The 72,089-nt window shown below is 44.3% G+C and overlaps 2 protein-coding genes across 3 annotated transcripts; one reads left to right on the forward strand and one right to left on the reverse strand.

The window, feature by feature from the left end:
• Positions 1-35,207: 35,207 nt before the first annotated feature.
• Positions 35,208-38,598, forward strand: LOC123426599 (protein indeterminate-domain 12-like). Its single transcript, XM_045110460.1, has 3 exons — positions 35,208-35,352; positions 35,953-36,349; positions 37,364-38,598. The coding sequence occupies exons 1-3, from the start codon at positions 35,214-35,216 to the stop codon at positions 38,208-38,210; spliced, it is 1,383 nt and encodes a 460-aa protein (XP_044966395.1). The 5' UTR covers positions 35,208-35,213; the 3' UTR covers positions 38,211-38,598.
• On the reverse strand, positions 38,501-42,452 carry LOC123426598 (DNA cross-link repair protein SNM1). 2 transcript variants are annotated; one of them, XM_045110459.1, is made up of 11 exons: positions 41,852-42,452; positions 41,453-41,633; positions 41,107-41,346; positions 40,889-41,033; positions 40,492-40,626; positions 40,345-40,411; positions 40,183-40,260; positions 39,583-39,635; positions 39,486-39,503; positions 38,966-39,057; positions 38,501-38,884 (listed from the first exon to the last, which is right to left on the reverse strand). In XM_045110459.1, the coding sequence occupies exons 1-10, from the start codon at positions 42,366-42,368 to the stop codon at positions 39,037-39,039; spliced, it is 1,455 nt and encodes a 484-aa protein (XP_044966394.1). In that variant the 5' UTR covers positions 42,369-42,452; the 3' UTR covers positions 38,501-38,884; positions 38,966-39,036. The 2 variants fall into 2 exon arrangements, with proteins under 2 accessions (XP_044966394.1, XP_044966393.1); XM_045110458.1 differs by lacking the exon at positions 38,501-38,884 and having other exon boundaries at positions 39,369-39,503; positions 41,852-42,450.
• Between the last annotated feature and the right edge of the window lie 29,637 nt (positions 42,453-72,089).

Genomic DNA, 72,089 nt, shown 5'->3' on the forward strand with positions numbered 1-72,089 from the left:
ATATGCCCTAGAGGCAATAATAAATTAGTTATTATTATATTTTCTTGTTCATGATAATCATTTATTATCCATGCTAGAATTGTATTAATTGGAAACTCAAATACATGTGTGGATACATAGACAACACACTGTCCCTAGTGAGCCTCTAGTTGACTAGCTCGTTGATCAAAGATGGTCAAGGTTTCCTGGCCATAGACAAGTGTTGTCACTTTATGACGGGATCACATCATTAGGAGAATGATGTGATAGACAAGACCCAAACTATAAACGTAGCATATGATCGTGTCAGTTTATTGCTACTGTTTTTCTGCATGTCAATGTATCTGTTCCTATGACCATGAGATCATGCAGCTCCCGGACACCGGAGGAATGCCCTATGTGTATCAAACGTCGCAACATAACTGGGTGACTATAAAGGTGATCTACATGTATCTCTAAAGGTGTCTGTTGGGTTGGCATGGATCAAGACTGGGATTTGTCACTCCGTGTGACGGAGAGGTATCTCGGGGCCCACTCGGTAATACAAGATCACAACAAGCCTTGCAAGAAATGTGACTAAGGAGTTAGTCACGGGGTCTTGTATTACAGAACGAGTAAAGAGACTTGCCGGTAACGAGATTGAACTAGATATGGAGATACCGACAATCGAATCTCGGGCAAGTAACATACCGAAGGACAAAGGGAATAGTATACGGGGTTATATGAATCCTTGACATAGAGGTTCAACCGATAGAGATCTTCGTAGAATATGTAGGAGCCAATCACTACTGGAATCCAGTTCTTTGCCATCAGCGAGTTCTTTGCCGTCTGTTGGCTGATGGCAAAGAACCTCTTTGCCGTCAGTTGACACAAGGCACACGGCAAAGGGCTGACTGGTGGCAAAAATACTATTTGCCATGTGTCGGCCCTTTGCCGTCTGCCAGCGAACGGCAAAGAGACCCAGGGCAGACGACAAAGAGGACGGGTGGGTCCCATGCCTGCCGTGTCCGACGGAAGGCAAACTTTGCCATCCGGGGGCCTTTGCCGCCCGCCATGGGGCCCTTTGCCGTCGGGGGGCGGACGACAAAGGAGCCGACACTATAACGGCCCTCAACCCCCTCCTCGCTCACTTTGTCTCTCTCCCCCCGGCCACTGTCTCTCTCCCCTCACCCCACTCACCCCCGCCGCCCTTCCTCCTTGCAGCCCTCTCCTCCACCTTGCAGCCCTCCTCCACCACCCCCGCAGCGACCCTGTCCCCGTGGCGACCCCCTCCCCGCGGGAGCCCCTCCCCGCAGCGAGCCCCTCCCTCCTTGCAGCCCTCCCCTCCACCTTGCAGCCCTCCTCCACCACCCCCTGCGACGACACCCTCCCGGCGGCGACCCACCCCCCGCGGTGACCCCCTCCCCGCGGGAGCCCCTACCCGCGGCGAGCCCCTCCCCGCGGCCCTCCCGTCACTGCGGCCCTCCTCCCCCACCACCACAGTGAGTTCATTTTCTTTCATTTTTTTTCTTTTTTCATTTCATTGCATCTGTTAGTTTAGGTTACTGTCAGTGTTAATTAGGTTAATGTTAGTTTAGGTTAATTAGGTTACTATTAGTTTAGTGTTAATTAGGTTATTGTTAGTTTAGGTTAATTAGGTTACTATTAGTTTAGTGTTAATTAGGTTACTGTTAGAAGAGAAGGAGGAGGAGGAGGAGAAAAAAGAATAATAATAATAATAGTAATAAGATGATAAAGAAGAAGAAGAAGAAGAAGAAGAAGAAGAAGAAAAAGAGCAGAGAGGAGAATAAGAAAGAAGAGGACCCCGACCCCCGACCCCCCGCCCACGACCCCCGACGCCCGACGCCACCAACCCCCGATGCCCGACGCCACCAACCCCCTACCCTCGACCCCCGACCCCCGACGCCACTGACACCCGACTCCCGACCCCCGACGCCCGACACCACTGACCCCCGACCCCCGGCCCCCGACTCCACTAACCCCCGACCCCGGACGCCCGAAGCCACTGACCCTCGACTCCCAACACCACTGACCCTCGACCCCCGACCCCAGATGTCCGACGCCACTGACCCTCGACTCCCGACGCCACTGACCCTCGACCCCCGACCCCCGACGCCACTAACCCCCAACCTCGGACCCCCAACACCTCTTTGGCCTCTTGTTGATCGAAAAGACCCCAACCCCCGATGCTAGTGACCCTCGACCCCCGACGACACTGACACCCGACCATCGACGCATTTAACCCGACTCCCGACCACCGACACACGACACCACCGACCCTCGACGCCACTAAGCCCCGACCCCCGACACCTCTTCTACTTACTGTTGAACGAGAAGGTGCTTTTCGGCCTTCTAGAGGCCCACGGGGTCATAGTTTTGTAAATTATGAGTTAGGTCACATATTTTCCGATTATGTTAATTATAAAAACATCATATTTGTGTTGATCGTGTGAATTTCAATGTGCAGTTGTTCAACGACCTCCACGTGCGTTGGATGAGCTCCGCCCCTGCGTTTGTTGGTGAGCACAAATGACTTCTCCTCCTACCCCCTTAATTTGCTCTTTCCCGCTCTTTGCGTCGATGAAACTTGCTAGCTATAGCTTTCTTCAATCATGAGTATGCGTGACCAGTATGCGTTTCCCATTCGAAAGGGCGACATCTATAAATATGCATTTCTTCGCATATTTATAACTGCCATCCTTTCGAATTGTCCAACATTATCCATGGACAGCCCGAGTATGTGTAGATTGGGTTCGTTTTCCCATATGTTGTGCTTTGGAACCGATGCAGAATCTCATCAATGCCTCCCTGTTGTTCTTCGGGTACACATCCTCTCTGCTTATTGCCGAGACGTGTATCAAGAGAAGAGAGGGGAGGTGATGCCAAAATTCTGCATCACATCTGGAGCAGAGCATGGGAAAACTAACCCAATCTACACATACTCGGGTGGGATTAGGACCTATCTTTACCTATTAGCGTGTAGGTTGCATGGACGTAATAAAACTGACAAACTTGATTAGCATATGAATATAGATGATGAATTATATATTTATTTCTTGTGCGCCCATAGGTAGCTAGGCAACATGAGTGATCGTGCTTGGATGTACACTAGTCACCCTAGTCAGAAAGACATGACCCATGAATGGTTAACAAAAACCATGGGGTTTGTGAGAGCCGCATTTGCAAATGGCCAGCAAAAAAACATGGTGCCCGTGTCCCAACTGTGACAGCTGGAAAAAGCAGACAGAGTTTGAAATGGGTAAACACCTGCAGAAGTGGGGTTTTACGCCTAATTATACGATGTGGACTTTTCATGGTGAGTCTGACCAATGTGCCAGGGCTAAGGTGATTTGTCGTCGCACCGACGAGCATGGTACCAGGATTGAAGACATGGTTCAACACTTTGATGATGCTCGGGATTCGGACGATGAGATGGAGGAATCTGCAAAGGCCTTCTACGAAATGTTGGAGTCTTCAAAACGTCCTCTCCACGAGCAGACTGAGCTTTGTCAGCTGGATGCCATCGCGCAAGTAATGGCTCTGAAGGCTCAATTCAACATAGGCAGAGAATGCTACGACGCGATGATGACGACATTTGGACGCTTTCTACCCAAAGGCCATGTACTGCCTGCAAACTTGTACCAGTCAGAGAAAATCCTCCGTGTACTTAAGATGCCCTATGAGAAGATACATGCCTGTGAGAATGGATGTGCCTTATTTAGGCTTGAGTATGCGGCCTTGAACTATTGCCCCATTTGCAATTCTTCCAGGTATATTGTGGTAGACAACGGTATGGGCGAGAAGAATCAGACCAAAATCCCCATTTGTGTTCTTCGGTATCTGCCAATCGTACCAAGACTTCAACGTCTTTTCATGGTCGAAGAGACGGCTAGACAGATGACATGGCACAAATTGGGCAAAAGAACCGAACTAGATGCAGATGGGAACAAGATGCTGGTACACACTTCAGATGGTTTTGCGTGGAGGCACTTCGATGCATTACATAAGGATAAATCGGAAGATCCAAGGCAATCTAGATTTGCCATCAGCATGGATGGGTTCAATGTGTATGGTATGACGGCAGCACAATACCGTTGTTGGCCTATATTTGTCATTCCACTCAATTTGCCACCCGGAGAGATTATGAAAAGAAAGAACATTTTCCCGACGTTGATAATTCCAGGGCCCCACTATCCAGGGAAGAATATGAATGTGTACATGCAGCCGCTTAAGGATGAGTTGCAAGAAGCCTCGGATAATGGGATCAAGACCTACGACGCGGCTACCAAAACAAATTTCAAAATGCATGTGTGGTACATGTACTCGATGCATGATTATCCGGCGTTTGCGCTATTCGCTGGGTGGTGTGTGCATGGAAGGTTCCCGTGCACCACATGCAAGGCAGATCTTCAGTTCCATTGGCTGCAGGCAGGTCACAAGTTTTCTTGCTTCAACATGCATAGACAATTCCTAGATCCTGACCATAAGTTCAGAAAAGACAAGAAGAATTTCATCAAAGGCAGAGTTGTCAAAAACACTGCACCAGCTGCGTTGACAGGCCAACAGACCCTTGATCAGTTAAACGCTCTCGAGCCTGATCCTTTGCGTCCAGGATACTTCAAAGGGTATAATACGAAACACGCCTGGACTCACAAGTCATGCTTATGGGATCTGCCTTACTTCAAAGACCTCCTTTGCCCACACAACATCAACGTGATGCACACTGAAAAGAATATTGTGGAGGCCATTTTTGGTACATTGTTCGGCATAGAGGGGAAGTCAAAAAATAATCCTAAGGCTAGAATCGACCTGGAGGCTCTATGTGATAGACCGTTGCAAAACTTGCGACAACGGAAAGGAAAGCAAAGCATAGCGAAGCCAAAGGCATGGTTCAATCTTGAAAGGCCAGCTATGAGGGAAATGCTATTGTGGGTGAAAATGCGGTTGATGTTTCCCGATGGGTATGCTGCGAATCTAAAGAGGGGAGCGAGTTTTGAGAAATTGAAAATATTTGGTCTCAAGAGTCATGATTGGCACCTATGGATTGAGTGGGTAATGTCGGTGATGTTGCGTGGCTTTATCCCTCAGGATGAATGGCTAGTACTGGCAGAGCTGAGCTATTTCTTTTGTTCTCTTTGTGCGAAAGAACTATCGCCTGGTGTGCTAGATGAAACGGAAGAGTTGGCGGTGGAGTTGATCTGCAAATTAGAAAAGACATTTCCACCTGGCTTCTTTAATCCAATGCAACATTTGATTTTGCATCTCCCGACCGAGGCAAGAATGGGGGGGCGTTCAAAATCAATGGTGCTACTCAACTGAGAGGATGCAGAAGACGCTTCGAGCTAAGTGTAAAAATAAATGTAGAATTGAAGCATCGATGGCCGAGGCATTCATTACTAAGGAGGCGGCAAACTTCGTGACAGCACACTACGAAGCCAAAAATCATCATTTGCATAACCCGAAGCCTCGATACAATGATGGCGATCCAAAAAATGTTCGATCCAACCTGAGCCTATTCAAAGGTAAGCTCGCACCATCCGATGCTTCGAAAGGGAAATCGTTGGATGTCGAAGAATGGCGGACCATTTCATTGTATATCTTCACCAACCTAACAGAAGTGCGGCCGTACATCGAGTAAGTTCTTGATAAATTATTGTTCCGCAACTTCTAATTGCTTTGAACTACTCTTATTCCCGAATATTTGATATAGTCGATATGTCGCCGAATTCTCGGATGGAGCGGTCATCGAAAAGGATTCCGTCAAAGAGTATGAGCTTCTCGCAAAACATGGAGGCGACTATCCTGGTTTCATCTCTTGGTTCAAACAAAGGGTAATTAATTACCATTAAGGGCCCATTTTATTTCTTGGTCTAATTTGCGGCTAATGCATCCATTCTTTCGTATTAAAATTGTAGGCTGATGCAGAGTCTATGGACGCCGAGTTGAGACAAGTCGTCGATGGTTTTGACTATAAGGTCCGTCATTTGACAAATACAACATCAACGGGTATCACTTTCGTACCTTTGGCAAAGAGCTATCTATACCCGACCTAAATACTACAAATTGTTCTGTGTGTGCTATCGGCGAAGGAGGCACCGAGTATTATGGAAGAGTTGAAGCAATTTATGAACTTCTATTCTATGGTGAAAACCCACCGACCGTCGTAGTCTTCAAATGTTATTGCTTTGAGCCGAGGGAGACTAGAAGGACTCATGAACATATAGGACTAGTCGAAATGAACCAAAACACCCACTTAGATGTTCCCGATGTCTATATTACGGCTCAACAGGCGACACAAGTTTTCTATCTACCATGGGCCTGCCAAACTGATCCAAATCTCAAAGGTTGGGATGTCGTTTATGAAGTGCCATCACATTTTAGACCACCTACCCTCAATGAAGAGGATTACGAACCTCACATTAACCCAGACACATATGAAGGAGAATTCTTCCAAGAAACACGTATGTCCAAGAAACGTTTCAAGAACCGCTCTACTTCACCCCAGAACATTGAAGTAGACAGCGACAGTGAATCCGTCTTAACCCCTGAGCCCGAACAGGAAGAGCTGGAAGAAGAAGAGGTTACTTCTGCGGATGACCTGTCACTTCTTGACCGATTACATAATGGTGGCCTTCCACATGTTCTTCCTGATAGTGATGATGATGATGCATTTATTGATGATAGTGATGATCATGATGCATTTATTGACCCCGAAGCATATATAGACGAGCACGATTGTTATTAGTTCATGTCAGGTATTCAACTATTACTATATATAAATTTTGAGTTCATGTTAGGTATTCAATTTTTATTAGTCATGTTGGTATTTATGACGATGATACACTTAAATTATATACATTTTATTACTCATGTTGGTATTTATGTTGTACTAATTTCATTTACTCTTTGTCATGGCAGGTGTTGAAAGATGGTGGGAAAGGGTCGAAAGCACTCCGTGGCTCCTTCTTCGTCGGCGGGTGGTGGGATGGGTACTTCCATTCCTACCTCGCCTCTTTGGAGAGCGTTGTTCTCTACTCTGCAAGGAGCGCCCCCCGTGAGAGGAGGTCGACCCCCCGCGAAGCCGAGATGTACTAAAGGTACACGTTGTATTCATGTTGGTATTTATGTTATACTCATGGTGTATGCATATTGGTATTTATATACATTTTATTACTCATGTTGGTATTTATGTTGTACTAAAGGTACACGTGGCCGCGGGAGACGTAGGTTGGTGGCTGCCACACCTTCTGAGGTGGAGGCTACAGGGTCTCAAGTTGATTCACCTAAGCACAGGACTTCTAGGGTGGATTTGTCTGAGGTGGAGGCTACACGGTCTCCGGCTCACGAGCCTCGGGTCAATGAGCCTCAGGTCGACGAGCCTTCGACCCACGAGACTCGTGTCCCAGAGGCTTCGTTCTAGGCGACTCCGGAGCAAAGAAGGGATGAGGGTACGTCCCCAGAGACCCAGTGGGATACCTGGGCTGAGCCAAGTGGCCATGCTGGTAGCGACGAGGAGCTGGGTGAGGGGGCTACCGTCTACCAGCGTGGTAGTTCGGGGCTCCCGCTCGTGCCGGCGACCCGCGAGCAGAGGTGGTCAATTAGGCCAAATGGGGACAAGTAAGTTAATTTACTCTTATTTAACCTTTTGCCTTCGCGTTTTCTCAAATATCTAATGTTTTGGCTTTAATTTTTCGTACCGTAGGGGTTGGATTGTTGCCAAGGGTGTCTGCAAGCCCAACAGTGTCCTTGGTGTGCTTTGCCGTCAAAACTTCCCACGGTTTGTTACGTTGCCCGGTCGGGAGCGAGAGGTAGGAATGACCTGGGATCACTACTTGGGTGCCCCGGCCCCACCGGAGGTGGAGATCGACGGTGTTTTGTGCCACACGAGGGCTGACATGGTGATCCGACAGTTATGGGTAATTTCTCCTTCACACAATTATAAATCAACCATAGCTAGTTATTGTACTAATCGGTGTTGTCTCGTTTGCAGACCTACTACAGGTGTGAGGAGGGATACGAGGAGGACGCGGCAAAGGTTATTGAAACCGAATGTTGCCGCCTACTTCAAAACTTTCGGCACGAGGCTCGGGTGCAGGCTGTTCGAGACTACTATGCCACGCAGCGTATTAGGAAGGACAAGGCGAAGTGCCGTGATTCTAACATGGAGAAGGAGCATTACATGAAGGTAATTACATATTATTAAGGCTTTGTAGTTAGTTTCCTTGATTTGGTTCTTACGCGCTCAAATTTCTCTTTATTAACGTAGGTGCCCCCGAGATGGTGTGTGGATAAGATGGATTGTTGGGAGGCTTTGGTGGATCAGTGGTGCTCCGACACGTGGGAGGCCAGCCACAACAACGCCAAGGAGAGGCGTGGCAAAATGGTTGGTGTGCCACACCATCAAGGGAGCGTCAACTTAATCCAATTTGGCGAGAACTGGGTATGTGGTTTGCTTCATGCCTCATGCAATTCATTCTTAATGCTATCTTGAGCCCTTTACTAATACAATTTTCCTCTCTCTCTCTCCCTTTTAGGCGCGTCACAATAAGATGGAGGTGCCACAGATGTACGACATGTATGCGATGGCCCATACTGCCTCGTACAAGAAGGTCAAGGCATTCTCTGAGTCTGATCTCGAGCATCCAGAAAACTTCACCAACATCTCCTCCCACCACAAGCTCGTGAAGTACAGAGATCACGGGAAGGCGAGGAAAGGGTAGGACTTTAACCCGAGCGAGGGGCCTATTGATCCAGAGCTGGTGATGATAGCTGGCAACGGGAGGCCCCATGGCTCGATCGCCATTGGCGACGGCCTTATACGTTGTCCTAGCACTCTCCGGCAGATAAAGGCACGCCAAATGAGCTCCTGTCCGGAGATAACACCTCGTCCACGGCCAATCGAGCTCGCCATCGAGGTTAGTTTAATGGACTCAACTATCTTTCCGCATTATGTTGTGCGTTGGAACCAATATGATTACAATGCTAACAATTAGTTGTGTTGCAGCTTCTCGTCTTCTTGTCCTTCTTCTTTTCTTCTTCTTCTCCTCTTCCTTCTCCTTGTCCTCCTACTCCTCCTCCTCCTCCTTCTTCTTTTACTTCTTCTTCTCTTCTTGCTTCTTCTCTTTCTCTTCTTCTACGTAGCTTAGACTCATCCAACAAAGACTAAATTGGCTAATTATCCTACAAAATGACATAATTAGCTTAGTTAGGTGAAAACATCATAAGAACCTTGGTTAGCTCATTAAAATGACCAATTTAGCTAAAAATGAAATAATAAGCTCAAAATGGCATAAGAACCTTGGTTAGCTCATGAATATTATATACTTAGCTTGGTTTCCACCTAAATGATATAATTAGCCAATTTAGCTCCAGTATGGCTTAATAAGCATAGTTAGCTTCAAAATGACATATTTAACCCAAGTTAGATCCGAAACGACCTATAGTTAGCTAGGCTTCCACCTAAATGACATAATTAGCTTAGTTAGCTCCAAAATTATCTATTTAATAAAAAATGACCTATAGTTAGCTAAGTTCTCTCCTAAATGACATAATAAGGCTAAGTTAGCTCCAAGATGACCTATTCCCCCTAACGTAGGTATTAAATGGCCTATAATTAGCTTAGCTAGATCCAAAATGGCTTAATAAGCATAGTTTGCTCCGGAATGACACATTTTACCCAAGTTAGCTCCAAAATGACCTATAGTTAGCTAGGCTCCCACCTAAATGACATAATTAGCTTAGTTAGCTCCAAAATGGTCTATTTGATAAAACATGACCTATACTTAGCTAATTATCCTCGAAATGACATAATTAGCTCCAAAAAGGCATTCTTAGCTAATTTAGCCCGAAGAAGAGGACTAGAGGAGAAGAAAGAGGAAAAATGAAAAGAAGGAACAAGAAGAAGAAGAGAATAAGAAGAAGAGAAGAAGAAGGACAAGAAGAAGGAGAAGAAGGAGGAGAAGAAGGAGAAGGAGCTCCTTCTTCTTCCTCCTTCTCCCTCTCCTTCTTCTTTTCTTCTTCTTCTCCTCTTCCTTCTCCTTCTCCTCCTCCTCCTCCTCCTCCTTCTTCTTCTTTTACTTCTTCTTCTCTTCTTGCTTCTTCTCTTTCTCTTCTTCTACGTAGCTTAGACTCATCCAACAAAGTCTAAATTGGCTAATTATCCTACAAAATGACATAATTAGCTTAGTTCGGTGAAAACATCATAAGAACCTTGGTTAGCTCATCAAAATGACCAGTTTAGCTAAAATGAAATAATAAGCTCAAAATGGCATAAGAACCTTGGTTAGCTCATGAATATTATATACTTAGCTTGGCTTCCACCTAAATTATATAATTAGCCAATTTAGCTCCAATATGGCTTAATAAGCGTAGTTAGCTCCTAAATGACATATTTAACCCAAGTGAGCTCTCAAATGGCCTATAGTTAGCTAGGCTTCCTCCTAAATGACATAATTAGCTTAGTTAGCTCCAAAATGACCTATTTAATAAAAAAAATGACCTATACTTAGCTAAGTTCTCTCCTAAATGACATAATAAGGCTTACGTAGCTCCAACATGACCTATTCCCCCTAACTTAGGTATTAAATGGCCTATAATTAGCTTAGCTAGATCCAAAATGGCTTAATAAGCATAGTTTGCTCTGGAATGACCTATTTTACCCAAGTTAGCTCCGAAATGACTTATAGTTAGCTAGGCTTCCACCTAAATGACATAATCAGCTTAGTTAGCTCCAAAATGGTCTATTTAATAAAACATGACCTATACTTAGCTAATTATCCTCGAAATGACATAATTAGCTCCAAAAAGGCATTCTTAGCTAATTTAGCCCGAAGAAGAGGACAAGAGGAGAAGAAAGAGGAAAAATGAAAAGAAGGAAGAAGAAGAAGAAGAGAAGAAGAAGCAGAGAAGAAGAAGGAGAGAAGAAGAAGGAGAAGGAGAAGGATAAGGAGGAAGAAGAAGGAGAAGGAGGAGAGAAGCTCCTTCTCCTTCTTCTCCTCCTTCTTCTCCTTCTTCTTGTCCTTCTTCTTTTCTTCTTCTTCTCCTCTTCCTTCTCCTTCTCCTCCTCCTCCTCCTCCTTCTTTTACTTCTTCTTCTCTTCTTGCTTCTTCTCTTTCTCTTCTTCTACGTAGCTTAGACTCATCCAACAAAGACTAAATTGGCTAATTTTCCTACAAAATGACAAAATTAGCTTAGTTAGGTGAAAACATCATAAGAACCTTGGTTAGCTCATTAAAATGACCAATTTAGCTAAAAATGAAATAGTAAGATCAAAATGACATAAGAACCTTGGTTAGCTGAGGAATATTATATACTTAGCTTGGCTTCCACCTAAATGATATAATTAGCCAATTTAGCTCCAATATGGCTTAATAAGCATAGTTAGCTCCAAAATGACATCTTTAACCCAAGTTAGCTCCGAAACGACCTATAGTTAGCTAGGCTTCCACCTAAATGACATAATTAGCTTAGTTAGCTCCAAAATGACCTATTTAATAAAAAATGACCTATAGTTAGCTAAGTTCTCTCCTAAATGACATAATAAGGCTTACGTGGCTCCAATATGACCTATTCCCCCTAACTTAGGTATTAAATGGCCTATAGTTAGCTTAGCTAGATCCAAAATGGCTTGATAAGCATAGTTTGCTCCGGAATGACATATTTTACCCAAGTAGATCCGGAATGACCTATAGTTAGCTAGGCTTCCACCTAAATGACTTAATTAGCTTACTTAGCTCCAAAATGATCTATTTAATAAAACATGACCTATACTTACCTAATTATCCTCAAAATGACATAATTAGCTCCAAAAAGGCATAATTAGCTAATTTAGCCCGAAGAAGGGGACAAGAGGAGAAGAAAGAGGAAAAATGAAAAGAAGGAAGAAGAAGAAGAAGAGAAGAAGAAGAGAAGAAGAAGGAGAAGGAGGAAGAAGAAGGAGAAGGAGAAGGAGGAGAGAAGCTCCTTCTCCTTCTTCTCCTCCTTCTTCTCCTTCTTCTTGTCCTTCTTCTTTTATTCTTCTTCTCCTCTTCCTTCTCCTTCTACTCCTCCTTCTCCTCCTCCTCCTTCTTCTTCTTCTTTTTCTTCTCCTTCTTCTTCTCTTCTTGCTTCTTCTCTTCTTGATTCTTCTCTTTCTTCTACGTAGGTTATTTTCCCCAATAAAGACATACTTAACTAATTATCCTCCAAAATGACATAATTAGCATAGTTAGGTAAAAACATCATAAGAACCTTGGTTAGCTCATTAAAATGACTAATTTAGCTCCAAAATAACATAATAAGGTCAAAATGGATTAATAATTATAGTTGGCTACAAAATGACATATTTTATCCAAGTTAGCTCTAGAATGACCTATACTTAGCTAAGTTCTCTCCTAAATGACATAATAAGGCTATGTAGCTCCAAGATGACCTATTCCACCTAACTTAGCTATTAAATGGTCTATACTTAGCTAAGTTCTCTCCGAAATAACCTATATATACTTCTTCATCAAGTATTATTCTTCTAACTTTCTTATTTGTCATTTTGCATATTACATTCACTTCACGGGAAGCTTGGATTATATTGATGGAATGCTTGAAGATGATTTCTTGTACAATGGCTTCACGGAAGCTTGTATTGAAACTATTGTAGTATATGGATATATATGAAACTTTGTATGCATGTGGATGAAACTGGTGTAATATATGGTTTGGTACGGATGCAACTTGCATAATATGTATGTACTATGGATGAAAGTTATTTTAATATGCTTATGAGTACGGAAACAAATTTATTTTTGTCAAATATATATATATATCCTGATTATTGTGAAAATTGTTGGATATAATAAGAAATAAAATAAAAAGGGGCTGGTTCCCCCCTTTGTCGTCTGCCCCCACATGGAAAAGGGGGGAGGGCAGACGGTATAGAGGGGAGAGAGAGGGGCTGGTTCCCCCCTTTGTCGTCTGCCCCCACATGGCAAAGGGGGGAGGGGAGATGGCAAAGAGGGGAGAGAGAGGGGTTGGTTCCCCCCTTTGCCGTCTGCCCCCTCATGGCAAAGGGGGGAGGGCAGACGGCAAAGAGGGAGAGAGAGGGGCTGGTTCCCACCTTTGTCGTCTGCCCCGTCATGGCAAAGGGGGGGAGGGTATACGACAAAGAGAGGAGGCTTGCCGTAAACACTTAACGGGACCGTTGGTGGATCTGTCGTCCCATTTAATTTGTCGTCTGCCCCCTCATGGCAAAGATTCTTTGTCGTCCGCTTTACAAAAGCAGACGGCAAAGAACCTCTTCACCGGAATTTTTTTTGCCGTCTATTGACGGACGGCAAAGCCTTTGCTGTCCGTGGTTCCCCCCTTTGCCGTCAGCCATGGCAAACGGCAAAATTATAAATTCCAGTAGTGAATATGGACATCCAGGTTCCGCTGTTGGTTATTGACCAGAGAGTGTCTCAGGCCATGTCTGCATAGTTCTCGAACCCGCAGGGTCTGCACACTTAAAGTTCGGTGACGTTTCGGTATAGTTGAGTTATATGTGTTGGTGATCGAAGGCTGTTCAGAGTCCCGGATGAGATCCCGGACGTCACGAGGGTTTCCGAAATGGTCCAGAAATGAAGATTGATATATAGGAAGTCTTGTTTTGGTCATCGGAAAAGTTTCGGGCTCATCGGTAGTGTATCGGGAGTGTCGGGAGGGGTGACGGGGACCATCGGGAGGGGTGTCACGCCCCAAGGGGCCTCATGCGCTGTGGGAAGAGATAAACCAGCCCCTAGTGGGCTGTAATAAGTTCCCACTAAGGCTCGTAAGGTTTGAGAAGGAAAAAAACAAGGTGGAAAGAGTTTCCAAGTGGGAAGGAGGAATCCTACTCCAAATAGGATTGGAGTAGGACTCCTCCTCTCTCCCTTGCGCAAGGGAAGAGAGGGCTATCCTAGGGTGCAGCCCTCTCCCTCCTCTTCTCCTATATATACTAAGGGTTTTGAGGGTTTTAGACAACAGCAAACAGCCACGTGTTGCCCTCTCTCTCTAGATCTGTTTCTCCTCTAGTTTCAGCGGTGCTTAGGCGAAGCCCTGCTGGAATAGCACCACCACCAGCACCACCACGCCGCCGTGCTGGAGAACTCATCTACCTCTCTGCCCCCTCTTGCTGGATCAAGAAGGTGGAGATCATCATCGATTTGTACGTGTGAGGAACGCGGAGGTGCCGTCCGTTTGGCACTTGATTGGGACGGATCGTGGGACGGATCATGAGACGGTTCGTGGGACGAATCATGGGACGGACCATGAAGACGTACCACTACATCAACCATGTTTATTAACACTTCCGCTTAGCGATCTACAAGGGTATGTGGATCCGATCTCCCTCTCGTAGATGATCATCACCATGATAGGTCTTCGTGTGCGTAGGAATTTTTTTGTTTCCCTTGCAACGTTCCTCAATAGTGGCATCATGAGCTAAGTTCATGCGAAGATGATATCTCGAGTAGAACACAAAAGAGTTTGTGGGTGTTGATGTTATTTTTGCTGCCCTCCTTAGTCTTTTCTTGATTCGGCGGTATTGTTGGATTGAAGCGGCCCGGACCAACCTTACTCATACACTTACGAGAGACCGGTTTCATCGACTAACATGCAACTTGTTGCATAAAGATGACTGGCGGGTGCCTGTTTCTTCAACTTTAGTTGAATCGGATTTGACTGAGGCTGTACTTGGAGAAGGTTAAATAGCAAATTTCATATCACCGTTGTGGCTTTGCGTAAGTAAGATGTGATCATACTAGATACCCATAGCAGCCACATAAAACATGCAACAACAAATTAGAGGACGTCTAACTTGCTTTTGCAGGGTATGCATGTGATGTGATATGGCCAATGACATGATAATATATATTGGGTGTATGAGATGATCATGTTGTAGTAGTTAAATATCGACTTGCACGTCGATGCTACGGCAACCGGCAGGAGCCATAGGATTGTCTTTAAACTAATGTTTGTGCTTGCAGATGTGTTTACTATATTGCTAGGTTGTAGCTTTAGTAGTAATAGCATAGATAGCACGGCAACCTCGATAGCGGCACAACGACGGATATCATGATGATGGAGATCATGGTGTGGCGCCGGTGATGATGAAGATCATGTCGGTGCTTTGGTGATGGAGATCAAGAAGCACAAGATCATGGCCATATGATGTCACTTATGATTTGCATGTGATGTTAATCATTTTATGCACCTTATTTTGCTTAGAACGGCGGTAGCATTATAAGGTGATCCCTCACTAAAATTTTAAGATAAAATTGTGTTCCCCCCGACTGTGCACCGTTGCGACAGTTCGTCGTTTCGAGACACCACGTGATGATCGGGTGTGATAGACTCGACGTTCACATACAACGGGTTCAAAACAGTTGCACACGCGGAACACTCGGTTTAAACTTGACGAGCCTAACATGTACATACATGGCCTGGGAACACAAGAGACTGAAAGGTCGATCATGAATCATACAGTTGATATGATCAACATGGAGATGTTCACCACTGAAACTATGCTTAACTCACGTGATGATCGGACTTGAGTTAGTGGATTTGGATCATGCGCCACTCAAATGACTAGACAGATGTCTATTTGAGTGGGAGTTCTTAAGTAATATGATTAATTGAACTCATTATCAGGAACATAGTCAAAAGGTCTTTGCAAATTATGTTGTAGCATGCACTGTAGCTCTAATGTTTTTAGATATGTTCCTAGAGAAAATTTAGTTGAAAGATGATACTAGCAATTATGCGGACTGGCTCCGTAAACTGAGGATTGTCCTCATTGCTGTAAGGAAGGTTATGTCCTTGATGCACCGCTTAGTGTGCTAAACCCAAAGTGTCGCGTGTAGATGTTGCAAACATCTGACATACACGTTTTTTATGACTACATGATAGTTTTGTGCGTAATGGTTAAACGGCTTAGAAGTAAGGCGGCGAAGACGTTTTTGAATGTCGCGGAACATATGAGATGTTCTGAGAGATGAAATTGGGATTTCATGCTCATGCCCTTGTTGAGAGGTATGAGACCTCCGACAAGATTCTTTGTCTACAAAGTAAAGGAAAAAAACTCAATCGTTGAGCATGTGCTCAGATTGTCTGAGTGCAACAGTCGCTTGAATCAAGTGGGAGTTAACCTTCCAGATGAGATAGTGATGGTTCTCCAAAGTCACTGCCACCAAGCTACTAGAGCTTCGTGATGAACTATAACATATCAAGGATAGATATGATGATCCTTGAGCGTTCGCAATGTTTGAAATTGCGAAAGTAGAAATCCAGTAGGAGCATCAATTGTTGATGGTTAGTAAAACCACTAGTTTCAAGAAGGGCAAGGGCTAGAAGGGATACTTCATGAAACGACAAATCATTTGCTGCTCTAATGAAGAAACCCAAGGTTGAACCCAAACCCGAGACTAAGTGCTTCTTTTATGAGGGGAACGGTCACTCAGGCGGAACTACCCTAGATACTTGGAAGATGAGAAGGCTGGCAAAGTCGACAGGAGTATATTTGATATACATGATATAGATGTGTACTTTACTAGTACTCCTAGTAGCACGAGGGTATTAGATACCGATTCAGTTGCTAACTGTTAGTAACTCGAAATAAAAGCTACGGAATAAACGGAGACTAGCTAAAGGCAAGGTGACAATATGTGTTGGAAGTGTTTCAAAGGTTAATGTGATCAAACATCGCACACTCCCTCTACCATCGGGATTAGTGTTAAACCTAAATAATTGTTATTTGGTGTTTACATTAAGCATGAACATGATTAGATCTTGTATATTGCAATACGATTATTCATTTAAAGAGAATAATGGTTATTATATTTGCTTGAATAAATACCTTCAATGGTTTATTGAATCTCGATTATAGTGATACACATGTTCATAATATTTATGCCAAAAGATACAAAGTAGTAATGATAGTACCACTTACTTGTGGCACTGCCGCTTGAGTCATGTTGGTATAAAATGCATGAAGAAGCTCCATGCAGATGGATCTTCGTACTCACTCATTTTTGAAACGTTTGAGACATGCAAACCATGCCTATTGCTATAAACGCATGAAGAAACTCCATGCATATGGATCGTTTGGACTCACTTGATTTCGAATCACTTGAGACATGCAAATCATACCACATGGGCAAGATGACTGAAGGCCTCATTTTCCAGTGAAATGGAACTAGAAAGTAACTTATTGGAAGTAATACATTTGGATGTATGCAGTCCAATGAGTGCTCAGGCACGCAGTGGATATCGTTATGTTCTTACATCACAGATGATTTGAGTAGATACTAGTGTATTTTCTTGACGAAACACACGTCTGAATTATTGAAAAGTTCAAAGTAGTTTCAGAGTGAAGTTGATGATCGTCGTGACAAGAGGGTAACATGTCTACGATATGATCATAGAGATGAATATCTGAGTTGCGAGTTTGGTACACAATTAAGACAAATGTGAAAATTGTTTCTCATCTCATGCCACCTAGAACACCATAATGTGATGGTGTGTCCGAACGTCATAGCCGCGCTGTAACGCCCAAGATGCGACCCTATCCTTAATTTGGCACGAGGGCCTCGTTAGGGATAGAAGCGCATCTCGTCGTTTCTCAAGAATGGATATCGTTACAAGTACATGTACTGAAAAGGTGAGATATATGGAATTGGCTTACACTCGCCACATGCTACATCAGAGTCATATCAGTACATACATAAATATCACGAAGAAGAGCAGGGTCCGGCTATGGACGAAAACAAACGAGAAAAGAAAACAACGTCCATCCTTGCTATCCAAGGTTGTCGGCCTGGAACCCATCCTAGATCGATGAAGAAGAAGAAGAGGCCACTCCAAATGAATAATCAACGCGCTCGCGTCAAGTAACCTTTACATGTACCTGCAACTGGTGTTGTAGTAATCTGTGAGCCACAGGGGACTCAGCAATCTCATTTCCAAGGGTATCAAGACTAGCAAAGCTTAATAGGTGGGGTATGGTTAAGTGGTGAGGCTACATCAAGCGACTAAGCATATGTGAGGTGGCTAACTTACGAGTACAATAAGAAAGATGGGAATGATCTACGCATAGCGGACGAGAACTAACGTTGATCAAATGAATGATCCTGAACACCTACTTACATCAAACATAACCCCTCCGTGTCCTCGATCGGAGAAGGAACTCACGAAGGTGACAGTCACGGTTACGCACTCAGTTGGCATATTCTAATTAAGTTAACTTCAAGTTGTCTAGAACCAGTGTTAAACAAAGTTTCCACGTTGCCACATAAACGCGGGCACGGCTTTCTGGAAGATTTAACCTTGCAGGGGTGCTCCAACTAGTCCATCACAAATTACCACAAGCCGCATAGAAATCCTCGATCACGAAACTCGCGATCTCGTCGGACTCCTTAGTGGAAAACCTCAACTCTGAGATTACCCAAAGCATCACCAGAATCCCGATGCACAAGATATTCGTCAAAGGTAAAACTAATCCAGCAAGGTCGGCCGGCGTGTCGACGATCCCGATAGGAGTCGCATATCTCATTCTCAGGACACGACGGATGAGCGATGCTTACCACGCCAAACGCCGAGTTGCCCCGGGTAGCGTTAATAAGATGCTCTGTTTTGGACCAGCACCATCAGCACTGGCCCTCCCTGTATTATGTAGAATTACTCCTCGGGTAGCGCTAACTCCCTATGCATTTCAGTATTAACAGAATTATTATGTTGGGCAAACATAGAACCAATGTTGGGCCTTGCCAGACCAGCTTTAATCTAAAAAGAATAATCAAGGGGGTCCCCATAGCAACCCCGATCGTGTTAGAAGCGCTCAAATATGGAACATAACACGGATAGCCGAAACTAAGGGGGCAAAGGTGGAACAAAGCACCAGGCTAGAAAGGCCGAGCCTTCCACCTTTTACCAAGTATATAGGTGCATTAATTTAAATAGCATTAATATAATGATATAACAAGGAACCCATGTTATCACATGGAAGCAATTGCACCTGCAACTAGCAACGCTAACATATGGTTAAGCAAGCGGTAACATAGCCAATCAGTGGTTTGCTAGGTTGTGAACAGGTTGAAGGTTTTCATGGCAATGTTGGGAGGCTGATATTTAACAGGTGGTGGGCAGCGATACATAACGATAGAAACGGTAAAACTAGCATGGCAATGATAGTAATGATATACGGCGAAATGGTCATCTTGCCTGAGATCCCGCTTGGAAGAAGAACGACTCCGTGAAGCATACGAACCGATGTAGTCAAACGGGTCCTCACATTCCGACACGCTTGCGGAACTCTATCGAGACGAAGGGAACCGGAAACAAGCATCAACACACGATATACACCACACGATGCTCAACACATATGGTGCATGAACGGTTGGATATATGCAAGACATAGCATGACAATTCATTGCATATTGACGAAACTCCACATATGAATTATTTAGTTCTATCCTGATTAGGTACATGACAATATTAAAGGTGGTCAAACATGGCAAGAGGTGAAGCGTAATTAAACTACTTATCTAGGCAATTTAAATGAGGTCGGAAATGACATATAGCATCTCCGAGATGACCTCATACGTTAATTTATAAATCTGTCCAGATCTGAACTAACATGTTTTAATATTTGTTAAACAGAAAAATAAATAGGTTCACGTGATTCTACGTGTCATTTCAATCAATTTACACATAAAGAACATCTCCAACGGAGCTACGGTTCAAAAGATACGAACACCGCAAGATATGATGGCATGAATGCAATATGTGTGCAACGACAGTTTCAAGGATCCCAAACCAAGAAGGCAGCAACATATTATGAAACTAAACAAGATTCTAAGCAATTTTCATATAGGACATGATCAAAACGGAGCAACGGTTCAACGACTACGAGCTAAACAAGAAATCACTACAATCTGCCCAAAACAGTCACATTGCATTTTCTACACCCTCGAACAAGCTATACAGCTCCAAAATGCTCAAACAAGGCATGAGGCAATAGAGGTCAAGATGAACTACAACATACTACTAATAACATTTAGCATGGAAGCATGGATCACTAGAAAAAGAACTCACAAAATGGCATGTCACACACAGTTTCACACTTAGTGAAATATTAGTTTTAGACCGTGCAGTTTTCGATCTGAAGGCATATTATCAGCAACAAAACTATATGATACAGGGCACCAAATGATATGAAAATTGACAGCGTGATAGAGAAACTTGAGGACTACAACTAACTCCATCGCACCAACCTCAAAAGAGCTACGGATCACTAGATAAGCTCATGGAAAGACAGCAACAAAATATAACAGACTTCAGACTTAGAAATATTTCAGCATCTCCAATCAACATTATTTTCTAGCATGTTGAGAGCAAGCAAACAACACCTAAACATGGATTTCTATTGCTACCAAAATTACCAGAGGCTAGCCTACTCATCCAAGGGCATATCTCTAGTTGACAACTCATTCATATCATGCACGGATTAAATCCCACAAAATAAACAAAAGGGCAACATGGAAAAATAACACGCGCATAACTTGCTCAAATGCTAAAACTAAATGCATAGTTAAATTCTATGTATTTTTCTACCTCGAAAACATATATAATACATGGGGTTGCAAAAACAAAATGACGCCACACGAATATGCGAGAATTTGTCCTAAACATGATATAGCAAACTACATGCAAAAATACCAACAACTACTCTAAAATACATGGCAAAAGGTCCCTAAAAATGTGAGCATTTAAACTACGGGATTTGAGCAATCCGGACACGCACGAAAATAAATACGGGATAAGCAACCTATTGGGACAGCATGTGTTTCTAGGCATATCGCAAGTTAAATCACTTCAAACATGCATGCAAGTTGCAAATTATGAATCTACGCGAAAAACTATACAATTTACATATATAAAACATTCCGATCCAATGCACGGATAATAAACTACACGCGTTTTAAAATCTAGCAATTTTCTAAAATTGGATTAATTCCCAGGAAATATAATAAAACCTACGGGCCGAATTTACGCATGGGCCAATGGGCAACACAACTAAATGTCGCCCAGGGCGAGGGATAGTGGGCTCGGGGGGAGGCTCACCTTGGGCCGAAAGGCTGGCTGAAGAGGAGGAGGCGGCCTGGGGCGCCTGGGCCGACGCGGGACCTCGGCCAGGGAGATGGCGCGGCCAGCAGGGCCACTGCGGGAGGAGCTCTCCCTCGTCCCGATCTCGATCTGGATCGCGAGACGAGGCGGCGGCCGCTGCTGCTCGCGCTAAGAGAGGCGGGGCGATGCGGGAACGGGACCCCGGCGGCGGCGGCTGCTAGGGCAGAGCGGCGGCGAGGCGCAGGTTGCTAGCTGGAGGCGGCACGGCGGGGCGCAGGCGGGGGGTGACGGGGACTGCACGGGCTGCTGCTCGAGCGGGGAGGCGGCTGGCTCCCAAGCGGCGGCGTGGCACTAGATGGGCTCGGCCGGGCCCGATTTGGGCTCGACGGGCCTGGAGCGCTGAGGAGGAGAGAGAGGGAGGAGGTGGCGGCTAGGGTTTGGGGGGCATGGATTTCGAGGGAGAGAGAGTGGTTGTCTTAAATGGCATGGGGTCTATTTATAACAATGGGGGGCTAGGTTTAGCAGTTTTTCGCCCGGTTTCATCCGCGCGATCTAAATCGGACGGTTTCGAACGGATAAAAGGCTAAGTGGACGTGTAGAGTAGGTTAGCCGGAGATGAGAGGAAAAACGGCACCCGGCAACGTAACTTTTAAAACACCGCAAAACGTCCGACGACAGACCGAATACGGTGCCGCTACGGTCGACCGTTCGGGTACCAGACGGCCTCCGATTGCGACAAAAATTGGCAGGAGTCCTACCTATATTAAGATAAGACCGGATGCCAAGTTTCAACCCAATCAGAGAAAGTTTTAAACACACTTTTAAAAACAAGGTTTAAACGATGCCGCGGTCACGTGCGAGTGTGATCGGGCTCAGAACGGGCAACGACGAACACGGAGAGAACCGGCAACTAACAACGGATGCAAAAAAATTAAAAACTAACGGCGACGGAGTGCCGATGCAATGCAGATGATGCGCATGATGCGATTATGATGCGACAATAAAAATAATCACACGACGAAAACGGAATAAAAGGGGAATCTTCTGGAGCGTCGGTCTCGGGCTGTCACACGCGCCCCATTTGATATGGTGCATACTATGATGTCTCTTATCGAATTACCACTATCATTTATGGGTTATGCATTAGAGACAACCGCATTCACTTTAAATAGGGCACCACGTATTTCCGTTGAGATAACACCGTATTAACTATGGTTTGGAGAAACCTAAGTTGTCGTTTCTTAAAAGTTTGGGGATGCGATGCTTATGTGGAAAGGTTTTAGCATGATAAGCTCGAACCCAAAGTGGATAAATACATCTTCATAGGACACCCAAAACAGTTGGGTATACCTCCTATCTCAGATCCGGAAGCAAAGTGTTTGTTTCTAGAAACGGGTCCTTTCTCGAGGAAAAGTTTCTCTCGAAAGAATTGAGTGGGAGGGTGGTGGAACTTGATGAGGTTATTGAACCGTCACTTCAACCAGTGTGTAGCAGGGCGCGGGAAGTTGTTCATGTGGCGCCTACGCCAATTGAAGTGGAAACTGATGATAGTGATCATTAAGCTTCGGATCAAGTTACTACAAACCTCGTAGGTCGACAAGGTCGCATACTGCTACAGAGTGGTACGGTAACCTTGTCTTGGAGGTCATGTTGTTGAACAACAATGAACCTACGAGCTATGGAGAAGCGATGGTGGGCCCGGATTCCGGCAAATGGCTGGAGGCCATGAAATCCGAGAGAGGGTTCGTGTATAAAAACAAAGTGTAGACTTTGGAAGAACTATGTGATGGTCGTAAGACTATTAAGTACAAATGGATCTTTAAAAGGAATACAGACGATGATGGTGAAAAGTCACCATTAAGAAAAGCTCAGCTTGTCGCAAAAATGTTTCCGACAAGTTCAAAGAGTTGACTATGATGAGACTTTCTCACTCGTAGCGATGCTAAAAGTCTGTTGGAATTATGTTAGCAGTTGCTGCATTATTTATGAAATATTGCACATAGGATGTCAAAACATTGTTTCCTCGACGGTTTCCTTGAGGAAAGGTTGTATGTGATTAAACCAGAAGGTTTTGTCGATCCTAAGGATGCTAACAAGTATGCAAGCTCCAGCGATCCTTCTATGGACTCGTGCAAGCATCTCGGAGTTGGATTATACGCTTTGATGAGATGATCAAAGTTTTTGGGTTTATACAAGGTTTGTGAGAAACTTGTATTTCCAAGGAAGTGAGTGGGAGCATTATAGAGTTTCACGTGAGTATATGTGGTTGACATATTGTTGATCGGAAATGATGTAGAATTTCTGGAAAGCATATAGGATTGTTTGAAAAGGTGTTTCCAGACTAAAACCTGGATTGATCTACTTGAACATTGAGCATCAAGATCTATAAAGATAGATCAAGACGCTTGATAAAACTTTCAATGAAATGCATGCCTTGACAAGTTTTTGAAGGAGTTCAAAATAGATCGGCAAAGAAGGAGTTCTTGGCTGTTTGTAAGGTGTGAATTTGAGTAAGACTCAAAGCCTGACCACGGCAGAAGAAAGAGAAAGGATGAAGGTCGTCCCCTACGCCTTAGCCGTAGGCTCTAAAGTATGCCATGCTGTGTACCGCACCTGATGTGTGCCTTGCCATGAGTTTGTCTAGGGGTACAAAGTGTGATCCAAGTTTGAATCACTGAACAGCAGTCAAAGTTATCCTTAGTAACTAGTGGACTAAGGAATTTTTCTCCATTATGGAGGAGATTAAAGAGTTCATCATAAAGGGTTACATCGATGCAAGCTTTGACACTAATCCGAATAACTCTGAGTAGTAAACCGGATTCGTATAGTGGAGCAGTCATTTGGAATAGTTTCAAATGATGCGTGGTAGTAGCATCTATAGGATGACATAGATATTTCTAAAGTACACACGGATCTGAAAGGTTCAGACCCATTGACTAAAAACCTCTCTCACAAGCAAGATATTATCAAACCCCATAACTGTGTGGGTGTTAGGTTCATTACAATCACATAGTGATGTGAACTAGATTATTGACTCTAGTGCAAATGGGAGACTATTGGAAATATGCCCTGGAGGAAATAATAAATTAGTTATTATTATATTTACTTGTTCATGATAATCGTTTATTATCCATGCTAGAATTGTATTGATTGGAAACTCAAATACATGTGTGGATACATAGACAACACGATGTCCCTAGTGAGCCTCTAGTTGACTAGCTCGTTGATCAAAGATGGTCAAGGTTTCCTGGCCATAGACAAGTGTTGTCACTTGATGACGGGATCACATCATTAGGAGAATGATGTGATGGAAAAGACCCAAACTATAAACGTAGCATATGATCGTGTCAGTTTATTGCTACTGTTTTTCTGCATGTCAATGTATCTGTTCATATGACCATGAGATCATGCAACTCCTGGACACCCGAGGAATGCCTTGTGTGTATCAAATGTCCCAACGTACCTGGTGCTCTACAGGTATCTCCAAAGGTGTCTGTTGGGTTGGCATGGATCAAGATTGGGATTTGTCACTCCGTGTGACGGAGAGGTATCTCGGGGCCCACTCGGTAATACAACATCACAACAAGCCTTGCAAGAAATGTGACTAAGGAGTTAGTCACGGGATCTTGTATTACAGAACGAGTAAAGAGACTTGCCGGTAACGAGATTGAACTAGGTATGGAGATACCGACGATCGAATCTCGGGCAAGTAACATACTGAAGGACAAAGGGAATAGTATATGGGATTATATGAATCCTTGACATAGCGGTTCAACCAATAGAGATCTTTGTAGAATATGTAGGAGCCAGTATGGACATCCAGTTCCCGCTGTTGGTTATTGATCGGAGAGTGTCTCAGGTCATCTCTGCATAGTTTTCGAACCCGCAGGGTCTGCTCACTTAAGGTTCGGTGACGTTTTCGGTATAGTTGAGTTATATGTGTTGGTGACCGGAGGTTCTTTGGAGTCCTAGATGAGATCCCGAACGTCACGAGGGTTTCCGGAATGGTCCGGAAACGAAGATTGATATATAGGAAGTCCTGTTTTGGTCACCTGAAAAGTTTCGAGCTCATCGGTAGTGTACCGGGAGTGCCGGGAGGGGTGTCGGGGACCATCGGGAGGGGTGTCACGCCCCAAGGGGCCTCATGCGCTGATGGAAGAGATAAACCAGCCCCTAGTGGGTTGTAATAAGTTCCAACTAAGGCCCGTAAGGTTTGAGAAGGAAAAAAACAAGGTGGAAAGAGTTTCCAAGTGGGAAGGAGGAATCCTACTCCAAATAGGATTGGAGTAGGACTCCTCCTCTCTCCCTTGCGCAAGGGAAGATAAGGTTGCCCTAGGGTGCAGCCCACTCCCTCCTCTCCTCCTATATATACTAAGGGTTTTGAGGGTTTTAGACAACATAAAACAGCCACGTGCTGCCCTCTCTCTCTCTAGATCTGTTTCTCCTCTAGTTTCAGCGGTACTTAGGCGAAGCCCTGTTGGAATAGCACCACCACCACCACGCCGCCGTGCTGGAGAACTCATCTACCTCTCTGCCCCCTCTTGCTGGATCAAGAAGGTGGAGATCGTCATCGATCTGCACGTGTGCGGAACGCGGAGGTGCCGTCCGGTCGGCACTTGATCGGGACGGATTGTGGGACGGATCGTGGGACGGATCATGAGACGGTTCGTGGGACGAATCATGGGACGGACCATGAAGACGTACCACTACATCAACCATGTTTATTAACGCTTCCGCTTAGCGATCTACAAGGGTATGTGGATCTGATCTCCCTCTCGTAGATGATCATCACCATGATAGGTCTTCGTGTGCGTAGGAAATTTTTTGTTTCCCTTGCAACGTTCCCCAACATGAGGAACATGAGAGACATGAGGACTTCCACAGTTAAAAGATCTGAGAGTTGTCGCATCGTGCGCCACTTGTCCCTAATCTTATCCCATCAACGGTCATATCATTAAGGGCGTTAATGTCAAATCATGTCGGGATGCTCCGAGGCTATAAATAGTCGCCCCCCACAACCACCAACCGGTTGGCTGCTCCGAGAGAAACTGATACTTGTCATTTAGAGCAACCCATTCCTCGAAGACTTTGAGCGAAAATCATCAAGTGAGGAAAAATCTCAAACATCCAAACCAAAACCAAAACCCAAAGTGATTGAGTGTCACTGAAGATATTGTTCTTGTGTGGAACCGATGCTTGTTACCTTTGAGGACTGTGCATCCTCTAGACGGTTAGGCGTCAATGGTCTAGAGCATCTAGCAGTCAATTGTGGATCGTCGGGTGACCGAGTTTGTGAGGGTTTGGAAGTCTGCGCTGAAGACTTACCATGAGTGTTGGGCGAGGACTGTGTGTCCTTAGCTCAAGGAGAATACAATAGGGACTATGTGTCCCGGGACTGTGTGTCTTTTGGTTTGAATACCAATACGCTCCAAATCACATGTACAACTGTCACAATAGTTGGAACTGGGTCATCAAATTATTGTCTTCATTGAGCTACGGGTTCTAATTCCTCAACTCTTTCATTTCCTCAATTGCATGTCGATGACTTTGATCTGTACTGTTTGAAGTTTATGACTGGATACTTTCTCTAATTCCTCACCTCCAATTCTTCACCTAAGTTATTTTTCACGTGCTTATCCTATCCACGCGATCTGTGCAACCTGAACGTTTCACCTCACTCTAAGGACTAAGCTTTAGTTGTTTTTGCACATCTGTTTGAATACTTATTCCGCTGCACTCTGCTCGCTTGTGAGGAATTTCCTTAGAGACAAAAATATAAAATCGCCTATTCACCCCCCCCCCTCTAGTCGATATAAAGCAATTTCAGGATCTAACTCTTGTACTTGCTAGTGAGAAAAGTGCCATCTACACACATCACTGGTCGAAAATGTCTAAAAGCTTCGATGTAGACACCGAAAGAGAAGAACAACCGATGGAGCACCTGCATAGTTGGGAACTCTGGCATGAGCAAGTCTTGGATGTCGGCATAGGTGCCATGATTCCGGTCCTGAAGTGTATGGAAGAGCCGGACAACAGAGTCATATGCATCAAAATACGAACCAAATTTGGTCTCAAGTGCCCTCTGCTTAGCCCCCCAAGCCTTGCCATAAGAGATTCTGTACTTGAACCGGATGAAGACTTTTGTCTCGATAGCCTTAACTTCCATCGCTTTGCTCTCCACTATCTCGATTTAAAGCAACCGAGCATTGAGCGTGGATGTAAGGTTAGGATGGTCTTGAGGGATACAGGGTATAACACAAGTGTGATTAACTAAGACACGGATCACCAGCTTGTGTTATACTTAGGTAGATAGCCATGCACCCTTGCGGGACAACCTCGGTTCTTGCATATTATTGTCAAGTATTTTGGACTTGACACATCAGCTACAAAAACCCTTTGTGTGGACATTGCCCAACCAACGATTGCATCCTTTAGAGCTTGCTTGTTTGGATACACGGCACGTGTCGCAATGTTATTCTGGTGATATTGCCATGCAGAATCATGCCCATCATTCACGGTCATTGCAGCTGAGAAGTCCTCATTAAATGATGCAAGATTAGGCACCTCCTGCGCATTCTCTTCTTCGTCTGACTCGTCCTAATCATCGGCAATATCACCATCTCTATCTTCATCCTCCATCTGGTTTTGCATGTGCCCATCTATCTCGTCAGCATCCGCCTCCCCATTGACATATTCATCAGTATTTCCTCCTTCTGTATGACTACTCTATACTGATTCGTAAACATCATCTCCAGGATGAGACGCATAATTTGACACTGAATCATGCATCCCTTCACTGCTCTGGCCATAATCATAACCACCCTCGGCTTCAGATGCACTACTCTGCTTCATGACGGGGAGCACTAAGGCGAGAGGATTACATCCCCTGCTCTTGCAAGCTTGTAACCAACACACCCACTGAGAGTCTCGCTCTATTTGCTTCAAATAAAAGAAAATATTTGAACTGGACCGGGGCCATAATGCATGAACACCCATGGTGTGTGTTTCAATATTAAACCCTAAACATCCGGCCAGCCATTCTGTCAATTGAATAATAGACCATGTTTCACGGGCAGTCACTCACACCTCAATGTACTGAAATTCACTCAGATCGGCAGCATTCTCATTTGTTCTCACAATACCACGACCGTAATAAGAAAACTAACTTCACCATCTCTGACATCTGTGGAGACCTGAAAACTATGAAACATGGACAAATATTGAGCACAAGGTAAAACTAAAGATATTTACCAAATCAACATCAATACAACTAAACATATTACCCTAAGCTATCGGAGCAACTAAATATTTGACATCTACGTATACTAGCAAAGCAACTATAAATATTTGCACAACTAAATATTACGAGAATGGGCGTTAAATCTTACCCTTGAAACGTGCGAAAAACTACGAACGGTACGGGAAAAACGACGAACACCGATGGAAGAACGACGAACGCAAGAGCCTGCATCACTAGCACCACCTCCATCACCAGCATCTCCACCTCCACCACCACCACCACCTCAACCACCTCCAGAAAAATGATTACCACCACCATCACGAGCTACCCATCAAGATATAGAAGGTTCCCTTGTCTCTCCTAACCCTCTAGAATCAAACTACAGTGGAAAACGGTTAAGAAATCGGTTCAAATACCCTAGAAAATTCGAGGCATTTTTCTCTAGAGAGGGAATGAACGAGGGGAAAGGAGGAAGAAAGGAAGAAGAGAGGAGGAAGAAGGGGGCCCAGTGCGGCCCGTGGCTGGTGGCCTCATATCGGTCGGGCCATGGCCGAATGGACGGAGCCCAGGCCAAGTGACGCGGTCAGGCCAGTCGTCGGGTGTCGCATGGCCGAGTGGCCACTTATCGGCAGCCGCGTGGCCAATAAATTCCTGCCGGCTTCTGTTAAGCCGAGTAGATCCATTCGGCCACCACGCTACCGATGTTGTGCTATTTTTGAATTTTTTGAAATTTGCGCAATATTTTTAAAATTTAATAAAGAAATGTATTATTTAAAAAAGATATCGAACATTCACGTGTATGATGGGATTTGCATGAGTTTGAGAGTTCAGATTTAATGTGTGTGACTGCCAAACAGGGCATATGAGGGGTTGTCTGGCCTCGTCGGTGGGCTTGTCCGGCACGTCCACGGATATATAGAAGCCGAATTTATCAATTATGGTTGTCTTAGATTTAGTAATCCTTCTGTTTCGAATTTTTTTTTAGAAAATGAGGTGTCGCCCCGGCCTCTGCATCGAGTGATGCATGCAACCTTTTATTTAAGCAAAGACAAAACTGTTCGAATCGAGTACATCAAATTTAAGAAAAGAAACTGAAGATACAAAGCACCATTCGCGCCACAACCGGCTATGATAATAGAACTAGATGACTAGCCACCTATCCTATTAATATGTCGCCATCCAAACCGGTTGAAGATACCCAGAGCTACCATCTCCCAGCGGGCACACCCAGTAACCAAAGGCTCCCTGGCCTCCGCAAGAGTGAGTAATGACCACGTGCGGATCAAGGTAGTAGCCGGGAATATAACCTGCAAAAAAATGATAGAGCTATATCTGTTAAACACTAAATCATTTCTGCAGTTCCATGTAGCCCAAAGTAATGCACAGGTTCCCACACGAGTAAGTTGTGTCAATCCAAAGTCAACCCCCTTTAACCACGTCCCAAATAACGTATTTATGTTGTTTGGAGGGCCGATATTGAAAGCAATGTGAATCGAGCGCCATAAAAGTTTAGCCAAAGGGAAATCGAGAAAGAGGTGCTTAATATTTTCTCTATTATGACAGAAGCTGCATCTTTGATTTCCTTTCCAATTCCGTTTTGCCAAATTGTCTTTTGTAAGAATAACTCCTTTGTGGACAAACCACATAAAGATCTTTATTCTCAGTGGCACTTTGACCTTCCAAATATGCGTGGATTTTGGAATAGGCACCAAATCTATGAGGTGCAGATACATATATTTTATAGTAAAAACTCCATTAGTAGTCAACTTCCATTGAATACTATCAGGTGAATCAGAAAGGCTGATATCCATTAACCTTCTGACTAAATGCAGCCAACTAACCCATCTGTCACCAATCAAGGATCGACGAAACTGAATGTTTAGAGGCGTCTCATGCAGTACAGTCGCAACAGTCGCTTGTCGACGTTGGACAATATTGTATAGGTGTGGATACTGAATAGTTAAGGGCACCTCCCCTAGCCATGTATCTTCCCAGAATCTAACTAATTCACCATTACCAAGGATAAACTTAGTCATGTGGAAAAGGGAATTTTTAGACCGCATCAAACCCTTCCAGAAAGGGGAGTCAGTTAACCTAACAGTCACCTGAGCTAAGGTCTTGCTTTGTAAGTACTTGTTCCTAAGAATTTGTATCCACATACCTTCGGTTTCCACAGAGAGTCTGAACAGCCATTTACTGAGCAAGCATCTATTTTTAACCTCTAAATTCTCAATTCCTAAACCCTCTTGCTCCCTCGGTCTGCAGATAATGTCCCACCTACTAAGCCTATACTTGGTCTTGACATCATCACTCTGCCAGAAAAAACGAGACCGATAGAAATCCAGTCTTTTTCACACCCCAACCGGTATTTCCAAAAAGGATAGTAGGAACATGGGCATGCTTGTTAATACAGAATTAACAAGTACCAAACGTCCTCCATAGGATAAAAGCTTCCCTTTCGAGCAACTTAGCTTTTTTCAAATCGATCTTCGATACATTTCCACTCCTTATTTGTTAGCTTTCGGTGGTGAATAGGAATACCTAAATAGGTAAACGGTAAACTTCCACTTGCACAACTGAACATTTGGTTGTAAGTATCTTGTTCAACTTTGGCCTTTCCAAAGCAGAACAATTCACTTTTGTTGAAATTAATCTTCAAACCGGAAAGCTGCTCAAATAAGAAAAGAATGAGTTTCATATTTCTGGCCTTGTCTAAATCATGCTCCATGAAAAGAATCGTATCATCCGCATACTGTAGGATTGAGACACCCCCGTCCACTAGATGTGGTATTAGTCCACCTACAAGATCTTTCTCACCGGCTCTCCTAATCATTAAAGCCAACATATCCGCTACAATGTTGAAAAGAATAGGAGACATAGGATCCCCTTGTCTGAGACCCTTCGGTGTCTAGAAGAAACGTCCCACGTCATCATTCACTTTGATCCCGACACTCCCCTTTTTTTATAAAGGAGTCGACGTGCTTCCGCCAAAGCTGGTCGAACCCCTTCATACGTAAGGTTTGTTGTAAGAAAGACCATTTAACTTTATCGTATGCTTTCTAAAAATCCACCTTGAAGATAACTCCATCCAGTTTCTTCGAGTGAATCTCATGCAAAGTTTCATGCAAGACCACTACCCCTTCTAAGATATTACGTCCAGGCATGAAAGCCATTTGAGTAGATTGCACTACCGAATGGGCAACCTTAGTCAGCCCATTAGTTCCCACCTTTGTGAAAATCTTGAAGCTAACATTCAGCACACAAATGGGACGAAATTGTTCAATACGCGGTGCCCCTTCCTTCTTTGGTAGCAGCGTAATGGTACCAAAATTCAGGTGTAAGAGTTTTAGTCGTCCGCAAAACAAGTCATGAAACATTGGCATAAGGTCATTCTTAATTATATGCCAACACTTCTTATAGAACTCAGCCGGAAACCCATCCGGACCAGGAGCTTTTTTGTTCTTCATTTGTCCAATGGCATCAAGCACCTCTTTCTCCGTAAAAGGAGCGGATAAAATCTCATTATCAGCGTCTACGATTTGAGGAATATCCGCCACCCTCTGCTCATCCATAGATACAAAACTATGGTCTGGAGCTCCAAACAACTGTTTATAGTATGTTCAAATGTATAATTTTAGGTTCTCGTGACCTACTATCGTGCCATCATCTTGCTCTAGCTGCAAAATTCTCTTTTTCCTATGCTTGCCATTTGCAATCAAATGGGAAAAAATTGTGTTATTGTCCCCGTGAACAATGGCCCTGACTTTGGCTCTAAGTGCCCATTTCATTTCCTCCTCTCTAAGGAGTATTCGCACTCTCTGTTCAGCCTCGTTTTTAGATGCCCGTTCATTTGCATCTAATAAACAAGTCTCGGCTTTTCGATCAAGATCATCTATAAGTTTGAGAAGCATGCCTTGCTCATCCTTATAGATTCCAAATTCATTCTTAGCCCATCCTCGTAGGAACTGTCTAAGATGTCTAATCTTGTTTTGGCACCTTTCAACGTTGGATGTCCCACCCAACTCCTGGTTCCATTACCTAGCAATCAAATTCATGAAACCCTCTCGCAAGAACCAACTCGATTCAAAAGAGAAACCGTTCTTTTTCCCCATATGACTTGCGTCACCGGAGTCAAGCAGAAGTGGAGTATGGTCAGAGATCGCCCGTTGAAGTGCTCGGACCGTTACTAGCGGGAACTTCTGTTCCCATTCGATGCTAGTGAGTATCCGGTCTACCTTTTCGAGAGTCTGGTTTTGTAAAGAATTAGCCCAGGTAAACTTCCTCCCTGAGAGATCAATCTCCCTAAGGTCGAGGCTCTCGATAATTGTGTTAAACATAAATGGCCATCTACCATCGAAATTATCATTATTCTTTTCATCAGACCTCCGTATGATATTGAAATCACCCCCAACTAATATAGGTAATTTTTCATCACATATCCGGACCAGATCAGCCAGAAAATCGGGCTTGAGCTCCGTCTGGGCTGCACCATAAACACCAACTAGCGCCCATTGAAAACTGTCATTCTTAAATCTAATCCTAAACTTTACCGCAAAGTCCCCCAACACCACTTCACGCACATGAAGTGGTTTACACCGAACTCCAAGCAAAATCCCATCGGATCTCAGAGTATTTGTCTAGATAAAGACGTACATTTTAATGTTAAACACGTTTGTATCTGGACAAATTTAAATCTGTATATGAACAAATCTAAAACAATAAATTTAAGATCAAGGTAATATGACGTTGGATGGCTCATGGCCGACCTCCGCTGCCGGATATTTGAGCATGTCCGTTTGGTGAATAGTGTTGAAGGACCTTTGTCCGTTCTTGGTTCAGCTCTGGCTGCAGGCTCGCACACAAGGAGCCAAAGAGCGGCGTGTCGCTCTCCATTCTCTCTCGGGCGAGCCGCCCATCAGAAAGCTCCACCACGCGACCAAATTGTTCTCTGGAATCATCGCATGCCGAGTTTAAACATACGTTTCCATACCAGCAAGCGCCCGGACAGCACGGATTCCGGAGCTCCTGAACATCGCCATAGAGCATGTTACACTAGTGATCTTTCTGTTCAGCATGAGCCTGCTAATTCATTCCTGATACATCTAAAATGGAAAAGGAAAGGAGAGGACATACCGCCAAGTCTCCAGATATGCGCAATTCTCCATATGAACAGATATACATGCACTAGACGGATGCCCGCCTTCATCCCAAATTAGTTGTCTTGAATTTATCTTAGTCTTGTGTATCTAGATAAATCTTAAGATAACTAAGGCCTGTTTTTCTTTAAAAAGTCCTAAGACTTTTTTTAGTCTCAACTAAAAAATCCCTAGTCCCTACCCGTTTCTTTTCAGTGACTAAACATGAATTAGAGGTCATTAAATGACATGCAAAAAGACCATGTTACCTTTAGTAATGTACTAGAAGTTATTAAATGACATTGCTAAAAGTAAGGACACTATTGGAAAAGGTGTCAAAAAAGTCCCAAAAGTTCTTGTAAAGAAACACCTCCTAACTGAGTAAAAGATTTCAAGCACACTTTTTTATGAAACGATATTTTTTGAACTCAATAAACACAAATGCAAGTGATTGGCCTTATAAAACCAACGAAATGCGACTCTTGGTGGTTTCTGGCCAACCCTAGATGAGTTACACTTACACAGTATCCAACCCCAAAACCATCGATTTTCTTCCTTATTACTAAAACATTGCGCCAGGTAGTTAAATAAAACCAATGGTATCAAGACACAGGGTTCATACGAAGGACAAGGACTAAAAAATGTGGCCAGCATTTGTCACATCTAGCGGATCTCCCCATTGTCATCACCCTTCCGCCGTCTCATGCCTGCACTTTTAAGCATAATCTACTCTTGATCTTCCATCAGTTCCTTCGTTTGATTGTGACATTGTATCCAAGATATAATATACATACACGTCACGGAATTCATGCCGACAACGACAGGCTAGTAAGTTTATACCCTCCAGAGTAAGATGCCTGATGCACTTGATCCTCTCTTGTCGGTATTTATAATATGTACAGCTTCTAACCTGTAAAAAAAGTGACATGAAAGCTAATATCTTACAACCGTTAATATGATCCTCCAGTTGTTCCAGTGGTCTCACAAAACCTATTAGATCAATCAATCAACAACAACAACAACAACAACAACCAAGCCTTTCAGTCCCAAACAAATTGGGGTAGGCTAGAGTTGAAACCCATAAGATCTCGAAACCAAGTCATGGCTCTGGAACGTGGATAGCTAACTTCCACGCACCCCTGTCCATGGCTAAGTCTTTATCGATATTCCAAACCTTCAGGTCTCTCTTAACGGACTCCTTCCATGTCAAGTTTGGTCTACCACGACCCCTCTTAACATTCTCAGCACGCTTTATCCGTCCGCTATGCACCGGCGCTTCCGATGGCCTCCGTTGAATATGTCCAAACCATCTGAGACGATGCTGGACCAGCTTCTCTTCAATCGGTGCTACCCCAAGTCTCTCTCGTATATCGTCATTCTGTACCCGATCCTTCCTTGTGTGGCCACATGTCATATCCATCCCAACATGCGCATCTCTGCTACACCTAACTATTAGATATGTCGTCTCTTGGTTGACCAACACTCCGCGCCATACAACATCGCAGGTCGGATAGCTGTCCTATAAAACCTGTCTTTTAGCTTTTGTGGCACTCTCTTGTCAATCAATGAGATAGTAATAATATGAACTATTAGATCAATATATATTTTTGGCTGTTTAATGCTAATGGTGAAGCTACAGTTCCCGATGTTGACAGAAAACAAATTGGCCTCTCCTATTCCATTCTCATGCTTAAATCAGCGCTCTCCTCTCTTTGAGTACGTCCCAACACCAGAGACTGAGCTACCAAACAATGTCTCAGACATCCGAGGAAGAGTCTCTATTCAACTTCCAGCAGCAACAGAAGCTGGCACTCTGTGAAGCAGCACTGAGCAAAGGCGACCCCATCATCCATGCAGGGAAAAAGAGACGAGGTCATCCTGGCCAACCAGGTAAGTAGCATATAAATTGTTTCAGTATTTATGAGTTCAAGTGTTCAACCCATGCTTTCAACTACCACAAAGGCGAAAAACATGATGGCACAAAAGATGGTTCTAGCCATAATCACTACAGTTCTAGATTATGATATTAGTGTAGCCTGAACCTGAACAATCACTTGTAAACATGATAAATATCATATTCGGTGTTCTTAATGGTCAGGCAACACGCTACTTTCACTGCCGGACTATTGCTTTTACAGTCCGATCCTGTCATGTTTCACCACAGGGATAATTTATTTCACGAGCAATAGCTCTAAGCCATGCAGCAATTAATCAAACAGATACTCCCTTCATTCCTAAATATAAGTCTTTTTAGATATTTCAATATAGACTACATACGGAGCAAAATGAGTGAACCTACGCTCTAAAATATGTTTATATACATCCGTATGTAGTTCATATTGAAATCTCTAAAAAAAGACTTATATTTAGGAACGGGGGGAGTAGCATGCAAACAGTTTGATGTTAAGTGAAATTACCAATGAAGTAGGATGCGCACGGGAGTAACAATCTGTTAACAGCAGCCATCTGTTCATTTTGCTCGTTGTGCAGATCCAGATGCAGAGGTAGTTGCATTCTCACCGAAGACATTATTGGCAACAAACAGATACATATGTGAAGTCTGCCATAAGGGTTTCCAGAGAGACCAGAACCTTCAACTCCACAGGAGGTGTCACAACTTACCATGGAAGCTCAAGCAGACAAGCAGCACCGATGCTAAGAAGAAGGTGTATATTTGCCCTGAAGCAACCTGCCCTCACCATGATGCAACCCGTGCTTTGGGTGATCTAACAGGCATAAAGAAACACTACTCACGGAAGCATGGCGAGAAGAAATGGAAGTGTGAAAGATGCTCTAAGAAATACGCAGTCCAATCAGACTGGAGAGCACACACAAAGATATGTGGCACCAAGGAGTACCGCTGTGATTGCGGAACAATATTCTCAAGGTAATTTTCTCATCAATCAAGAACTATAATGCACACGAGGCTCTTAAATCCTGGAGTTGTCTGGTATTTCAACAAGTAGAAATTTCAGCTAGACTAATTGTTGATTATGACTGCTCCAAATGTGATATTCAATACCCCCAAGGGCCTCTTTGGTTTGCAGTATTCAAAAAGCTCCGTAATAGGAAAAGCATAGGAAAAGGCTGTCATGGCAATTCGAATCCTACAGAAATCAGAAGTGTGTGGATTCACTAATAAAAGTTATTTGGTTTCACCATTCAGAAAGCACAGTAATTTTCTAGAGATTTGAGTGGATATCATAGTTGTCAATTTGTAATAGACTCGTATTTGATTCCATCCATAAATTGACTTTTCCTCCTATGCTCTGAGTTCCAGTATAAAAGAATTTTCAATGAAATCTAACCTCTTGCGAGGAATCCTATGGAATTGTAGTGCAAAAAGGAACTCATAGGAATTTTGGAGGATTCGTTCCTTTGAATCAGATGAACCTAAAGGAGAAATTCATCTGGATTAGAATCCTACGAAATTCTTTCCAAAATCCTTTGAACCAAGTAGGCCCTAAAAGTACCGTGTGTTCACCAGCTAGAAATTCATACTTTAGAGTGTAGATTAACTCATTTTGCTTCATATGTAGTCACTTAGTGAAATCTCTAAAAAGACTTATATTTAAGAATGGAGAGAGTATAGTTGATTTTCTGCCATGCATGCTACCTAGCGTGCATAGATCCACAATCTGTTTCACCTGAATATCCGTGACACACTTATTGAGTTTTGTCAAAGCATATCTTTATTTCAAAGTATTGCATAATGTTTTGTCAAGTTGTTTCTGTTTCAGAGTGAACCTTAAACACAATAAGCGGGGAATCCCATTAGAAAAAACATTTCCCTACCTTCTCCAGACAATCTGCACTAAATGAGTGAACAATCACAAATGTAACCATCTGAAGTGCCGATATTTATAAACTGACATCTCTTTCCCTTACAATATTGTTACAGAAAGGATAGCTTCATCACACATCGAGCCTTCTGCGATGCATTAACTGAAGATAACTCCAGAATCAACCAAAGCCTTGCTGCCATGGTAGGAAGTCTGCACGGTCAACAGCAGAGCATCTTTCCGCACATACCTGGTGCAGACTCTTCCCCAACTGACGCAGTCCGGAACTTCTCTGGTAATGACCAGACTTCAGACGACCATCTAGGGTCTTTGTCCCCTTATACTTTCATCGGAAGGGCCACTTCATTGTTCTCCAACCAGATGATATTACCACACGATTCTGGCACTCCAGCAGATGGGAGTGAACCAACCTCTCCTTACATGTCCATGAGCTCTCCATACATGTCAGCCACAGCCCTGCTACAGAAAGCAGCGGAGATGGGAGCAAAGACCAGTGAGGATCCTACGACGCCATTACTTCTGAAAGGTTTCCCGAATTATTTTACTACCAGAGGTCACATTGGAATATCATCTGGCATTCTAGGGACCCCGATAGCTAATAGTGAGAGAAAGAAGACTCCTGAAGACAAGAGCTCCTACATGAACTCACTGTGGACTGGTAGCTGCATGAGACCTCCTAATGTGGTGCCTTGGATTGGACTACCGCCATTTTCAATGGGGGCAGAAAATAGTAGTTCTAGCATGGTTGATGATGATCATATGCAGCAAAGTGCGCATGAAAGCATTTTTGGGGTTAGAGATGTGGGACTAACGCAGGACTTTTTAGGTTTAGCAGGCAACGGTAATGCCGGGATGCGTGATGACACCTACAGCAGGGAAATGGCATTAGGCTTTTCAAATGAGGAGCAGAAATCTGAGCAAGATATCTACTCCTATCAGCAGTAGTCTCATGAATCTATAGGACCCATTTGGGATTCATAAGCACAGTAGTTTACTTGCAACAAATAGTTTCAGCTGATGTTATCAACTGAAGTTCCTTCAATAACATGTACTACTACAATATAAACCTTTATTGTTTAAGTTGAAATATGGCTAGGAGACGATTTCATGAATTTCTGAAAACTGAGCTGAAACAAAACTGCATCAGCCAGTGTGGCTTTACGAAAATCTGGTATTACATTCAATAAGAAACAAAATTCAGTACAAATTTTAATAGTGGATGCTGGGATGCAGAGTGCAGAACAATGAATTTGATTGAGCATTAATAACTAGAGTCTGGAATGTTATAAATTCAATGAATTAAATACGAGCGACATGTGAGAAAGAAAAAAAACAGAGTTGCCTCTCAAAAGAGAGAACAACAGAATACATTTTTATCTGCTTCAGTAAATTACATGCCCCAAATGACAATGCTTACAGCATACTAGATCCAGAAGCAGAAAAAACGCTGCCATCTTCAACACAGAGGCTCAATGTCACTCACCAAGCTGTTCGACACAATACAGGCAGAAGCCAGTTTGTGGGCCAGGACAAGGCAACCAGGCTTCAGGCGTCACTACTGGCACCGTCTGCTGTGGTTGTGATCGCCTATTCTTAGGCTTGTACAAGAACTTCTATTTCTATCAATGCATGAAGATGGAAGCTTTAGTATTTTCTCGCAAAAAAATGCATGCCTTTCAGAATGTGGGGAGAGATGGCACCTGTTCAACCTATCTTTTCAGCACAGAAAAGAATTAAAAAGGCATAATCCTCTAAAGGTTTTGGTCGATCTTCATGTACCATCACGATGCCGCTGGGACATAAATAGACATCTGTTAAATATATACTCCCTCCGTTCCTAAATATAAGTCTTTTAAGAGATTTTACTAGGTAACTACATACGAAGCAAAATGAATGAATCTACACTCTAAAGTATGTCTATATACATCCGTATGTAGTTCTCTAGTAGAATTTCTAGAAAGACATATATTTAGGAACGGAGGGAGTAGAAAAGATTCTCCATAGAAAAATTCAAAAATACGAAGATATAAAGCGTTGTTAGACTGTAAATGTAGGAAGGCGTACAACAGATACCACACTGAATATTCCACATATGAGGCTTACATAGAAACTGATCACGCTTCATGCCTCCATCCATCACGTGCCCTTGAGCCATTCCCGGAAATAAGCTTGCATTTTATCTCGGTTTGCCGCATTACCAACATTAACAGTGGGAATTACCTTTTGAGGCCTCAGAAACTAACCAGAAAAATATTATCCTATAATTAGAAAACATCGCAGCAAAAACTAACAATGTAACAACAGTTTGGGGATTTACCTTCAAAAAGTCCCTAAGCTCGGTGAAACTTGAGTGCTCGCTATAAGGTACACCTACAAGGGGAAGAAATTACTTTAACAGAACTCATAAAGGGGCAGAAAATTAATGCAAGTTTGGAAATGCTGAGCATGTAAATCTGACACGGATTGGACAAGAATGGGGTTAATCACCATACTACAGTTAAAAAACTGAATTTGAACCACATATGGTTTTTATACGGTTCAGCTTCTGGTTCAAAAGAATAAATAGTTCATTTTAAAGTTCAATAAAGCATATAACCCATGTAGAACAACCTAATATAGGGTTCACTTCCTTTTGGCTTTGGCAGAAATTTTATCAGATGTCCCCAAAGGGACGGCCTTGGCTGCAATTGACATACCCTAGAAGGGTATGAAAGATGATAGCATGGGAATATATGACATATGAATCATGATTTAAATCAGGAGACCGTAAAAACAGTCTGTGGTTAGCTGAAGTTAAGCCACACAATGGGGCATAAGATGTGGTTTAATATCTGAAATGAATATGGTGGTTACCTACCTTCTCATCAATAAAGCAAATATGAACAGAAAATACATTATCAGCTCTAACAAATCCTACCATAGATTGTAACTCTGCCTCTAGAGCTAGGTTTAATTAAGTCAAGCTCCTGTCCAGCTGCCTCAGAAAAGGTCCAACCTGATAAAATATTAGGAAAGAGAACTAAGAATTTTGCAATTACAAATTATGGAATACTGAATTTATCTCCTACAGATCATTAACCTGTAGGTCGAAAAGCCAGCACAGATAGAAATCTTTGGTTAAAAGTCTCCAAGTAATTCTTCAAGTTCTGTTAAAAGCTACTTTCTGGTAAGAGATATTACTAGATAAAATCACAGAATTTAATTTAATCAGAGGTCCATTTTCAACCTCATGTTGCACTGATGCAAGGGGCAGAACATGAAGTGGTGAACTTTGATTGCATGAACTTATCCTCTTGGACAAGTCCGGCCAGCCAAATGAGTGAAGAATCCGCCTTCGTGATGCATCAGTGTATATAGGGACCTTTCAAGAATATAAAGAAATGTCTTATCAGAGAACTAAAAGATGCTCATGGCCACTTCAGACAGCACAGCATTAGGAAATACTCCCTCCGTCCCAAAAAAATGTGTTGTGGCTTTAGTTCAAATTAAACAAGTGTTGTGGCTTTAGTTCATATCTGAAAAAAATTGAACTAAAGCCACAACACTTATTTTGGGACGGAGGGAATACTTGACAAGAAAGATAGCTATAAATAGTGAAATCCCAGCTATACAGTACGGAGTACCTCTAAAGCTTGAGAAATTGCTAGATAGACATTCTCTTTCCCGATGCTGTATGCCCCAACAACAATAAGTGTTTTTGGTTGCTTCTTTAGATATCTTTGAGCTGTCCTCACAACAAAATCAATAACATCCTCCTGTGGTGGAAACCTGAAACAGTTATCAGGTTAGCAGAGTATAAACATTACAGAGGAAATGCTTAATTTCAAGGTTGTGAGCTGACTTGTATTTTGGATTGCAATATGTTGTATCCAGATAAAGCAAACTTATGCGGCCAGTTTGGAGGAGTGGGTGCAACTGCATGGATTTTGATGCTCTAAAATCCCCAGTGTGGAGATAGGTCTTGCCATCACTAAGACGGAAGTGAATTAGGGCTGCACCAGGGCAATGATTGGCCTCCAAGAAGGTAACCTTCACTCCATCGATGACATACTCAGTATCAAGCTCCAAGGGACAAACATACCTGCAAACATCAATTTGTCACTCGGTACTCAGTACTACTCCTGCTGCTGTTAGTGGTGGAGAATTGGAGTAATCATCATCAAACACTTCGGAAAATGACGCCTTACGCAGAATCAATTGATAGTAACATCTTCACCAGGCGTGCAGTGATTGCAGTACAATAGATAGGACCATGACACCACTTCTTGGTTAACCCGCCGTAATGATCATTATGGAAATGGCTGAGAAAATAAGCATAGCACCCCTCAACTGCCCCATACCGAAATGCGTCCACCGTGAACGGCGTACCTAGATCCAATTTAAAGATACATGAATGAAAAGAACAAATCAGTGACATCAGACATGGTTGGCGTTCAATATGGCACGGTTCTCAGTTAGCGCAGAGCCACATACACACAGGCACGCGGTAGTGAACTAATTGAATCACTACAGCAGCTCATCAACAGATCCTAGTAACGCAAATACGCAGCCATAATTCCAATCGTGAGTGCAGGAACAGCCTTTACCGGGAATCTTCTTGTAGAAGGGGCAAGCGACGGGCTTCCTGGACGCCCCGTTCTCGTCCGAGCCTCCCCAGCGCCGCTTCCTACCGGACCAAGCAACAGAAGGGGAAGGAGAAGAGGAGGAGGCCCCAGCCCCAGCCCCAACAGGGGCCCCCTGCGCCGCCTCTTCCCGCGGCGGCTTCTTGATTCCCCACGCCTGGAAGAGGTTCTTCTGAACCCGCTGGCCGCAGAGTTTCTCCGTTGTTCCGGCGGCTGGCTTCTCGATCCCCCACGCCTGGAAGAGGTTCTTCTGAACCAACGGGCCGCAAACTTGCTCCGTTACTCCAGCGACCGGCCTCCTCCGATGAGAAGGAGGGGCTTGCAGGGAGGACCAGTCGATGCCGCTGCGGTAGAAGTCGTGGGCGAAGCTGCTGGTGGTGGCTGCGGCAGGGGGTGACGCGGGGAAACCGTTGTCGTCGAGGTCATCGGAAACGGGCAGGGTCAGGTCGGTTTCGGCGTCGCCGGTGATGGCGGCGGCCATCGCGGCTGGGGAGGGTTTGAAACGGGCGGCGGGAGGGTTCGTAGGGGAGGGAAGAAAGGGAACGGTGAGGAGTGGTGTGGGAAACGAATAGGAAGGTGTGGTGTGAACGCGCTGCGGCGACTGCTGATCGTCCGATCAGTTTGACCGACGATCCGACCGACGTCGCGTTCCTTGCTCCGGTGGTATTCGTACGCTCACTTGTCTCCCGCTACGCACCACCCGCGTCCTCGTGCCACCGCGCGTGCTCTTCCTCGACGAGGAACTTCTTCCAATGCCGCGCCGCAGTGCTTTAACGTTCCCGCCAAGAAAGTGCTCCGTTGAGGGGTGCAGAGGGCAATTTCATTGATGAGCAGTGCCCGTGCAGAGGACAATTTTATTGTTGGACTTCTACGGGGAGCGGCGTTGTATATTAAGTTGGTATACGATACTATATCCGTAATGCATAGTACGAATATCATATCTTAGTATTCTCTGTAATTCATTGTACTATCTGTAATGAACTATCCTATGATATCCGTAGTTCATTGTATTTATGTTGGTTCATGCATTTACTTGCTTATTGTTAGTGCTTTAATACCCACTTTTTAACTTCACATAACATTGCAATGCTTAAAAAGTACTTCCTCTATAAACTAATATAAGAGCATTCAGAACACTACTTTAGTAATCTAAACACTCTTATATTAGTTTATAGAGGTAGTGTAAAATTATTATTTTGGTAACTATGTATAATTGTTATGACAGCTATACACCCATAAGATGACACAAATGTGGCAACTAGGAACGACGAAAAAAATCAAGAAAACATGTCAATATGAGATCTTATTTTGAAGGTCTCGTCGAAACGACCCTAATGGTGAAGGCAAATCTCCAATCAAGTTATTAATCTGTGAGATAAATTATTTTTAAAATTTAAAAAAACATTTAATGTGATCATGTAAGAATGAGGCAGAAGGTTTTTACATGAGCACAGGGTTGTGCGAGCCGCCGCATGACAGAGTTGTGCTGCACGCTTCTCCTTATATTTTTTCTTTATTGTTTTGACCCTTTTATAAAAGTTGTTGGTTTAAATTATTTTTTTAAGATCTGACTCTTTTTCTATCGCTGGATTGATGACGTTAGGGTATAACCATTTATTGTCAAGGCCCTTAATATTAGGGACGCACATCCTATCATAAAAAAAAAAATACTCCCTTCGTTCCCTTATACAAGGTCACTTCGTTTTTTTTATCAAACTTTGACTTATAATTTTAGCAAACAAAACATAAGTTATATGTCATAAAAATATATCATCGGAAATTTCTTTGAAATGTGCATCTAATGAAATACTTTTTGTGGCATATAACTTAGTTTTTTTAAATGATCAAAGTTAGACATAAAAACGAAGTGGTTTTGTATAAGGGAATGGAGGGTATATTAAATACAGTAATTGTACGCATTTATTGTGGGACACCTCAACGATAGGGCTGCACAGATTACCGTCAATCTGTTTGGTGGTAGGTTTGTACTATGCTGAAGTAGATAAGTTGCATACTGCCATGTCCTCGGCATAGGCTAGTATACCCTATCGCCATCGAGTCTTGCAGAAGGAAATGGTTAGATCCCGAAAAAAGTTTAAACCAATATCAAATATCAACTCAACTTTCACAAAAGGATCAAAACATTGAAATTGTCCTCATGCAGATGCGAGGGCATCTTCGACGTCGTCCCCTTAAAAACAGACACACTATTGTCCGTTGACTCCACAGATTGGATGCAAGAGTCATTCAACTGTATCCTAAACATTTATACAGGTTCAGCCAATTTCATTTCAAATGTATATCAATACGAGTAAATTAAAGTATGATGTTCATAGCACCCGATCACAAATAAAAAATGTGGATGTTTATAAAAAAAATAAGTGCGCTTAGTCACAAAAGAACCAATCCAGCGGGTCGTGCAAACAAAAAACATTTTTGCCCTCTTAAAACGCCCCCTCAGCATCGGCCCACCAAGCGTCTCAACATCTTGACACACACGACACACGATCACCGTCACATCGGGATCCAAATCGTCCATCCTCATAATCAATATATTGATATCCTTCAAAGTGGTCGCGTGCTCAACCCTCCTCTCTGTCTCTCTCTCTTGTACGTTAATAACTCTACTTTTGCATTAAAGTAAAATAGAAGTTTTTTACAAGTGTTAAGGCATATTTCTTCCTAAGTGGTTTTGGTAATTGATGACAATGCTTGTATGGACTAATCGTGTGCATTGAGCATTCAAGATAATTCATGACTAGGCACAAGACGATTCGGTGCCCCTCGGAGTCTTTCAAAGACGGTTGCTTTCTACGTTTCTCTTTGGTGGATTTGAGTCGTAGGAAAGTCGTACTATTAAGAGGGGTCCGCTTCGGAAAGGTTTTGGGTGGAATCAACACGTACACATTTCTATTGCACCACCTTTCCCTTGCTTCAATGGAGCTCCAGCGTATTTTTCCCTTTTTGTGCAAAAGGGTCAGCGGTAGTACCGCTGGTGCCAACGGTAGTACCGCTCTCTGGGCGGTAGTAGTTTTTTACTACCGCTCGGTAGTACCGCTCTTTGGGCGATAGTAGTTTCTTACTACCGCTCTCTGGACGGTAGTACCGCTCTGTCAGACTTTTTGCGCATCCATAGCCTAAGCAGTGGTAGACACGGTAGTAATTTTTCACTACCATGGTTGGTGAACCTACCGTGCGGTAGTACCACTCCTAGCAACAGTAGTACCGCTTTGCTCGGGCTATGAGTGGGGGGTAACGGTTGGATTTCCCCCCCACTATATAAAGGGGTCTTCTTCCTCTGGAAGCTTACCTCTTACCCCACCCCCAAGCTGTATTGTTGCTCCAAAGCTCATTTCCACCCGACCTCTCTCCCTAGCCAATCAAACTTGTTGATTTCCTAGGGATTCGTTGAGAAGGCCCTGATCTTCACTTCCACCAAGAAATATTTGATTCCCCCCACTAATACCTTGCAGATCTTGTTACTCTTGGGTGTTTGAGCACCCTAGACGGTTGAGGTCACCTCGGAGCCAGGGCGGAGCTGCATTTGCATCTACCCTATTGCACCTTTGCTAATTTAGCCTGATGCATCCATGCACACGTTTGATCCAAGTGCTAAAGTACCAGTGCAAAACAACTTGACCCTGTTGCCCGTGCAACAGGGTAGCTGCATGCAGCTCGGCCCCTGCTCGGAGCCACATTCCATTGTGGTGAAGCTTCATGGTCTTGTTGGGAGCCTCCAAGCTTTTTGTGGAGATTACCCCAACCTTGTTTGTAAAGGTCCGGGCGCCGCATTCAAGGGCACGAATAGTGGAATCACGGCATCTCGCATTGTGTGAGGGCATGAGGAGAATACGGTGGCCTTAGTGGTTTCTTGGGGAGCATCGTGCCTCCACACCGCTCCAACGGAGACGTACTTCCTGTCAAAGGGAAGGAACTTTGGTAACACATCCTCGTCTCCACCGGTTCCACTTGCGGTTATCTCTTACCTTTACTTTGTACTTATTGTTGTTGCGGTGTATTCCTTGCTTGCACTTGTTATTGTTGTTGTTAGCATCATATAGGTTGCTCACCTAGTTGTTCATCTAGAGAACCTTTTGTTGCTAACCTAATTTGTTAAGAAGAGCTAAAAATTGGTAGTTATCTATCCCCCCCTCTAGCCAACCATATCGATCATTTCAATTGGTATTAGATCCACATCTCTTTATTAAGGGTTTCACCATCCAAAGAGTATGGTTGACGATGGTGTGGTTGGGCACGAAGTTCCCGAGGCCGTGGAGTTGAGTTCGATCACACGGGACGACTTGAATGAGGCTATGGCCTCACTCAAGATGTCCATGACGACTGAAGTCAAGTTCATGCTTAAAGAATTACTTGAGGGGGTGAAGAATTCTCCCGAACCGTTGCTTGTGTCTAAACCCACCACATCGGAGTCGGAGGCCAATTCCGAAAAGGAAACGGCTAAAGGTACTCGAACTTATTCCCCTCTTGACAAGAATGGGTCGGGAACCTTTGCCTCAGTTCCTCCTCCCCCGGTCTATGGAGGACCGGTCCCTACCCCGCGTTATTGGTCCTCTTCCTAAACTTGTTAAAGGTGATTTCGCTAATTGGGTCTTTTACATCAAGTCTCATTTGAATCACAGCTCAACAAATATTTGGAGAATCATCAAACAAGTCTTCTACCCACATGATCCAAACAACCTCACTCCAAGAGAAGAGGCGGTCAATCAATACAATCATTCCGCTTTATTCATCCTTCAATCCGCGGTTCCTCCCAAATATCTATCTCACTTGCGCCCCTTCACCCGTGCAAAGGATTGTTGGGAGCAAATCATGGTGTTGTACAAGGGGAGCTCAAGCATTCAACGGACCAACTTTTAAGTGGTTCTAGATAAGGCCGATGAGTTTGTGGTGCTAGAAGATGAGGACCCCCGTGATCTCTACCTAAGAGTGATTGCTCTTGTCGTTGCTCTTCGGTATCATGGGAGCAAGGATACGGATGACAGTTGTATCAAGCGCAAGTTTATCAAGGCCATCATGCCATTCAACAAAGCCATGTCCTCCGCCATTCGTCAAAGGTCGGATTTCCACACCTTGACCTCAAGCGAAGTGTTGGATGAGTTCATTGCCATGAATATCATGAACAAGACCACCGAAAATGCTCTTGCTCATGTCCAGTCAAAGAAAGCCTCACCCAACCTTGCCTTGAGAGCTAAGGTCATCTCAGATGAAGAAGAAGAAGAGGAAGAAGATGGTTGCCCCGAAGACACAAAGTATGCTTATCATGAGCACATGGCTCTTGCATCAAGGCAATTTTGGGGCAACAAGAGAAACTCAAGGCCCAACTTCTCCAAGAACAACTCAAGTGGGTCCAAGAACAAGCAATGAGTAAGGACATGCTACAACTGTGGCAATGTGAGTCACTTTGTGGCAGTTTGTCCTTATGAGAAGAGGGAAGACAATGGGGGCAATCTCATTCGCAAAGACAAAGCCAAGTCCTTCCCAAGCAAGAACATCTTCACCAAGAGGACTCCTCCAAGGAGTTTGGTATCCCATGAAGTGTACACCTCCAATGATGACGAAGATAATACAGGCCGTGAGGGGATGGCAACGGATACCGTGGCCATTGCCACTTCCTCCCCCAAGGTGTCTCTCTTCAGCGCCACCAATGAGAACCGCGGCGCCAAGTGCCTCATGGCCAAAGGTATCAATAAGGTATCCCCCAACATCAAGACCACTATCACTACTTCTCCTTCATTGTTAGTTTGTGTTGGTGATAGTGAAGCAGTGGAGCTTGATGAGAATGAGTTTGACAAATTCCTGTGTAAGGTCAAAGGTGAATCCAAGAAGCACTTTGTTGATATTTTGAAACAACTTGGTGAGGCCAATGATCTCATTGAGACTCATGAGGATACTATCTCCAAGCTGGAGGGGCATAGTCGTGATTACGCTGATGAGATAGCAGAACTATCCATTGCTTTCGAGGAAGCGTGTGGTCTTCGTTTGGCTCTTGAGGAGTCACACAACGTTGATCATGCTAAATTGCAAAAAGCTCTTGATCATGCTATTGTTCTTTCCCATGTGCTTAAATCTGAGAAAGTTGCACTTGGGGTTGACTATGATAGACTCAAGGAAGAATTTGATACACTTGACAAGGCCCACAAGGTCTTGAAAGGTGTTCATTCCTCTCTTAAGGAGTCTCATGATCAACTCCAAGTAAAACTAACCAAGGAGATTTCCACTTGTCCTCCTTTTGTTCTAATTGATAATGCTTGTGCTACTAAACCTTGTTGTGAGCATGTGCATCTCGTGGAGAAGAATGCTAAGTTGAAAGAACAACTCAAAAAGGGCCTTGTGTCATGCATCCAAGGCGAGAAGAACCTAAATGACCTTTCAAGTAATCCAAAGGAAGTTGTAGGAAAGAAGGGACTTGGGTTTGCATCCAAGTCTAAGAACAAAAAAAGAACAAGACCAAGCTATCTTCCCCTCTCAAGGACATTTTTGTCAAAGAGGGTGAGAGTACTCATAAGAAGATGAAGAACAAGGAAGGGGTGATAATGCCAAGAAGGGCAAAACCACCTCTACCAACAAAGCCGACGACTTTAACCCCACTTATGTTTTATGTCGTGCTAGTGATGGGCATGTTTATGCTAAATTTGTTGGTTCTTATTATGAGTACATTGAATTATTATTAGTACATTGAATGGGCTATTTGGGTTCCTAAGACCCTTGTTTCTAACATCAAAGTACCCATTCAAGAATGGGTACCTAAATCCAAGCATTGATCTCTTGTAGGATTTTGCTTACTGTGGAGTGTCATGGTTGCTCGACAGTGGAGCCACAAATCATATGACCGGGAGCAAGGACTTGGTGGTGAATGTGCATCCAATTCCATTTATGCCCACCCATGTCCAATTTGTTGATGCCTCAACATCTAAGGTGATGGGATTTGGCAAGGTGGTCATCTCTCAAGATTTATCTATAGAGAAGGTCATGCTTGTTGAGTCCGTTGCATACAATTTGCTTTCCATTCTTCAGCTTGCAATTATGAGCTTTACCACATTCTTTAATCTTGATACCGTGGCCCCTTTGTGGAGCAAGACTCTTCAAGTAGCCTTTGTTAGACATGTCGAGAATGGTCTCTATGTGGTGAACTTTTCGGAGAGACCTAGTAAGACTGCGACTTGTCTAATGGTTAAAGTTGATGTGGGTTGGCTTTGGCATCGTCGGCTAGCTCATGTCAATATGAGAGCTTTGCAAAGTCTCCTCAAAGGGGACCATGTTCGTGGACTAACAAATGTGAGTTTTGCCAAAGATCGTGCTTGCAGTGCTCGTATTGAAGGAAAGCTTCATGAAATGGCTCACTGTCCCACGACTATCATCTACTCTAAAAGGCCCTTGGAGCTCCTTCACATGGATCTCTTTGGTCCTCCATCTTTTGATAGTATTGGGGGAAGAAAGTATTGCTTGGTGATTGTGGATGACTACTCAAGATACACTTGGGTATACTTCTTCAAGAGGAAGAGTGAGACTCAACAAACTATCATCGACTTTGCTAATGAAGCTCAACGTCAACATGAAGCGAAGATATTGATGATTAGAAGTGACAACGACACCGAGTTCAAGAATTACACCTTGGATGAGTTCCTTAGTGACGAGGGGATCAAGCACCAATATTCAGCACCCTATACCCCTCAACAAAACGGTGTGGCGGAGAGGAAGAACCGAACATTGATGGATGCGGCAAGAACCATGATGGTGGAGTTCAAATGTCCGTACAACTTTTGGGCCAAAGCCATTAACACTGCATGCCATGCATCCAATCGGCTCTACCTCCACAAAGTCTTGAACAAGACTCCATATGAGATTATTATCGGGAACAAGCCCAACCTCAAGTACTTCCGGGTGTTTGGTTGTAAGTGTTTCATACTCAAGAAAGGTGCTCGTTTGCCTAAATTCGAAGCTAGAGCTCATGAGGGCATATTTGTTGGTCATGCTACAAACTATCATGATTACCGTGTTCTCAACAAGTCCACGAGACTCATTGAGGAGACGTGTAACATAGAGTTGTTAGAAATGTGCCCTAGAGGCAATAATAAATTGGTTATTACTATATTTCGTTGTTCATAATAATCGTTTATTATCCATGCTAGAATTTTATTGATTGAAAACTCAAATACATGTGTGGATACATAGATGACACACTGTCCCTAGTGACCCTCTAGTTGCCTAGCTCGTTGATCAAAGATGGTCAAGGTTTCCTGGCCATAGACAAGTGTTGTCACTTGATGACGGGATCACATCATTAGGAGAATGATGTGATGGACACGACCCATACTATAAACATAGCATATGATCATGTTAGTTTATTGCTACTGTTTTTCTACATGTCAATGTATCTGTTCCTATGACCATGAGATCATGCAACTCCTGGACATCGGAGGAATACCTTGTGTGTATCAAACGTCGCAACGTAACTAGGTGACTATAAAGGTGCTCTACAGGTATCTCCAAAGGTGTCTATTGGGTTGGCATGGATCAAGACTGAGATTTGTCACTCTGTGTGACGGAGAGGTATCTCGGGGCCCACTCGGTAATACAACATCACAATAAGCCTTGCAAGCAATGTGACTAAGAAGTTAGTCATGGGATCTAGTATTACGGAATGAGTAAAGAGACTTGCTGGTAACGAGATTGAACTAGGTATAGAGATACCGATGATCGAATCTCGGGCAAGTAACATACCGAAGGACAAAGGGAATAGCATATGGGATTAACTGAATCCTTGACATAGAGGTTCAACCGATAGAGATATTTGTAGAATATGTATGAGCCAATATGGACATCCAGGTCCCGCTGTTGGTTATTGACCAGGGAGTGTCCCAGGTCATGTGTGCATAGTTCTCGAACCCGCAGGGTCTGTACACTTAAGGTTCAGTGACGTTTCGGTATAGTTGAGTTATATGTGTTGCTGAGCGAAGTTTTGTTCGGAGCCCCGGATGAGATCCTGGACGTCACGATGAGTACCGGAATGGTTCGGAAATGAAGATTGACATATAGGAAGTTGGTATTTGGATTCCGGAAGATTTTCACGCATTGCCGGAGTGTATCGGGAGTGACGAATGGGTTCCGGGGGCCCACTGGATGGGCCTACCATGCCCCAAGGGGTACACATGGGTTTATTGGATGCGCAATAAGGCATAATGGGCTGACAAAGTCATCCAAGGAAATCCCATGAGGAAAAAGTGGAAAATTCAAAAGAGGCGGGAAATTAAGGAACGAGTCCTAATCCAAGTGGGATTGGAGGAGGACTCCTCCATCCTCCACTTTGGGCGACCGAAGGGAGATTCCCTTGTGGCGCCAAGGCTGCCTTCTTGCTCCTCCTATATATACTAGAGGTTTAGGGCTTTTTGAGACACAACTTTGCCATGTGCAACTCTAAACCTCTACTTCGTAGTTCTTCCTCTAGATCGGTTTTCTGCGGAGCTCGGGCGGAGCCCTGCAGGAATAGATCATCACCATCACCGGTGCGCCATCACGCTGCCGGAGAAATCATTCACTTCCCTATCTCTCTTGCTGGATCAAGAAGGCGGAGATCGTCATCAAGCTGTACGTGTGCGGAATGCGGAGGTGTCGTCCGTTCGGCACTTGATTGGGACGGATCGTCAGACGGTTCGTGGGACGGATCATGGGACGATTCATGGGACGGATCGTGAAGATGTACCACTACATCAACCGTGTTTGTTAACGCTTACGCTTAGCGATCTACAAGGGTATGTAGATTCACTCTCCCCTCTCGTAGATGATCATCACCATGGATAGGTATTGCGTGTGCGTAGGAATTTTTTTGTTTCCCATGCAACGTTCCCCAAAAGGGGCATCATGAGCTAGGTTCATGCGTAGATGATATCTCGAGTAGAACACAAAAGAGTTTGTGGGCGTTGATGTTCTTTTTGCTGCCATCCTTAGTCTTTTCTCGATTCGGCGGTATTGTTGGGTTGAAGCGGCCCGGCCAACCTTACGCGTACGCTTACGAGAGACCGGTTTCATCGACTAACATGCAACTTGTTGCATAAAGATGACTAGCGGGTGCCTGTTTCTTAGACTTTAGTTGAATTAGATTTGACCAAGGCAGTCCTTGGAGAGAGGTTAAATAGCAATTTTCACATCACCGTTGTGGTTTTGCGTCAGTAAGATGCGATCATACTAGATACCCATAGCAGCCACGTAAAACATGCAACAACAAATTAGAGGATGTCTAACTTGTTTTTAGAGGGTATGCATGTGATGTGATATGGCCAAAGACATGGTGTGATATATTGGATGTATGAGATGATCATGTTGTAATAGTTAAATATCGACTTGCACGTCGATGCTACGCCAACCGGCAGGAGCCATAGGGTTGTCTTTAAACTAACGTTTGTGCTTGCACATGCGTTTACTATATTGCTAGGTTGTAGATTTAGTACTAATAGCATAGATAGCACGACAATCTCGATGGCGGCATGATGATGGAGATCATGGTGGGGCGCCGGTGACGATGAATATCATGCCGGTGCTTTCGTGATGGAGATCAAGAAGCACAAGATCATGGCCATATCATGTCACTTATGAATTGCATATGATGTTAATCCTTTTATGCACCTTATCTTGCTTAGAACGACGGTAGCATTATAAGGTGACCCCTCACTAAAATTTCAAGATAAAATTGTGTTCTCCCCAACTGTGCACCGTTGCGATAGTTCGTCGTTTCGAGACACCACGTGATGATCGGGTGTGATAGACTCAATGTTCACATACAACGGGTGCAAAACAGTTGCACACGCGGAACACTCGGGTTAAACATGACGAGCCTAGCATGTACAAACATGGCCTCGGAACACAAGAGACCTAAAGGTCGAGCATGAATCATATAGTTGATATGATCAACATGGACATGTTCATCACTGAAACTATACTCAACTCACGTGATGATCGGACTTGAGTTAGTGGATTTGGATCATGCGCCACTCGAATGACTAGAGGGATGTCTATTTGAGTGGGAGTTCTTAAGTAATATCATTAATTGAACTAATTATCATGAACATAGTCAAAAGGTCTTTGTGAATCATGTTGTAGCTTGCGTTGTAGCTCTACTGTTTTTATATATTCCTAGAGAAAATTTAGTTGAAAGATGATAATAGCAATTTTGCGGACTGAGTTCGTAAACTGAGGATTGTCCTCATTGCTGTGGAGAAGGCTTATCTCCTTAATGCACCGCTCGGTGTGCTGCACCTCGAGCGTCGTCTGTGGATGTTGCGAACATCTGACATACATGTTTTTTGATGACTACTTGATAGTTCAGAGCGTAATGCTTAATGACTTAGAATTGAGGCGTCGAAGACGCTTTGAAAACGCCACAAAACATATGAGATGTTCCAAGAGATGAAATTGGGATTTCATGCTCATGCCCTCTTTAAGAAGTATGATACCTCCGACAAGATTATTTGTTTGCAAAGTAAAGGAGAAAAGCTCAATCATTGAGCATGTGCTCAAATTGTCTGAGTGCAACAGTCGCTTGAATCAAGTGGGAGTTAATCTTCCAGATGAGATAGTGATGGTTCTCCAAAGTCACTGCCACCAAAATACTAGAGCTTCATGATGAACTATAACATATCAACGATAGATATGATGATCCTTGAGCGATTCACAATGTTTGACACCGCGAAAGTAGAAATCAAGTAGGAGCATCAATTGTTGATGGTTAGTAAAACCACTAGTTTCAATAAGGGCAAGGGCTAGAAGGGATACTTCATGAAACGGCAAACCAGTTGTTGCTCTAATGAAGAAACCCAAGGTTGAACCGAGACCCGAGGCTAAGTGCTTCTGTTATCAGGGGAACGGTCACTGAGGCGGAACTACCCTATATACTTGGTAGATGAGAAGGCTGGCAAAGTCGACAAAGTATATTTGATATACATGATATTGATGTGTACTTTACTAGTACTCCTAGTAGCACGAGGCTATTAGATACCGGTTCAGTTGCTAAGTGTTAGTAACTCGAAATAAAAGCTACAGAATAAACGGAGACTAGCTAAAGGCGAGGTGATGCTATGTGTTGGAAGTGTTTACAAGGTTGATGTGATCAAACATCGCACACTCCCTCTACCATCGGGACTGGTGTTAAACATAAATAATTGTTATTTGGTGTTTGCGTTGAGCATGAACATGATTGGATCGTGTTTATTGCAATACGATTATTCATTTAAAGAGAATAATGGTTATTCTATTTGCTTGAATAATTACCTTCAATGGTTTATTGAATCTCGATCGTAGTGCTACACATGTTCATAATATTGATGCCAAAAGATACAAAGTAGTAATGATAGTACCACTTACTTGTGGCACTGCCACTTGAGTCATGTTGGTGTAAAATGCATGAAGAAGCTCCATGCTGATGGATCTTTGTACTCACTCATTTTTGAAATGTTTGAGACATGCAAACAATACCTATTGGTATAAATGCATGAAGGAAATCCATGCAGATGGATCGTTTGGAATCGTTTGATTATGAATCACTCGAGACATGCAAATCATACCACATGGAGCAAGAAAGTAACTTGTTGGAAGTACTTCATTTTGATGTGTGCAGTCCAATGAGTGCTGAGGCACGCAGTGGATATCGTTATGTTCTTACTTCACTAATGATTTGAGTAGATACATGAGTATTTACTTGATGAATCAGAAGTCTGAAATATTGAAAAGTTCAAAGCTATTTCAGAGTGAAGATCGTCATGACAAGAGGATAAACTGTCTACGATATGATCATAGAGATGAATATCTGAGTTGTGAGTTTTGGTACTCAATTAAGACTGAAAAGGATCGAGCTGGACCTAGATGGGGGGGTGAATAGGTACAGTTCCAAATTTTAATAGTTACTTAGCAATTTTAGGCAATGGTGCAGAATATGAGAGTGAGCCTAATAATTGCAAAGACAAAGAGTAAGCTATTTAGAGTAAAGTAAGGCAACCGGTAAACTATAATCAAATGCAAGTACGTAATAAGAATTAACACAAGTAGAGAGTTAGGGTTAGGGATAACCACAACTCCAAGAGAGACGAGGATGTATCCCGATGTTCACTTCCTTGGAGGGAAGCTACGTCACCGTTGGAGGGGCGGATGTTACCATGAAGGCACACCAACGCCACAAAGGCTCACCCTATTCACCCTTTGAGACAACACCACAAAGGCGTTTCTCAACCACTAGTGGTAATCCTTGAGGTGGCTTCCAAACCCTCACAAGCTTTTCGGGGGGTAATCACAAAGGTTTGATTCCTCTCCGAAGACTCCTACCGCCTAGGAGTCTCCAACCTCCAAGAGTAACAAGATCACGGGGATTGCTCAAATCTTGCTCAAATCACAAATCGCTTTGGTGGAGAGGAGGAGAAGGAGACGATCTATCTTTTGATTGGAACAACACTCAAAGGGGCTCACAAATGCTCTTGGGATCTAAGATTGGGTGTAGGCGAGAGTGAGTGAGTAAAAATGTGTTCTTGTAAGTGTTCTTGCTGTGTTGGACCCCCTCTCACGAAGTGGGAGGGGGTATATATAGTGGGGACACTAAAGTAACCGTTGGGGTCACTTAAGTCTGACAGTGGTCGAACGTCCGACGGTTTCCGGACGTCCGACAGGCGTCGGACGACCGAAGGAGTGTTCATATCAGTTGGCCACTGTGTAGTCGAACACGGACCGGACGTTCGAAGAGAGGGTCGGATGTCCGAGAGTTCAACTCTGTTCAAGGGCACCAGATTTCCGAAAGCGGTCGGACGTCCGGCCCTCGGACGACCGGGGGAGGCCGGAAGTCCGAGGATTTTTACTCTGGTGCAAGGCTTCGGATATCCGAAAGGACTCGGACGTCCTGTCTTCGGACGAACGGAGGAAGCCGGATGTCCGAGCTTTTGACTCTGGTATAAGGTTCTAGTTTTCCGAAGTGGTCGGGCGTCCGGCCCTCAGACGTCCGGAGGGAGCCGGATGTCCGAGATTTTGACTCTGGTATAAGGCTCCGGTTTTCCGAAGTGGTCGGGCGTCCGGAGGGAGCCGGATGTCCGAGGCTTTGGTTCTGTTTTGGAATCAAACAAGAGCAGAGGAGATGTTGCTTGAGCAGAGAAGTAGAGATGTAGTTTTGAGCAAATTTGTCGCAATACCCAGTGATCCCCTCTTAATAGTGCGGGATCCCTAAAGACTCAAGAATCATAAAAAGAAGGGGTACCTATGATCTATACTTGCGTGTATACTTTTATTCGCTGATCATCACTCCGCACCACTAACGTCAAAGGAACTGATACCTTTGAGTTAGCCTTTCACTTGAGCTTGATGTTGTTGTTCCTTCTTGACTCAAGTTGAAAGAAAGACATGATGAAGTCTTCAAGAAGCTCTCCCATACACAATGTGGAAAGCCTAGCTTGTGTATTCATCTTCATCTGCCCACCATGTGAGCATCCACAAGATTCAAGCATGTAGTACTCATGAATTCTTATCTTGATCTTGTCCTTGTTAGCACTTGAGCTTGTCCTTATCAACACATGATTATTAACAACATCTTAAAGGGGATTAGTGATTAGTTATCTATATGTGTGTTGTCAGCAACACCAAAACACGATTAAGGGCATGACTGCACTTTCAATCTCCCCCTTTTTGGTAGTTGATGACAACATACATATAGCTCTCCAAAATAGTAATAAACATGTGTGGCTTAGGAGAGATTTGTTACGAGGCCCCCCTGATTATATGCATGGTAAGAATGAATGGGAGAGTGAGAGTTTTGTTGAAACTCCCCCTGATTATATGCATGGTAAAACAGGTAAATGCGGGAGCACCCCCTTAATATGTGTATCGAAGAAATCATATGGCAGCAGATCATCACATGGAGTAATAGAACAAAACATAATAGCATACGATGATGCACGGCATTCATACATAGTACATCGTAGTCGATTATCCATACATTATCGTAGTTCCACCATGCAAATTGAGTTCAAAAGCTAAAACTCCAAAGACTAAAACTAGGATACATTTCTCCCCCTTTGGCATCAAGTACCGAAAAGGGAGGCATCAGAAACATCCACAATGCTTAGAGATCATCAGTGTTGCCTATGAGAACTATATATACTACTTGTGGGAGGTAGTTGATTTGTGCATATTATAGGGTTAAAACAAAAATTATGATGTGAGTGCTAGTGTCTCCCCCTAAATGCATGCCGACATCAAGACAAGAACATAATGTGAGTGTGTGCATGTGTACAAGATTTCAAGTTATGTTATCAAGCTCCAAGATACCAAGTTCACGCCTAAGTTGACAGAATCTTGCTTTGCATAGTGGCTTGGAGAAGATGTCAGCGAGCTGCATATCGGTACCCACATGAGCAATATCAATGTCACCCTTTTGCACATGGTCTCTCAAGAAATGATACCTAATATCAATGTGTTTTGTGCGAGGGTGATCAATGGGGTTCTCGGAGATCTTGATGGCACTTTCATTATCACAGAGAAGAGGCACGTGTCGATAGGTGATGCCATAATCCTTTAGGGTTTGCCTCATCCATAGCAGTTGGGTTGCACAGCTTGCGACTGCAATATATTCGGTCTCGGCCGTGGAGAGAGAAACACAATTCTGCTTTTTTGAGGACCAACTTACCAAGGAACGTCCAAGAAACTGACATGCACCGGAAGTGGATTTCCGTCCCACTTTGTCACCAGCCCAATCCGCATCGGAGTACCCAATGAGATCGAACTTTGCATCCTTTGGGTACCATAGGCCTAACTTTGGGGTGTGAACAAGGTATCTAAGAATATGCTTAACCGCCGTATGATGGCTTTCCCTAGGGGAAGCTTGAAATCTAGCACATATGCCTACACTTAACATGATGTCCGGTCTAGATGCACAAAGATAAAGCAACGAACCAATCATAGAACGGTAAGTAGATGGGTCAAAAGGAATACCGTTGGTGTCTTCATTTAGAACAACATCTATGGCCATGGGTGTCTTCATTGGTTTAGCATTTATCATATCAAATTTTTCTAGAATGTCCTTGAGGTATTTAGTTTGAGACAAGAAAATTCCTTCTTGAAATTGTTGTATTTGAAACCCAAGAAAGAACGTCAAGTCCGTGTTGAGTGACATCTCAAAGGTCTTGGTCATGGAGGTTGCAAACTTCTTGCATAAATGGATGTTAGGAGAACCAAAAATGATGTCATCCACATAGATTTGGCATAAGATCAAATCACCGTTTTCCCTCTTAGTAAAAAGAGTGGGATCGATCACCCCTCTCAGAAATCCATCATCGAGTAAGAACTTCTTAAGATGATCGTACCAAGCACGGGGTGCTTGTTTGAGGCCATACAGAGCCTTGTGAAGTTTGTACACATGGTCTTTGTGATTGGGGTCAACAAACCCAGGTGGTTGTGATACATATACCTCTTCTTGAAGAGGACCGTTAAGGAAAGCACTTTTCACATCCATTTGATGCAAAGTAAAACCATTGAAAGCAGCATAGGCCAATAGAATGCGAATGGATTCAAGACGAGCAACAGGGGCGAAAGTCTCACCAAAGTCCAAACCTTCAACTTGGGAGTACCCATGTGCTACTAACCTTGCCTTGTTGTGGAGGACAATCCCATTCTCATCTTCCTTGTTCTTGAAGATCCATTTAGTTCCAATGACATTGTGTTCCTCAGTTGGTCGTTTTACCAATGACCATACTTCGTTGCGTGCAAAACTATTTAACTCTTCTTGCATAGCAAGGAGCCAGTCATTGTCACAAAATGCATCCTGAACCCGGTGTGGCACAATACTAGAGACAAACGAAAAGTGAGCACAAAATTTTGTTAATTGTTTACGAGTCACTCTACCTTCCGACACGTCGGTGAGGATTTGATCAACATCAACACGACCGGCCACACGTGGCATGATGGAGGTCAGGGTTTCACGAGGTTCAACTTTGTTTCCATCATCAGCGTCCTCAACATATGGATCATTAACATGCGGTGGAAGATATTCCTCTTCGCGTTGCACTTGTTGAGGTTCATCATCAACAATATCCATACTTTGGTCTTGCTCTTGAAGGTCAACTTGTTCTTGAGTGTGATCAGGGTGAGAGACGTGTTCTCCCACTTGATCCTGAACAACTGACATGATATGTGTGCTAGTATCTTGTGGAGGTACGAGCAGTGAACTGTCTTGAGGATGAGAAATACTCTCATCATCTTCATCATCATCATGGGGTTCTTGTTCCATGGGAAGAAGTGCACCTACACCCATTTTCAAGATATCTTGCGAGGAATCTTCTTCACCTGCATCACTTAGGTCAACTTGCTCCCCATGGGAGCGGTTAAATTCATCAAACGTCACGTCACAGGTTTCTATAACACATCCATTGGATTTGTTGTAGACTCTGTAGGCGTGAGAGTTTGATCCATAGCCAACAAAAATCCCTTCAGTTGTTTTGGATTGAAATTTTCCTAACCGGTCCCGTTTGTTGAGGATGAAACACTTGCATCCAAATACATGAAAGTCCTTGACATTGGGCTTGTTCCCGGTTAGGAGCTCATATGGAGTCTTTTCCAATATTGGTCGAAGGAAAAGCCGGTTTGATGCATGACATGCTGTGTTGACAGCCTCAGCCCAAAAACTATGTGGTGACTTGTATTCGTCTAACATGGACCTTGCCATTTCCACAAGTGTCCGGTTCTTCCTCTCTGCTACACCATTTTGCTGAGGGGTGTAAGGTGCAGAGTACTGATGTTCAATTCCCTCATCACTAAGAAATTTTTCTAGGGTGTAATTCTTGAACTCGGAGCCATTATCACTTCTTATTGCCTTGATGGTCTTGTCAAACTTGCGCTGGAGTTGTTTGGCAAAATCAATGAAGGTGATCTTCGTCTCGTCCTTGGACTTGAGAAAGAATACCCATGTGTATCTTGAGTAATCATCAACAATGACTAGTCCATACTTTTTCCCACCAAGACTATCCCATGAAGGAGGTCCAAACAGATCCACATGAAGGAGCTCTAGAGGCCTTGAGGTGGATACAATATTCTTGGGTGGGTGTTTTGATTGATGTTGCTTCCCAGCTATGCATGCACTGCACACACGATCTTTCTCAAAAGACACATTGGTTAGTCCAAGGATGTGATTGCCTTTTAAGCGATTTGAAGATTTCTCATGCCGACATGGGCGAGCCGGCGATGCCACAGCCATCCCATGTCAGCCTTGGCCATCAGACAAGTTGTATGGAAATTGCTCTCTTTCAAGAAATCAACCATGTAAAGGTTGCCATCCAACTCTCCAACAAAGGCCACTTCGAGAGTGTCTCTCTTAAAGACTTTCACATCCGTTAGTCCAAATAGCGTGTCATAACCAAGGGAAGCCAATTGGCAAACTGAAAGCAAATGATATTGAAGAGATTGGACAAGCATGACATTTGCAAGAGACATGTCATTAGTGATTGCCACCTTGCCCAACCCAATTATCTGCCCTTTCGACCCTCCTCCGAATACAATGCTCATGTATGGTCGAATGGCTTGCATGAAGTCATAGAGCAAGTTACTATCTCCGGTCATATGATTGGTGCATCCACTGTCGATCACCCATTTGACTCCTCCGGAGAAAACAACATGTACACGAATTAAGACTTGGTTTGAGGTGCCCATTTCGTCACGGGGCCTCTCACATTAGTTACAAGAGTCTTAGGGACCCAAATAGCATAAAAACGGAATGCATTACGGGGACCAACGAATTTAGCATAAACCTCTCCTTCCTTTGATCTGCGAAGTACATAGGATGGAAGCATGAACTATGTTGTCTTCTTGAGAGTGGGCAAACCCCTAGTGGCCGACCCACTCACAACCTTACCTTTCTCCTTGTGTCCCTCTTGTACAAATGTTTCTTTAAGCGGGGTGGTGCACTTGAGAGTAGATACACTTTTCTTGGCGGTGCTTGGATTAAACCCAAGCCCTTCCTTGGCAAAGACCTCATTGTGTTGACTTAAGATCTCATTGAGAGTCTTTTGTCCTTGTGCACATGTCATGAGACCTTTATCTAGCTCTGCCTTTAGCGAACAGTTTTCCTCAAGAATAGATGCTAGTTCACTACTAGAGTTAGCAGTTATAACGACCTAGATGTGGTCCTTTCCGATCTGGGGATCGAGGCCCCAAATTGGAAAGGAGGCATCTAAGCGTCTCGCAAACAGGTAACACATCACATACATAATAATAAAAGATAGACAATCAGGGGTTCAATTGCCTTCTCATAAATATATGAGAGTACATCACGCATACAACCAAAGTAGTTCCGCTACGGCCTGCAAAACAAGAGAAAAGGCTATGCTACCCTGCCTGCTAGCCCACGATCATGACCACGCCTCAATCTTCTGGATAGTTCACGTACAGGCGGTCGGTCTCCTCGTCGTACTGCCACGCCAGCTGCGTGCCATCGGGATCATCTGTCTCGGGGGTACCTGAACCTGTTGGTGTTGTGAAGGAATCTGTGAGCCACGGGGACTCAGCAATCTATGACCTCAGTGCCAAAACTAGTCAAGTTATTAGGTTGGATAGGGTAGAGTTTTTAAGGTTGCAGCATCCTAAGCTTGACATGGTGGCTAACTTACGTAGAACATTTATGCAGGTGGACTATACTAGCGGTCGAGAATACTTGATCACTAAGTGATCCTGAACACCCACCTACGTCATTCATAACCCCACCGTGTTCCCGATCAAAGAGAGATCTTCGAGGGGACAGTCATGGTTACGCACACAGTTGGCAATTTTATTAGCTTATGTTTAAGTTATCTATTACCGGATGTTAACAAAATATTCCAAGTTGCCACATAATGTTGGAATTATGCCCTAGAGGCAATAATAAACGTATAGTTATTATTATAATTCCTGTATCAAGATAATAGTTTATTATCCATGCTATAATTGTATTGAATGAAGACTCATTTACATGTGTGGATACATAGACAAAACACCGTCCCTAGCATGCCTCTAGTTGGCTAGCCAGTTGATCGATGATAGTCAGTGTCTTCTGATTATGAACAAGGTGTTGTTGCTTGATAACTGGATCACGTCATTGGGAGAATCACGTGATGGACTAGACCCAAACTAATAGACGTAGCATGTTGATCGTGTCATTTTGTTGCTACTGTTTTCTGCGTGTCAAGTATTTATTCCTATGACCATGAGATCATATAACTCACTGACACCGGAGGAATGCTTTGTGTGTATCAAACGTCGCAACGTAACTGGGTGACTATAAAGATGCTCTACAGGTATCTCCGAAGGTGTTAGTTGAGTTAGTATGGATCAAGACTGGGATTTGTCACTCCGTGTGACGGAGAGGTATCTCGGGGCCCACTCGGTAATACAACATCACACACAAGCCTTGCAAGCAATGTAACTTAGTGTAAGTTGCGGGATCTTGTATTACGGAACGAGTAAAGAGACTTGCCGGTAAACGAGGTTGAAATAGGTATGCGGATACTGACGATCGAATCTCGGGCAAGTAACATACCGAAGGACAAAGGGAATGACATACGGGATTATACGAATCCTTGGCACTGAGGTTCAAACGATAAAGATCTTCGTAGAATATGCAGGATCCAATATGGGCATCCAGGTCCCGCTGTTGGATATTGACCGAGGAGTCTCTCGGGTCATGTCTACATAGTTCTCGAACCCGCAGGGTCTGCACACTTAAGGTTCGACGTTGTTTTATGCGTATTTGAGTTATATGGTTGGTTACCGAATGTTGTTCGGAGTCCCGGATGAGATCACGGACGTCACGAGGGTTTCCGGAATGGTCCGGAAACGAAGATTGATATATAGGATGACCTCATTTGATTACCGGAAGGTTTTTCGGAGTTACCGGGAATGTACCGGGAATGACGAATGGGTTCCGGGAGTTCACCGGAGGGGGGAAACCCACTCCGGGGAAGCCCATAGGTATTTGGGGGGTCACACCAGCCCTTAGTGGGCTGGTGGGACAGCCCACCAATCCCCTATGCGCCAAGAAAGAAAAAATCAAAGGAAAGAAAAAAAAGGAAGAAGTGGGAAGGGGGAAGGACTCCCTCCCACCAAACCAAGTAGGACTCGGTTTGGGGGGGGGAGAGTCCTCCCCCCTGTCTCGGCCGACCCCTTGGGGATCCCTTGGACCCCAAGGCAAGGTCCCCCTCCCTCCTCCTATATATATGGGGCTTTTAGGGCAGATTTGAGACGACTTTCTCACGGCTGCCCGACCACATACCTCCATAGTTTTTCCTCTAGATCGTGTTTCTGCGGAGCTCGGGCGGAGCCCTGCTGAGACAAGATCATCACCAACCTCCGGAGCGCCATCACGCTGCCGGAGAACTCTTCTACCTCTCCGTCTCTCTTGCTGGATCAAGAAGGCCGAGATCATCGTCGAGCTGTACGTGTGCTGAACGCGGAGGTGCCGTCCGTTCGGTACTAGATCGTGGGACTGATCGCGGGATTGTTCGCGGGGCGGATCGAGGGACGTGAGGATGTTCCACTACATCAACCACGTTCTCTAACGCTTCTGCTGTACGATCTACAAGGGTACGTAGATCACTCATCCCCTCTCGTAGATGGACATCACCATGATAGGTCTTCGTGCGCGTAGGAAAATTTTTGTTTCCCATGCGACGTTCCCCAACACATAACCGCGGGCACGGCTTTCCGAAAGATTAAACCTTGCAGGGGTGCTCCAACTAGTCCATCACAAATGTACATAGGCCGCAAAGTAATCCTCTATCACGAATCTCGTGATCTCGTCGGATTCCTTAGAGGAAAACCTGAACTCTGGGGAGAACCAAAGTTTCACTGGGATTCCTATACGCAAGATATATCGCTAAGGTAAGACAAGACTAGCAGGACCTCCCGACGTGTCGACGACCCTGATAAGATCTGCGTATCTCAGTCTCAGGACACGGCGGATCAGCGATGGTTACCACGCCAAAACACCGAGTTGCCCCGGGGAGCGTAATAAGCTGCTCTGGGTTGGACCAACACTCATGAGGAGCACTGGCCCGGGTTGTTGATTAAATTCCTCGGGTGGGCCATTCCCTATGCAGATTATTATTAAGTGATTAGAAAATTAACACCAATGTTGGGTCCTGCCGGACAAGCCTTAGCACTACGCGATTTATCGAGGGGGTCCCCATAACAACCCCGAACGTGTTAGGAGCGATCAATATGGAATCAAACACCGGTAGCCGGTAACTATGGCGGCAATAAGGGAACAAAGCACCCGGCAAAAGGCTAAGCCTTCCGTCATTTACCAAGTGTATAGGTGCATTAATTAAATAACATAATTTAAGATAATGATATCAAGCTCATGTTTTCACATGAGTCAAAGCACCTGCATCTAGCAACGCTAAACATTAGTAGTTGGGCAAAGCCTACTTAGCCATTCAAGTTTGCTAGGAAGGGATCAGTGTTTGGGTTCATGGCATATAAAGAAGCAAATATTTTAGTGGTAGGCAGCGAGCATATGACATCGGAAACGTAATCTAGCATAACAAGTCTAGAGATGGAATCAAGGTCATATCATCTTGCCTGTGATATCCTCAGCTTGAAATGGTTCTTGATCGTCCTGCACGTACTCTCCTGACTCCACGTATTCGTTTTCCGATCTAGGTGCTACCCAACATAAGAATAACATGCAATGAACAACAACACCTCAAGATGCAACAAGCACATGATGCATGAGATGAATATGAGCATGCAACACCATTTCTATCACTAGCACAAGCATGAGAAGCTAATACATGTCCCTGGACAGAACTGTATCCTAAGGTAATTGGACATGCATGATAATTACATGATCATATGCGTCTCGGGAAAACGATGCAAAAGCATATAAAGAACATTACAAACGGAGCTACGGATCTACGGGAATCAACGAAACAAGAGATGAAGCCCTACGTAGCAAAATCATCACCACACACTCAAATGGCAGAAATCTGGTATCCCCAGGTTGCCAAGACATAAAACAAACCATCATGGATGGGGTGGAGCAAAGAAGAACACCACAACATCAACTAAGCACTCACAAACATCAAAAAGACAAAACTACTCAATCTGCCATAAACTGCATCATTGCACTTTGTGAGCTACATGCAAAGCACCTACAACCACCCAACTATGACACGTAATATATGTGGCTGTAGCTATCCAAGAATACTATAAGCACAAGAAATAATCACACAAAAAGGAATTAAACACAGAAAGTTACAACGCTGCAAACTTGCCCAAAAACATCAGTTTTCAGGGACTTAGTGAAAATTCCAGATTCTCACTTTCTGTCTATGCTCTGAAGCATTTTCACAGCAGCCAAAACAATACCTACAGGGCTCCAAATGCATATAACACATACACACACATACATACATACACTAGCACCACTACATGTGTGTGCAACACACAATCACACACAATCTGCCACATATCTAGTAACACAAGCAATAATACAACATGCACACCTACACATGCCTCTCTACAAGGGGAAGCACCACACACACTTCACACATGTGATCATCACCATGTGTATGCACACACACACACCTAAGCTCACATAGATCACCTACATACACTAACAGTCTGCAGGAAGACATACATAGTGCACAAAAGGAAAAAATGCTAAGATGCTGGCAAGACAAGAGCACATGAAAAATAAATAGCAAAAGCTTGCAACAGTAAAAAAAATAAAAAAGGGGCAGGGTGATCCCAGACCTGCTGCTGGTTCTACTGTAACGAAACCACTCTACTACGGCCCATGCGCTCGATAGAACAAGGGCACCTATCAGGTTAAGGTGCCTTGTTGCTGCGACTACTGTGCCGAAGAAATCAACAAAAAGGGGGAGGTTTTTCCCTGGGATCGAACCCACGACGTGCTGAGAGCAACCCCAAGGTTCCAACCAATGTGCTACGAATCGGTAACTACTAGTACGGGGGAATCTAATCAGCTAAGCTACTACAAGCAGCCGAACCAGGCTCTGCACGCCGGCGACAGGAAGGCTGCGAGAGTAACTACTGCTGCTGCCACGCAACAGAGGAGAGCCACCACTACACGTCGTAGCATACGAAGGGGAGAGCCCTTGCTACTGCTACCCTCTACCACGCACCCACCTCACAGAGACCTACATACCACATCCATCAAGGTTGCTGCTTGATCTGCTCTGCTCGACAGGAACTACGGCGACACGGAGGTCGCTGCACCCTGCTAGCTAATGCTGCGATGCAGGGAGACGAGCTCCTGCATCCACAACTACCACACAACGACGATCATGCCAGGAGCCAAGGTACTGCTACTGCTACTGCACGCCGCAACACCTCTGCTACTGCAGCTCGGAACAGGGAACCATGGCGAGCTCAAACACGGCGATCCGGGCGATCTACGGGGGAAGAAGGAAGGGGGAGACGTCTCTCACCTTGGGGAAGGAAGGAGAGGACCGAACGGAGGAAGGGGAAGCAGACCGGCAACGGAGAGGAAGCAGATCGACGATGAGATGCTCCTGGAAGTAGAACGCGCGGGGCTTCGAGTCCGCGGCAACGGCGTCATCCCTGCCGTCGGTGAGGAGGCTCCTCGACCTCACCGAGGGAAAAAATGGAGCGCGGGGGAGTCCCCCATGCTCCTGGACATGGCCGCGGCACCGGAGGGCGACAGGAGGAGGGCGATCGACGGCGGGGGCTTCTCTGGCTATCCTACAAAGCTTACCAGAGAGGGGAGGAAGAAGAAAGGAGAATGTGGCGGCGCACTCGAGGAGGAGAGGGAACCCTACGGAGGAGGAGGAAGACCTGGGGCTTTATAGCGCCTCGGGGGAGGAGCTCGACCCTTAGATCGACAAGAAGGGGATCGGGAGGAGGAGATGGCGTCGTACGCCATGACGTCGATGGAGGAGGAAGAGGGACGCTGGCTGGGCTGCTCTCTATGCGCGAAGGGGAGAAGGTGGGCCGGCCATGTGGGAGGAAGCCCAGAGGTGGCGTCATTTAAAAGGAAAAACACTCCTTGGACTCTTTCCATTTACAGAAATTAACAGGGAGTAAAATAAAAACACAAGAAAACTACAAGTGCTAAAAAAATAGCACTTTTCCTGGACATGTAAAAACAAGACCTATTTAATAAAAATGAGAACAAGAATTTAGGAGCAAGTATTTATTTTACAAAAGAACCATGGTAGGGGCTGTTTTGTAGTTGCTTACACCTTGTAAACACCCATTGAAAACCAGCAAATCACACATCTCATCCACCACAATTCTAAGCTAACACATGAGCATTTTCAAAAGAGGGAAGGAAGAAGAGAATCTTGACATAGGAGAAATAGAGAGAGGGGTGAAGATGGTTTTGAAACCTAAGCACTTACTATCACATGCATCTCCCTACACAAGCTATACATCACATGCACAACAACACAAGGCACCACATGGAATCATATGACCACATGAATTCATATCACCACAAACTCCAACTCCTAGCTAGACCACATAAAATCATAATCATCACATGCAAGAAAAACAACAAGATCATGATGCCACATGAAATCATAGCCACAAAATGACATCATCATATCCATGACAAGGTGGACCCACATGCAATAGGTTCCAAATATGGCAACTACATATCTGGGGCATTACAAACTCTCCCACACTACAGAGAAGATCTCGTCCTCGAGATCTAAGACTGAAAGAAATCGGGAAATTCAAAAAGGAGGTGATCCTCGCGTTTCCACGTAGCCTCTTTATCGGAATGGTGTGACCACTGCACTTTGAGAAATTTGACAGTCTTGTTATGGGTCTTGCGCTCAGTCACCTCGAGAACCGCAACTCGATGCTCACGATAAGAAAGGTTAGACTGAAGGTCGATGTCTTGAAGATGCACAGTGCACTCGGGGGTCTTGAAACACCTCCGAAGCTGAGAAACATGGAACACATCATGGACATTTGCAAAGTTTGCCGGAAGCTCGAGCTGGTACGCAAGGTCGCCTCTCTTGCCAACCACTCTGAACGGACAAACGAAAGGAGGCGCAAGCTTGCCTTTGATGCCAAAGCGCTGCATACCCTTCATAGGCGACACCTTGAGATAGACAAAGTCATCAAGCTCATAAGACATGTCACGGTGCTTGCTATCATAATAGCTCTCCTGACGGGACTGAGCTGCTCTGAGGTTGTCGCGAATGATCCCACACATCTCCTCAGCTTGTTCTATCATACCATTCCCAAGGATCTGACGCTCGCCGGTCTCGGACCAGTTGAGCGGGGTACGACACTTCCTGCCATAGAGAATTTCAAACGGAGCCTTGCCAGAACTAGCTTGATAACTGTTGTTATACGAGAACTCCGCGAAAGGCAGACAATCTTCCCACTTCATGCCAAAAGAGATAACACAGGCTCTCAGCATATCCTCAAGAACTTGATTCACTCTCCCCACTTGACCACTAGTCTGAGGATGGAACGCTGTGCTGGAGCGGATCTTCGTGCCCATAGCAGACTGAAAGGAGTCCCAGAACTTGGAAGTGAAGATACTTCCACGATCTGATGAAATGAGCTTCGGAACACCGTGCAAGGAAACAATCCTCGGCGTGTACAGTTCTGCTAGCTGAGATAGATTCTTTCACTGGCAAGAAGTGAGCAACTTTCGACAGCTTGTCAATCACCACAAAGATAACATCATTACCCTTCTTGGACTTCGGAAACCCGGTGACGAAATCCATCTCAATGTGATCGAACTTCCACTCGGGAATCGGCAAAGGCTACAAAAGGCCTGCTGGACGTTGATGCTCTGCTTTCACCCTTTGACATACATCACATTCATTTACGAACTGAGCAATCTCACGCTTCATACGAGTCCACCAGAAGGTCTGCTTCAGGTCATGGTACATTTTGGAGCTTCCAGGATGAATAGAGAGCAGAGAGTTATGAGCTTCCTCCATGATTACCGTCCTGAGATCACCTTTCGGGACGACAAGGCGATCCTCGAAGAACAACGTGTCTCTGACATCAACAGTGAAGCACTTATACTTGGGGAGACTCTTTCCCACGCCAATCTTGACCTTCTTCACCATAGCGTCAAGAAGCTGTGCTGCTCGGACCTGATCTTCCAAGGTAGGAGAGATCTGAAGGTTTGCAAGAAATCCCTGAGGTACTAGCTGAAGGTTGAGCTTCCTGAAAGACTCACAAAGACCAGGCTGGAGAGATTGCAGAATCATACTGTTGCAATATGCCTTCCTGCTCAAAGCATCCGCCACGACATTAGCTTTGCCTGGCGTGTACTCAACACTCGGATTAAAATCCTGGAGCATTTTCCACCCAATGTGTTTGCCGAAGATTCAAGTTAGGCTGAGTGAAGATGTACTTGAGACTCTTGTGATCGGTGAAGACTTCAACCTTACGTTCCTACAAGAGGTGTCTCCAAGTCATCAGAGCGTGTACCACAGCTGCTAGCTCGAGATCATGCACAGGATAGTTCTTCTCCGCTGGCTTCAACTGCCTGGAGGTATAAGCAACCACCTTCTTATCTTGCATCACGACTGCACCAAGACCCTGGAGAGAAGCGTCGCAGAAGACCTGGTACGGCTTGGAATCATCCGGAGGAACCAAGACTGGAGTGGAGGTAAGCTTCTCTTTGAGTGTATCGAAGGCCAGTTGACACTATGGAGACCAAGCATACTTAACACCCTTTTGAAGAAGACTTGAGAGCGGCTTGGCGATCTTGGAGAAGTTCTCAACGAACCTTCTGTAATATCCAGCAAGCCCAAGAAAGCTTCGAAGCTGCTTCACATTCCGCGGAGGCTCCCACTCAACAATGGCCTGAACCTTGGACAGATCAACTTTAATTCCCTCGGCAGAGATAATGTGCCCAAGATAAACCGCTTCTTTCAGCCAGAACTCGCACTTGGAAAACTTGGCATACAGCTTGTACTCTCTCAGCTTATCAAGCACCAATTTGAGATGTTCTTCATATTCTTCCTCAGTTTTAGAAAAAACCAGAATGTCGTCGAGATAGAGCAAGACTAAGTCATTCTTGAACGGAGAGAATATATAGTTCATCAATCGACAGAATGTCGGAGGAGCATTTGCCAGACCAAAAGACATGATCGTATACTCATACGAGCCAAAACTAGTCCTGAAGGCAGTCTTCGGAATATCTTCCTCGCGAATGCGAATTTGATGATAGCCCATCCTGAGATCAAGCTTGGAGAAGACCTTAGCACCTTTCAACTATTCGAACAACTCAGTTATGTTCGGAAGTGGATATTTGTTCCTGATTGTCTTCTTATTCAACGGACGATAATCGACACACAGCCGGTCCGTGCCATCCTTCTTCTTGACAAACAGAAAACCACAGCCCCACGGAGACGAGCTCGGTCTGATCAAACCCAAACGCTCCTGCTCATCGAGTTGCCTCTTAAGTTCCTTCAATTCTTCTGGACCCAGCTTGTACAGCCGTTTGCACACTGGCTCTGTGCCTGGCTCAAGCTCAATGGCAAACTCAACTTCACGGTGCGGAGGCATGCCTGGCAGCTCTTCAGGAAACACATCTTCATACTCGCAGACCACTGGGACTTGCGAAATAGGATTGATCTCACCCTTTTCATTCAAAGAGAACAGACGGATTGTATCATCGCGTGCCGCGAATATAATCACGTCTTTCGAAGAGTGGGTAAGCTTCACTTCTTTGGCTTCACAATCAATTGACGCCTTGTTCATGGCCAGCCAGTCCATACCAAGAATCAAGTCGATGTCGGAATTGCCCAAGACAATAGGAGATGCCAGAAAAGAATAACTGCCTATCTTGACAGAAGCATCCGGAACCCTCATGTGCGAACTCATGCGCATACCCGGAGAAACCACATGGAATGGACTATCCAAATGAATTGCAGGAATATCATGCTTAGCTATGAAAGGCTTGGAGATGAAGCAATGCGATGCACCAGAATCAAATAACACTTTAGCAGGAATATCATTGACGAGGAGGTTACCCATGATCACATCTGATGAGTTCTCTGCTTCAGCTGCGTTCACCATGTTGACTTGAGCTGATCTGGGGTTGAACTTGACAAGAGCGTTGCTTGGAGGTTTGCCTGGAGGAGGAGGCGGCAGTCGGAGCTGAGAAGTACACTTGTTGGCATAGTGACCCTTCTGCCCACACTTGTGACAAGTGACATCTGCTGGCTGTCGGTACTGAGTCTGAGGAGGCCCTTGCTTCTGATGCTAGTATCTCTGCTGGAAGACAGGGTTGGGTGGGTGGGAAGAACCACGACCACCTGAGTGCTTAAGCTGTTGCGAGTGCCGAGGAGGAGGAGGAGAAACCCAAAACTTCTGTTGCTTGTGAACCACCTAAGTCGAGGAAGAGCTGGAATCTCTGAAGCGCTTCTTAGAATTCTCCACCCTGAGCAAGGCTGCCTCTGCTCTGAGAGCTAGGTTGTAGAACTTGTCGAACTCCTCAGGATCGTGCAAGGCAAGAGCTAACTGCAAATCTTCTTTCAAGCCACCCCTGAACTGATAAATCTTGCTCTTCTGATCCGGGATATCCTGCAACGTGTAACGGGCCAGCTCGTGGAACTCAACGTTGTACTTGTACACGGAATTGCCACCCTGCTTCAAACGCCTGAACTTCTCACGCATCTCCTCCACAAAGCTGGAAGGGATGTAGTGGGACCTGAAGTCACGACATAACTCATCCCAAGAAATCACCCTGGCGCCTCTGGAGTCCTTCAGCTGCTGCCACCATATAGAAGCCTGTCCCTTCAACTGAAATGTTGCAAACTTGACATAATCCTCCGGACGCACATTGCTACACTCGAAATGTTTGTTCATATCACGGATCCAATCTTCTGCATCAAATGGTTGGTCGCATGAAGTGAACGTCTTTGGCTGGTTCGACAGGAACTGACTCAGACTCGCAAACTGATTTCCACCATGCTGAAAATTGCCTTGCTGTTGGTTGGCTCTCTCTTGCAGCAACTGTATGATCATCTGGGTGTTTGTATTAGCAGCAGCCATCACCGTTTGCTAGGCCTCTGCAGGAGGAGGCGGCGGCGGCGGAGGGTTCTCCGGAGGAGGAGGTGGAGGCAACATATCCTCACGCCCTGGGTTCCGACGCGTTGGTGGAGCCATCCTGAAGACGGACATCATATTAGCCCACAGAATAATTGAAGATATGCTGAATCAA

Source organism: Hordeum vulgare, chromosome 2H (assembly GCF_904849725.1).
Source record: "Hordeum vulgare subsp. vulgare chromosome 2H, MorexV3_pseudomolecules_assembly, whole genome shotgun sequence".
In the NCBI taxonomy this organism is placed as follows: Eukaryota; Viridiplantae; Streptophyta; class Magnoliopsida; order Poales; family Poaceae; genus Hordeum; species Hordeum vulgare.

What these genes read in the sequence shown, in the direction of transcription:
- LOC123426599 (XM_045110460.1), top strand. Translation starts at nt 35,214, where the DNA reads ATGTCTCAGACATCCGAGGAAGAGTCTCTATTCAACTTCCAGCAGCAA. An exon ending in AGGTCATCCTGGCCAACCAG is followed by an intron (nt 35,353 to 35,952) that starts GTAAGTAGCATA and finishes CTCGTTGTGCAG; the next exon opens with ATCCAGATGCAGAGGTAGTT. An exon ending in TGCGGAACAATATTCTCAAG is followed by an intron (nt 36,350 to 37,363) that starts GTAATTTTCTCA and finishes ATATTGTTACAG; the next exon opens with AAAGGATAGCTTCATCACAC.
- LOC123426598 (XM_045110458.1), bottom strand. Translation starts at nt 42,368, where the DNA reads ATGGCCGCCGCCATCACCGGCGACGCCGAAACCGACCTGACCCTGCCC. An exon ending in CAATTTCTCAAGCTTTAGAG is followed by an intron (nt 40,627 to 40,888) that starts GTACTCCGTACT and finishes TATTCTTGAAAG; the next exon opens with GTCCCTATATACACTGATGC. An exon ending in AGGCAGAGTTACAATCTATG is followed by an intron (nt 39,636 to 40,182) that starts GTAGGATTTGTT and finishes TTCCCCTTGTAG; the next exon opens with GTGTACCTTATAGCGAGCAC.